At 41.3% G+C, this 68957-nt stretch overlaps 7 protein-coding genes across 17 annotated transcripts; 5 read left to right on the top strand and 2 right to left on the bottom strand.

The window, feature by feature from the left end:
• Positions 1 to 5631: 5631 nt before the first annotated feature.
• Positions 5632 to 9696, top strand: smtnl1 (smoothelin-like 1). The gene is made up of 5 exons (XM_079352880.1): positions 5632 to 5926; positions 7475 to 8073; positions 8154 to 8268; positions 8380 to 8531; positions 8970 to 9696. The coding sequence occupies exons 1-5, from the start codon at positions 5846 to 5848 to the stop codon at positions 9307 to 9309; spliced, it is 1287 nt and encodes a 428-aa protein (XP_079209006.1). The 5' UTR covers positions 5632 to 5845; the 3' UTR covers positions 9310 to 9696.
• Positions 9697 to 14759: 5063 nt separating this feature from the next.
• Positions 14760 to 18466, top strand: LOC306829480 (uncharacterized protein). The gene is made up of 4 exons (XM_079352529.1): positions 14760 to 15209; positions 15748 to 15836; positions 15924 to 15999; positions 16592 to 18466. Exons 1-4 carry the CDS (start codon positions 14918 to 14920, stop codon positions 17398 to 17400), a joined length of 1266 nt encoding a protein of 421 aa, XP_079208655.1. The 5' UTR covers positions 14760 to 14917; the 3' UTR covers positions 17401 to 18466.
• Positions 18467 to 19106: 640 nt separating this feature from the next.
• LOC306829758 (catenin delta-1-like) lies at positions 19107 to 37264 on the top strand. Of its 7 annotated transcripts, none has more exons than XM_079352906.1 (22): positions 19107 to 19464; positions 24382 to 24499; positions 25469 to 25632; positions 27738 to 27806; positions 27902 to 28021; positions 28130 to 28392; positions 28492 to 28773; positions 28916 to 29156; positions 29274 to 29496; positions 29704 to 29899; positions 30007 to 30124; positions 30440 to 30593; positions 30822 to 30839; positions 31218 to 31286; positions 31745 to 31872; positions 32012 to 32162; positions 32301 to 32493; positions 33275 to 33477; positions 33604 to 33645; positions 33750 to 33817; positions 34007 to 34105; positions 35586 to 37264. In XM_079352906.1, the coding sequence occupies exons 3-21, from the start codon at positions 25474 to 25476 to the stop codon at positions 34064 to 34066; spliced, it is 2757 nt and encodes a 918-aa protein (XP_079209032.1). In that variant the 5' UTR covers positions 19107 to 19464; positions 24382 to 24499; positions 25469 to 25473; the 3' UTR covers positions 34067 to 34105; positions 35586 to 37264. The 7 variants fall into 7 exon arrangements, with proteins under 7 accessions (XP_079209032.1, XP_079209031.1, XP_079209033.1 ...); XM_079352905.1 differs by having other exon boundaries at positions 24382 to 24505; XM_079352907.1 differs by lacking the exon at positions 30822 to 30839 and having other exon boundaries at positions 19108 to 19464; positions 24382 to 24505.
• Positions 37265 to 40806: 3542 nt separating this feature from the next.
• Positions 40807 to 47664, top strand: LOC306829757 (uncharacterized protein). Its single transcript, XM_079352904.1, has 6 exons — positions 40807 to 41046; positions 42138 to 42319; positions 42564 to 43678; positions 44398 to 45351; positions 45525 to 45632; positions 46212 to 47664. The coding sequence occupies exons 2-6, from the start codon at positions 42217 to 42219 to the stop codon at positions 46899 to 46901; spliced, it is 2970 nt and encodes a 989-aa protein (XP_079209030.1). The 5' UTR covers positions 40807 to 41046; positions 42138 to 42216; the 3' UTR covers positions 46902 to 47664.
• Positions 47665 to 48480: 816 nt separating this feature from the next.
• On the bottom strand, positions 48481 to 50740 carry cryba1l1 (crystallin, beta A1, like 1). 2 transcript variants are annotated; one of them, XM_079353105.1, is made up of 6 exons: positions 50671 to 50740; positions 50227 to 50309; positions 49988 to 50106; positions 49662 to 49803; positions 49422 to 49564; positions 48481 to 49137 (listed from the first exon to the last, which is right to left on the bottom strand). In XM_079353105.1, the coding sequence occupies exons 2-6, from the start codon at positions 50299 to 50301 to the stop codon at positions 48990 to 48992; spliced, it is 627 nt and encodes a 208-aa protein (XP_079209231.1). In that variant the 5' UTR covers positions 50302 to 50309; positions 50671 to 50740; the 3' UTR covers positions 48481 to 48989. The 2 variants fall into 2 exon arrangements, with proteins under 2 accessions (XP_079209231.1, XP_079209232.1); XM_079353106.1 differs by having other exon boundaries at positions 50667 to 50729.
• A 1117-nt stretch (positions 50741 to 51857) lies between these two features.
• On the top strand, positions 51858 to 53672 carry crybb1l1 (crystallin, beta B1, like 1). Its single transcript, XM_079353104.1, has 6 exons — positions 51858 to 51914; positions 52127 to 52224; positions 52338 to 52456; positions 52543 to 52675; positions 52764 to 52906; positions 52998 to 53672. Exons 2-6 carry the CDS (start codon positions 52132 to 52134, stop codon positions 53167 to 53169), a joined length of 660 nt encoding a protein of 219 aa, XP_079209230.1. The 5' UTR covers positions 51858 to 51914; positions 52127 to 52131; the 3' UTR covers positions 53170 to 53672.
• A 2718-nt stretch (positions 53673 to 56390) lies between these two features.
• cabp2b (calcium binding protein 2b) lies at positions 56391 to 67212 on the bottom strand (the record flags this gene model as incomplete). 4 transcript variants are annotated; one of them, XM_079352940.1, is made up of 7 exons in its annotated part: positions 56391 to 56848; positions 56928 to 57075; positions 58194 to 58303; positions 58961 to 59095; positions 59188 to 59218; positions 65821 to 66087; positions 67129 to 67212. In XM_079352940.1, 7 exons carry the CDS (start codon positions 67210 to 67212, stop codon positions 56823 to 56825), a joined length of 801 nt encoding a protein of 266 aa, XP_079209066.1. In that variant the 3' UTR covers positions 56391 to 56822. The 4 variants fall into 4 exon arrangements, with proteins under 4 accessions (XP_079209066.1, XP_079209067.1, XP_079209068.1 ...); XM_079352941.1 differs by lacking the exons at positions 65821 to 66087; positions 67129 to 67212 and adding exons at positions 61018 to 61221; positions 61564 to 61937; XM_079352942.1 differs by lacking the exons at positions 65821 to 66087; positions 67129 to 67212 and adding an exon at positions 61018 to 61286 and having other exon boundaries at positions 56392 to 56848.
• Between the last annotated feature and the right edge of the window lie 1745 nt (positions 67213 to 68957).

The raw sequence follows: 68957 nt of genomic DNA, 5'->3' as shown, positions 1-68957 counted from the left end.
TTAAATCAGTCAAAAAGAAACCAATCCAAATCAAACTGTACAACATGCATCCAAAGGATCGATATTGTGTGTATGATTGGATACTTCTTTCGCACATTTCAGACCTTGTGGCGCAACGGTAGCGCGTCTGACTCCAGATCAGAAGGTTGCGTGTTCAAATCACGTCAGGGTCATCCCTTTGATAGTTAAGCAAAAGCCAACACTAATCAATTAAACATGTACATACTTACAAGCAGAGGAGGTTTATGGATCACTTCTTCTGCCGTCTTTGTTCCTTGTAGTGCAAAACACTCAGGATCGGAAGGTTGTGTCGTCATCTTGTATCAGGGTCAATCATTCAGTTAAGTCAGCCAAAAAGAAACTCATAGACTTCAAACTGTACATGCGTCCAAACGGTCGATATTGTGTGTATGATTGGATACTTCTTTTGCACATTTCAGACCTTGTGGCGCAACGGTAGCGCGTCTGACTCCAGATCAGAAGGTTGCGTGTTCAAATCACGTCAGGGTCATCCCTTTGCTTTCCCCGAGTTAAGCAAAAGCCAACACAAATCAATTAAACATGTACATAGTTAGAAGCAGAGAAAGTTTATGGATCACTTCTTCGGCAGTCTTTGGTCCTTGTGGTGCAACACACTCAGGATCAGGTTGGATCATAATCTTGTATCAGGGTCAATCATTCAGTTAAATCAGTCAAAAAGAAACCAATCCACATCAAACTGTACAACATGCATCCAAAGGATCGATATTGTGTGTATGATTGGATACTTCTTTTGCACATTTCAGACCTTGTGGCGCAACGGTAGCACGTCTGACTCCAGATCAGAAGGTTGCGTGTTCAAATCACGTCAGGGTCATCCCTTTGATAGTTAAGCAAAAGCCAACACTAACTAATTAAACATGTACATACTTACAAGCAGAGGGGTTTTATGGATCACTTCTTCTGCCGTCTTTGGTCCTTGTAGTGCAAAACACTCAGGATCAGAAGGTTGTGTCGTCATCTTGTATCAGGGTCAATCATTCAGTTAAATCAGCCAAAAAGAAACCAATCCAAATCAGACTGTACATGCATCCAAAGGATCTATATTGTGTGTATGATTGAATACTTCTTTTATATATTACAGACCTTGTGGCACAACGGTAGCGCGTCTGACTCCAGATCAGAAGGTTGCGTGTTCAAATCACGTCAGGGTCATCACTTTGCTCTCCCCTAGTTAAGCAAAAGCCAACACTAATCAATTAAACATGTACAAACTTAGAAGCAGAGAAAGTTTATGGATCACTTCTTTGGCAGTCTTTGGTCCTTGTGGTGCAAAACACTCAGGATCATGTTGGATCATAATCTTGTATCAGGGTCAATCATTCAGTTAAATTAGCCAAAAAGTAACCAATCCAAATCAAACTGTACAACATGCGTCCAAAGGATCGATATTGTGTGTATGATTGGATACTTCACTCACACATTTCAGACCTTGTGGCGCAATGGTAGCGCGTCTGGCTCCAGATCAGAAGGTTGTGTGTTTGAATCACGTCAAGGTCATCCCTTTGATAGTTAAGCAAAAGCCAACACTAACCAATTAAACATGTACATACTTGCAAGCAGAGGAGTTTTATGGATCACTTCTTCTGCCATCTTTGGTCCTTGTAGTGCAACACACTCAGGATCAGGTTGGATCATAATCTTGTATCAGGGTCAATCATTCAGTTAAATCAGTCAAAAAGAAACCAATCCAAATCAAACTGTACATCATGCATCCAAAGGATCGATATTGTGTGTATGATTGGATACTTCGTTCACACATTTCAGACCTTGTGGCGCAATGGTAGCGCGTCTGGCTCCAGATCATAAGGTTGCGTGTTCGAATCACGTTAAGGCCGTCCCTTTGATAGTTAAGCAAAAGCCAACACTAATCAATTAAACATGTACATACTTACAAGCAGAGGAGTTTTATGGATCACTCCTTCTGCCGTCTTTGGTCCTTGTAGTGCAAAACACTCAGGATCAGAAGGTTGTGTCGTCATCTTGTATCAGGGTCAATCATTCAGTTAAATCAGCCAAAAAGAAACTCATAGACATCAAACTGTACATGCATCCAAAGGATCGATATTGTTTGTATGATTGGATACTTCTTTTATATATTTCAGACCTTGTGGCGCAACGGTAGCGCATCTGACTCCAGATCAGAAGGTTGCCTGTTCAAATCACGTCAGGGTCATCCCTTTGCTTTCCCCGAGTTTAGCAAAAGCCAACACTAATCAATTAAACATGTACATAGTTAGAAGCAGAGAAAGTTTATGGATCACTTCTTCGGCAGTCTGTGGTCCTTGTGGTGCAAAACACTCAGGATCAGGTTGGATCATAATCTTGTATCAGGGTCAATCATTCAGTTAAATCAGTCAAAAAGAAACCAATCCAAATCAAACTGTACAACATGCATCCAAAGGATCGATATTGTGTGTATGATTGGAATCTTCGTATACACATTTCAGACCTTGTGGCACAATGGTAGCGCGTCTGACTCCAGATCAGAAGGTTGCGTCTTCAAATCACGTCAGGGTCATCCCTTTGATAGTTAAGCAAAAGCCAACACTAACCAATTAAACATGTACATACTTACAAGCAGAGGAGTTTAATGGATCACTTCTTCTGCCGTCTTTGGTCCTTGTAGTGCAAAACACTCAGGATCAGAAGGTTGTGTCGTCATCTTGTATCAGGGTCAATCATTCAGTTTAGTCAGCCAAAAACAAACTCATAGACATCAAACTGTACATGCATCCAAAGGATCGATATTGTGTGTATGATTGGATACTTCTTTTGCACATTTCAGACCTTGTGGCGCAACGGTAGCGCGTCTGACTCCAGATCAGAAGGTTGCGTGTTCAAATCACGTCAGGGTCATCCCTTTGATAGTTAAGCAAAAGCCAACACTAATCAATTAAACATGTACATACTTACAAGCAGAGGAACTTTATGGCTCACTTCTTCTACAATCTTTGGTCCTTGTGGTGCAACACACTCAGGATCAGGTTGCGTCATCATCTTGTATCAGGGTCAATCATTCAGTTAAATCAGCCAAAAAGAAACTCGTAAACATCAAACTATACATGCATCCAAAGGATCGATATTGTGTGTATGATTGGATACTTCTTTTGCACATTTCAGACCTTGTGGTGCAACGGTAGCGCGTCTGACTCCAGATCAGAAGGTTGCTTGTTCAAATCACGTCAGGGTCATCCCTTTGCTTTCCCTTAGTTAAACATAAGCTTTTGTTCTCTTTTCCTTGTGGTTTAACACAAGGGAAAAAAGTGGGCCAACGGACAGAAAAGTAGTCCGCTGTACCTGTCCTTCTTGGAGTTTCTGGTAGGGGTGCTGGATAGTACTCCAATTGGGGACTTCATTTTTCCATTGGGGGACTTCAACTCATTGGGGGACTGAGCTGTCAACTGATCACCACCTGGTGGTTAGTTAGATGTGCAAACGTGTTGTGAGGGTCTTTTACTGAACCCTTTGTTAGTGAGGTCTTCAACTCCCACTTCTTGGAGAGCTTCTCACAGATGCCACACTCCTCACCCTACCTCTATTCCAGGGTACTGGAGAGGATCTGTTAGTCAAATCTCAGATCCAACAGGAACAATGCCATTTCCGTCCCGGCCGCATAACACTGGACCAGCTGTACACTCTCCATTTGGTGCTTGAGGGTTCATGGGAGTTCACCCAACCAGTCCACATGTGCTGTGGATCCGGAGAAGGTGTTTGACCGTGTCCCCTATGGTGTACTGTGGGGGGTGCTCCAAGAGTATGGGGTGAGGGGCCCTTTGCTAAGGGTGGTCCGTTCCCTGTATGACCGAGCAGGAGCCTGGTTAGCATTGCCAGCAGTATGTCGGACCTGACTCTGGACCTGGTCCGGTTCTGTGTTGGACTCCGGCAGGGCTGCCCTTTGTCACCATTTCTGTTCATAACTTTTATGGACAGAATTTCCAGGTGTCTGGTTTGGGGACTACAGGATCTCGTCTTTTTGCGGATGATGTGGTCCTGTTGGCTTCATCAAACCTGGGCCTCCAACGCACACTGGGTCATTTTGCTGCTGAGTGTGAGACAGCTGGGATGAGGATCAGCACCTCCAAATCTGAAGTCATGGTTCTCGACCGGAAAAAGGTGGCCTGCCTTCTTTGGGATGGTGGGGAGTCCTTGCCCCAGGTGGAGGAGTTTAATTATTTTGGGGTCTTGTTCACGAGTTGGGGGAGGATGAAAGGTGAGATCAATGGATGGATTGACATCTATTAGCATCCACAGTCATGCGATCAGGTCCGTCGTAAGTCAGCTCAATCCTATGCAATTTAGTATTCGTAATTAGTATTCATTTCTTTTAGACACAGAGAGCTTTGAATGCTTGACCTTGGCATGATGACACAACCTTCTGATCTTGAGCCTGTTGCACTACTTCTTCAGTAGTTTTGTTGGACTCCAGATCTGGATGTTTTTTGTTCTAATCATGTCAGGATCAAGCTCTCCAACCTGGTTCAAGTAATATTAAAATAAACTTTGATACAAAAGTCATATATTCTATCAGAAAGTACCACCTCATTGATCCTTTACACCACAAACAGTTTTTTTTTCATCAATTCTTTGTTTTTATTGCAGCTCAATCTTTTCCAATCAGGTATTTTTGTCATCAAGCACAATTGTTTTACAAGATTTCTGACATTGTTGCAAGATGTAGGGCATCTGACTCAGATTAGAAGGGTAAAGCACTCTAAACTCCATGCAGAAACCAGAATCTTATGCTTAATAATCCAATGCTTTTCATTTAGGTCAATAGGGAGGTCGGTAGATAGGTGGGTTGGTAGGTAGGTGTGGATCATTGAGTAAGAAAGCTATGTGTCTTTTTGATTGGTTAATTGGCTGATTGATTGATTTTGATTATGATCAGCACTTCTAAATACTGTATCATACCACTTGATCATGATAAACTCAATCTTGTTATTGCATCATGATTTTATATTTACGTACAAACACAGACATACACACCTACACACATTCACACAGTGACACAAAATGCATGGTTGGCTAATAATCCAGTTTAATTTTCAGAGGTTGGTTGTTATGAATCTCCAAACCTTTAAAAAAGAAATGGAAGAACAGTTGTTTGGTAACCAGGCATGCGCAGGAGGGAAAGGGACGGATACGGAACAAGGTATTGACATATTTATAGCTCCCAAAAGGAGAAGTTGAGAGGTGTTGGAAGAGATAATGCTCGACAGATTGTGAATAAAGATAGATATTTATTTTTACAACCATCTGTTGAATAAGCATATACATATGCTATATTTTCTCACCCAGCTCTTGCCTATAAGATTAAAAGGTTTCGATTTGATTGATTGTGTGCTAAAGTACGAGCATATTTAATTGACTGCAAACATAATGTGTGTGTTTGTGTATCCACGGTTTCCACAGCAGATGCAGCTGTCTAACTTGTTGGACTGTGCCTATGTCACTGTGAGTCTATTTCAAGAGCATGTGTTGTTAGAAAGGTCAGATAAAGAAGCATAGGAATCCTCACAAAGCAGAGGGTGGGGGTGTTGGGTGAACAGGGGTGAAGGCAGATATCCACAAACTAACACACATCTCAGACAGGCAGACAGGAAGACACGGACAAGAGACAACATAGTGTTAAAAGCAAGACGAAAGTAAGACAACAGGCAGGACTCGTGAAGATAGTTTCCTTTTTGACTGAGGAAACTATAGAGGGAAGGTACAGTGATACGTTTAAAGGATCCTGGATTATTATCTACTCTAAAAGACTGATTTTCCTATTGATCCAGAGGATTAACAAAGATTTCAGAACATGGATGGAGAATTGTCAAGCCAGGAGCCATCTGAGTCCACAGAGATAAACAGTCAGACTGACACCAATAACAACAATCAGGTTTGTGTTATAACCTTTATATTTTAAAACAGAAAATAAATTTCATTACATAATCCTAACTGGTTCTACAATCTTTACAAGGTGGCATTGAGTGTATTTGCAAACCATGGCAGGTGTTGTATTTGGGTGGCATGGAAGGAGAGGCTGTGCTACACCTGTTTTGCTGTTGGCTGAAGAACGTAACATACAGAGACAGACAAAAGCTGTGCTCATGCACGCATACAAACGCACACAGTCAGTGAGTTTCCTATTCCCCCTGATGAGTCACAGCTGTCCTGACCTGATCTGACACGGACAATTTACAAGAAATATAAAGTATTTTTTTATTATGGATAGATTATTCTTTAAAATAAAGGACACTGTGTTAAATGTGTCTACATGAGATCTGAAATATTTGATTTAAGGACAAATATGAGGTTTGAGTAGAACAAATTTCCCCCCGGGTATCAATAAAATATTATCTCATCTTCTCTAATCTTATGATAACAATTTTTCTCTCCGAAAAATAAAAAAAATGTAAAATTATATTTCAATGCAGAGACTTCTTTTTTACACAAATTATTAAAGAGCATTTGTTAGGAATGAAATTGGCTATTATTTAGATTAGGATATAATGCTATATTAAAAAATTAAAAAATAAATGAGGCAAATCTTCCATCTGAAGCTCGACCTCTTCACAACACTCAAATGATTGACATACTTCACAAATCCCAGAGAGCTAGAGTTATCACATTACACTCCCCTCATTACTTCCAGGGACCATGTCATCTTCAGAGTGGGTGCTAATTTTAGAACATCTTACATAATGTTGTTTTACAAAAAGAAATTATCTCTAAATGAATCACAGAAGACTGCTGACAAATGTTAGATACATCATTCAATGCTTCTTATGCCAAAATACATACATATTAAGTGCAAAACTCTGATCACGTCTGGTGGAGATGTGATCTCTCCCTATGTTTTTCACAAAATTAAATAAAGTCATTGAAAATATACTGTATATAAATTACGTAACCTCAGATTGGGCATTGAAAACTGAAAAAATGTATGTTACGCTCCCATAAGCCAAGAACTTCAACCAAGAAGAAAAACGTAAACATGGAAGAACCATCATTTGACAAATATAAATAACGGCACATTCCTGTATAAATATTGGCCCAACACAATAAAAACATTGGTTTATAAGATACATTTAGTCACATGGAGAAAAAAGGTGGAAAAAGGTAAAAACTCTGAACACATTTTGTACTTGAACACTTGTACATGAAGTGGCTCAGCTGCCATTGTTGGACTGGTTAAGCAGTTATCATGTTACCTAATGGTAGAATTTCCATTTCATAATGAAAAGGTAATATGGTTAAAATTGTTAATAGAAGTGCAGTTTGAAATGAAGAAAAAGGCAAAGATGCATATGGACATATTGGTCAGTAGATGTAAAAGTGTAAGAAATTGTTCTCTAATTGTGTAAAAATAAAAATGTAGAAGCAGACAAACTGTACTTTGTGACATGTTTGCATAAATAAACAAATGTATATGCTTGTCCTCTAGACAGATGATTCAGAGCTGGAGATTGGCAAAGACCCAGGGAGAGAGCTTGCAGCAGAAGAGAAAGAGGAAAGTCAGGGGGGAATGGTTGATAAGGACTTAGAAACAGATAAAAAAGAAGAGGAGGCTGGTGATACAGACAAGCCCCAGATAATTGTGTCACAGCAGGTTGAAGGTGACAATGAAGAGGCTGGACAAGATACAGACATAAAGGCTCTTGAAGCAACTAGTACAGACAAAGACAGAGGGGGGGAGAATAAAGAAGACAATGAAGATAAACAGGTGGAAGAGATGACAGGTTCTAAGACTGGGAGAGATGGAGAGGCGATGAAGGACAAAAACAAAGAAGAAAAGAAGAGTCAAACAGAGGAAAAGGCAGAAAAAGATGTGGATGAAAAAGCTGCAAAAGAAGAAGAGAAGAAAAAACAAATCAAGGATGTGGAAACAAAAGACAAAGGACATATTGAGATCGAAAAACAAGGAAAGCCAAAAAGAAAAAGTTGTCCTCCCTCTTCTCTCTCAAGACCAAGACAATCTGCACGCTCTATAAGAGCAGCCGCTAAAAACGACCTTATTGCCAAGTTCCAACAGGGTGCTCCAGAGTAAGTGTGTGTTACCCAGCAGGATAAATAAGGTCTGATAAAGGTTCTGCTTAAAAAACTGTAATGTTGTGACATTTTAGGACACCAATACCCCGCAACTTTAAAATCCAGAGGTCATCAACAGCTGGCGCTACAGGAGCTTCAATCAAACAGAAAATGCTTCAGTGGTGTCGTAACAAGACTCGCAATTATGAGGTGATTACACAATCAACAAAGAGAACTTGCATTAAAATAATGCCCTTTATTTGTCTGCGCTTTACTTGGTAATTTCTTTCCCTTAACATCTCCTGTCCTTTGGCCTTTCAGGGTGTCAACATAGAAAACTTCTCGTCATCCTGGTGTGATGGACTTGCATTCTGTGCTCTGATCCATCGTTTCTTTCCTGATACTTTTGACTTCAGCTCCCTGAACCCGAAAGAGAGGAAGAAAAACTTCACCTTGGCTTTCCAAACTGCTGAGTATGAAGGATTCAAATATTTCTCTTTCATATTTTTCCTTAACCAAGTTAAGATCTTTATTATCCCAATGGGGGGAAACGCAATTAAGAAGGACACTGTAAAACTAAATTACTTGTATCATACACATATACCAATGCAATTCATGGTTTTTGTCATAGCAGCAAAGAAAAACCATGACAAATAAAAGTGATTGTATGCTGTGCTAAGGACACTCTGGAGTTTTTAGTATATTAGAATAAATGTAGTTATACTAAAAAAAGGCTGCTGCATGGATTTGACTAAGCATTTGCTTGATGATTCTTGCTTTGCACGTTAAGTGAACATAAAAACAGACCAGTAAGAAGGTCAGGGCTTCCTCTCACTCAGACTTTTATAGGTAGTATAACTGCATAGTCTCACGATGGATCTTTTCCCTGTCCCCCATTACCTCTGTGGCAGGTCCCTGGCTGACTGCTGCCCTCTGTTGGAAGTGGAAGACATGATTATGATGGGAAACAACCCAGACCCCATGTGTGTGTTCACATATGTCCAGTCTCTCTGTCACAGCCTCTCCAAAATAGAGAAAGAGAGGAAGGACAAAGAAAAGGAAAGCAAAGATGGGGTTGAAGATGAGAAAGAAGAAGATGCAGCTGGAGCCGAGTCACCAGAGAAGGAAGAGGGAGAGTCTGCTGAGAATGGGATAACGGAGAGCCAGGAGGAGACACAAAGGGAGGTTACTGAGGTAGAGGGGACTGTAGAGGAGGATATTAAGACGGAGAGTGAAGCTGTAGAAATGTAAGCAGAGTCCTACTGCAAATAAAACACTGAAAGAACAAATGACGACTGAAAAAACCAATGCTGATCGTTAAAATTAGAAAGTCTTAGTATGGTGTTGGACTGACTTCAGTCCAAATAAAGAAGGGCATTAGATTGAATCAGAAGTTGACAACATATTGTTTAAGTGATAGGTTTGAAAGTTTACTGCGTTTTTCATATACTGTTAAATTGTGAAACATATGAAGCATAATTGTGCTGTTCTCATTTATTTGCGTTATTTAAAGGAAAAGGTCATTAAATGATCTATTCGTAACGGAACGTTTTTTGTGCAAGAACACCTTTTTGTTTATGATTAGCAAAGATGAATAATAAGAATAAGATGAATTTTATTTTCAAAAGTAGAATTGTATTTTGTAGCCCCCTAAATAAATAAAATGATTTTTTGGGGCAAAAAACAGGCATCTATTTTTTTGTTGAGTCCTTCAGAACAAAAAAAACATTTGTTTTGTGGTTTACAAGACGATCTAAGGCCTAAAAGAAAGGGGTTGCACTGAAAAGATAGATAATTAAAAAGGCTGATCCAACGTGTGTGCCTACATGCACCCCAAACAGTATCTGGGCATGTTCCTGATGAGTTGGTGAATGAATCAGAGCATCAGTACTTGTCATCGTCAGATGCACAGATTCATATTGTCCCATTGGATTGAGTTTAGTTAGGGTATATTGGCTATGACATGGAGGCCTGTGCGACCCTCCAATGATATGCCTCCCCAAACCATCACTGACTGGAGGACATGAGGTCCTCATGTCACCCTCATGCATGGGGTCTGTTTCTGACAGCATGGACAGAAACATACGCAAGAGACAGTACAGCAGAGGAGAGTCACGTTTGTACAGATGTGACTTCAGTCCAATCAAAACAAGTATGAAGTATACTCTTTCTGATTTGTGAAAGACATTTTCACAGCAGGTAAAATATTAAGACAGTTGACCCTCAGGGCACACCTGTCGCTATCGGCGGGCTATAGGGGGCCGGGCCCGCCCGCATAAACGCTTGTGCCCCCCCACTTGAGACACAGATCTTTTCTTTTTTTAAAAAAAACATAATATATGATCATAGATGCAAATTATGTTGCATTTTTGTTGCATTCTTTATCAGTAAACCATCAAAAATATAAAGAAACAATGGTGTGATTGTGTGTGATGGGAATTTACACTGCAACAGCCTATCACGGACTGACTAAAAAAAGTTGAACTATGTACGTGATGTAGCCTATATCACTATAGCCACTCGAAGTTACCGCAGATTTTTGAAAGCTGGATGAGTTTTCGCCAGCTTACTCACTTAATTTCGCCAGGGATAGCCATATAAATCCAGGCTATGCCGACTCACAGCACACACCTTTGCCTGGAAACTTTAGGAGTTTCTACAGTCACGTGTGAAAACTCTTTTTCCATGCTCTTAAGTGTCTTCTCAGAGCATCGGCGCAGTCAGTATGCTGCTGGGAAGCAAGGCCCAGCTTGCTTTTAAAAAGAACCTTAAACAAGTTTAAGTCCGGATGGAAGGATGAGAAGGTTCTCCAACGCTGCATCCAGCAGTACTGACAGCAGGACTGGCAAGAGGACAGCGCTGCACTGCTGCCACTCAAAGTACCGATAGTTTCAAAGTCTGTGTGTATGTGTGTGTCACATGTCAATGTATATTTCTCGTTAGCCTATCTGTTTAAGGATGATCTGGTGCGATCCTGAGTCCCCTGATACCAAGTAACTGGTACGCCTGTTTCAGCAGAGTAGACATAACGTTAGTTCCCTAATTAGTTAATATTTCACAATGGAAGCACATATTTGAAAAGACTTGTACAAAATGAAGCAACTGATTTTGCCTTTATGGATTTTAGTGGAAAGACTTCTGGATACTTGGTAGAACAGTCTGTTATAACTAGCATATAATGGGTTCCTGTTTTGCATCTCTCTACAGGACCAACTATGCCCATCCCAAGGCGCTAAAATGGGGTGACAATAATGGGTAGTGGTTAAAATGGAGCTCTTGGGTCGTTTTTTTTAATCGTCGTTTGCCCAGATGACCCAAAGGCAGACATGGTGTTTCCAGCTGCTTGGGCAACCACTAGCTGCAACACTGACTCTTGTTGACCATAGATGATACAATTTGTAAGATACACTTGTCATATATGATTTCCAACATGGCTTCCTGCTCCTTTGCTTCCTGGAAAAGAGACACAAACTTCCTGTATACCAGCTTTTAAACACTCCCAGGGTCCAACAAGGCCCTAAGCGTGGTTCCATTAACTTCAATGCATTTCATTTTAATAGAGCAGTCGTTTTTAATGTGAGGACAAGTTAAAAAGCACATTACTGCAAGGCTAGTTTTTTGTAAAGCACATTTCAACAACAAGGAAATTCAAAGTGCTTTACACAACACCAAAAGCAGCATCACGAAACAATTCACAATCACAGAGAAGAACCACTTGGACATGTGGTCACATGTATTTAGTATGGCCTTAAAGTTCATACAGATAAGTTAACTTCTTGTTTGAGGGTTTTGTGGGTCTGCTAGCTGATGGGCCCTCCCACATGATAGATTTACAAGCACTGGTTGCTGCCCTTGTTGGCACTGTTGGGCTGGTTTGTGGCCGTCCTTTGTTGTCCTCCCTGCATTGTAGCTCCATGGTTGACCCCTTTTCGTGCCGCCACAAAGACATCAGAAGCTTCAGCGTAAAAGCCCAGTGTTGAATTAACTCCCACAGAGTTGATTTCAACACTTTTTCAGGGTTAATATAGTCAAATTATATAGTTAGAGTCAAATTAACACAAGGTTAAATTAGGGTTTCAAATAATTAGTAAATAGCAGGCAACCACTATTTACTTATAAGCAAACAATACACTTGAAAAGCTGATGTTTAGCACTTTAAATTCCTCTTTAAGGTCTGAAAATGATGCACTTGGCTTGGACCACTGTCAGGTTGAAATTGAAGCTCCCATGGTCTCACCCTCCATGTGTTGATAAACGTTAAACTGTATTTCATTGGCTTCATGAAGGATCTCAGACAGGTTTATCGAATTGGCCTTTCGTTCACATGGCGTCGGTGTTTCACGGGGGTGAAAACGCAAGCTTTTGAGTTGGACCTACAGGGTGGAGCGAAACTGATACGGAGGGCGTATCGCAGCCATGTGAACGAAACGGAGCGGACTCTCTGGCTGCGGTGACAGCATCGTGTCCACACATTCATTTAACATATAACGTGACTACCCATACAACATGTAGCATGTTTCCTATGCTTCTATCTATTTGTATATGCACTTATCCATGTGCTTTAATATTACTAACCAATATAAACAGAAGAAAAGAAGGAGACATGACAAGGTGCCTCTTTTCTTTTCAGCCTGAATGAGGAAGAGAGAGAGACGACAAACCAACAAAGACAGTCCGTGTATGGGAGAAGCCCAGCGCCACACTGCCTCCTGCTGGCGACATGTTGTGTTGTCTGACTATTCTAACAAATTGTAGAGATGAAACGTTGTGGTAGGATTAATTCCAAAATAAAAACATAGACACACTAAATAAAATGTGACCACACATTTTGAGGGCGTCACATGTGCATGTTAAGAGGTGAACCCACCGTTCCCTCTTAAAACATCTCCTACAAACTAAAACATGCTCATTTTACAAACAATAAAGGGATTATATTTCATCTCAGGTTGAGTTGCAGCTTCATCAGCCCCTGAGACTAAGCAGCATCAGAATAATAAAATACTCTTTACATTGTTATGTTTAGATAAATAACCTGCAAGTATTTTCTTAAATAGTTTAACTGTTTCTGTCACACAAAAAAGCTCATAATTTTTTAACATTATACAGTAAGCCTTGATTATTAAATTATCCATCATTAAAACATACTGCTGCTTAAACAAGGGGGTAAATCCCTTTAAAGCCTATTTTTAAATTCGAGCTACTTTTTATATTTTTACATGAATACATTTTTAAACTGGTACTTTTACTTGTGTTTAAGTACATGGTTAATACTATGTTAATCAAAGGTTAGCCTACTCTTACACCTCTGCTGACTTACCTTTCCTGGGTATTCACCAGGCCTGTAGGCCCTCCTTTGTTCCTTGAAAATGAAAACAATACTTGCAAGAAAAAATACATTAAGCAAAAAGTGCCAAACAAACAAAGAGACTGAGCTCTAAACAATACCAGACTGAGCTGTAAACAATACCAGTCCAGGCCCTTCAACTCTGTGATAAACTGTTGAAACAGCTCTGATCCACTCCGTCTACCTCAGAGGCTCCCCAGCCTCCTCTTATGTAGGAGCTGGAACCAACCATAAGGGTGTGGAAATCAGTTCACTCTCAGGTGAGTATTATCAGTTCTAATTGGCCGTAGATTAACAGCGATTGCTTTCAATGCAACTTTCAAACAAAGCTTTTTGTTTTCTTAGTGCAAATAGGCTACTCGTGATATCTTTCTGATATCGTGGTGCAGTGCAATACCATCACACTATAGCCCACATTAACATAACGTGAATAATTTACCTCGACAGTGTCTCTGTCTCTCTGGATTACTTTGCTTGCTAATTTTGTTTTGTAATGTAGCATCACCCACAAGTTGTCATTAACATTACAGTATAAAAAAACTCTCCTTTCTCAACCAAATGAAATTGCTGAGTTATTTTATTAGCACTTTCTTTATGTCTTGTGACCAGACAATAGCTGCTGAATTCAAAAGCAGAAAAAAGGAACCAAAATAACGTTAAATGCTCGTCAACTAAAAACTGGCTAATTATATTTAATTGGATTCATTACAAATTCTATTAATTTATTTAAATTTAGAATTGCATAAAGATTATATTTAATGCAACCAAAAAATAAAAATAATCAGATACTATCTTAAACATTTTTGTTTGAAAGTTACTTAAATAATTGCCACAAAATCAAGGACGCATTTATATTGAATACATTTGATCAGATTAAGTTAAATGTACATGAATACAGAATAATTTATTAGTGGACCAGGTCATATTGCTGTTGGTTATGTTTAACGTGATGTTTGCGCGCTGCGCGAATACAGTGGATTATTAAAATGTGCGTACAGGCTGATAATAATTGTGCACCCCCCATGCATTTCATATGCCCCCCTAAGACTAAGGTCTGGCGACGGGTTTGCCTCTTAGCCTCAGGGCCACCAGGAGCCACAAGTCTGCGTCCCCTTCCTGTTTATTTCCTTTATTTTCTCCTACTTTTGTATATTGTAATAAAACCTGCCTTAACTTTTACTTGTTCCACGTTTATTTATTTGTTTGTTATGCTTTTGACTTTATTTTTCTATGACTTACTGTCATTCTTAATTTTAATTTCCGTGTTGCTTCCTTTAAAAAATGTTTCAGCTAAGGACTCATTCTGATCCCAAAAAAACCTTATTCGAAATTAGTTTGAACCATTGAACTGAGAAGAAAGAAGGAAACCAGGTAACCAACCTGCGCCCGCTTTCTATGACTTACGGTAACAAGCGCCATGCTACCGGAAACGCCTTTGTGTTGTCATTTTTATTAGCTAGCCCACCAGATTAGTCTTTTTTTCTCACACAATTCACGACAGCAGCTGAGTAAAACATGTCCGCAGACATGCCCTCGGGCAGCCTGCACCTCGAGTCCCAGCTCCTGTCCATAATGGACGTGCTGGTAAAGGCTGCAGTGATGGAAATCAGTCAGCTGTTCTCGGAGAACTCTGCGCCCCTCCGGCTTCATCTGAGCCAGAGCCTGAAGGAAAACGAAGCCCTGAGGACGAGGATGAAGGTCATGAGGAGTGAACTTTTCTCCCTAAAGCTGCAGACCAGGACGCAACGACCGGCCAGCCGCTTTTCTTTGAGAGGAAATATCCCCAAACCACGAGCTAAACCACAAGGTACCAATAACTATCATAACTTTATGAGAGTCCTTCTCACTCAAACAGCGGTGCAGATTTCTGGACAATTAAGGACTTTTCGAAATATGTCATAATTATAAACAATCTAATGTTTAGTAGTTGAAAGAAGCTGCCTCAATACAATATACAATATAATCACAATAAACCCCAGCTCCTTACCACGTGACTCTTACGTTATGGTTGGGTTAGACCCTCGTGTCATAAAGGTATGAGCATCTGTCATAAACAGGTTTATTGCCATTTCAGCTCAGAAGTGAAGAAGCTGCACTGATTAACTTTTCTAGATATGATTTTTGCATTTGCATTTGCTCTCCACACGTTCAGTATATTTAGGAGTCCGTACCTGAATTTCCCTCGGGATCAATAAAGTATCTCTCTCTCTCTCTCTCTCTCTCTCTCTCTCTCTCTCTCTCTCTCCCTCTCTCTCTCTCCCTCTCTCTCTCTCCCTCTCCCTCTCCCTCCCATCCATACCTCCTTCTGCCTCAAATGTTTTCCTTTCCTCTCGTTTTCACCAAAGCACCAGTGGCTCAAAAAACTGTTGGGGAAGTCGTTTCAATTTCTCTATCAGCAACGGATAAGACTTCCTCTGCTAACTCTCAATTCAAGGTAACAGCATGCCTGTTCATATCTTTACTCACCCTTTAATTTACTCAGAAACTGTGTTTATTCATTTGTGTGTTCATACTTTGTCAGAGTGCAGATGTGGAGAGCCCAGATGTCATCCTGATCAAAGATGAGGACGACTTTGGAGAATGTGAGCAGGTTCAAGGTGAGAAGGCAATCGTTCATAATTGTCAACTTTGTTAATATAGTTAACAGGACACTTTATGTATGAAAAACCCATACAAACCTTTCAACACACAAAAACATGGATAAGGAAACTATAAGGCTTTCAAATGATTACATTTTTAAATCCAGATTAATTGCAAAATGTGTAGTTGGCATTAATCACTTTTTTAATTACATGTTTGAAATTCCATTATTTCATTTTAAATTTTTATAAAGTTAGGCTTTTATTTTGAATTCGGATACTGTGTAATTGGGCTTTTAGACAGGATGCAGTAGGTGCTGCTTCTTAATAGTGGACAGATACATTGTGCTGACTATCGTTTTGGTAACCTGGAAACTTGCCCCGTTGATTTGCCTATGTGCTGCGACTGAAACAATAGTCCTGAAAGGAGCCTTTACTACAGCACAATGTATCGGTCTTCTATTCAGAAGAAAGGCCCGTCCCCTGGCACCTTTACTACTTTATTTTTACTGTTGTCAGAACTTACTGTCATAAAGATACTAGATCTCCTTAATTAATTAAAGCCTATTTTATTCCTGGTTAATGATGTCTTTGTATTTTGTCTTTTTAGGTCAGGACCACTTTGGAAACCAAAGTAAGCAGAGCGGTATTGCCACTGTTAATGCACTGCCTGCGGGTTCTTCCTGCTTAACAGAAAATAATGTGGAGCTGAGAATCGTAAGTGTTCATGGACGAGGGGAAGGGCCTCTGCAAGAAGAGAACAACCTCTTTAACATCACTCAACTCCAGGCTTTCAGTTCTCTGTCTCCAGACCACAACATCCCTCATGACAGTATTGTGGATTTCACCTTGGGATCCAATGAGGCTGTCTCAATCAGAGGGGCGCAGGATAACAGTGATGTATCGGCAAGAAACAGCCAGCTGGGCGAGGACATTTCCACCCAGATGACTTCAACAGCATTAAATCCTGCAATCAAAACACTATTTTTAGAACCTGATAGTCATGCAGGGCCACCCAGTCATAGCAGCCAGTTCTCCCAGCAGCAGAATATCTTCCCTCAAACTGTTAACAAATCCATGGACTGTAGCTTCTGTGGTGAGCGTTTCCTCAGCCGCGAAGACCTAATTGTACACCGGGCAAGTCACACAGGGGAGTCGCCCGTTTTATGTTCATTCTGTGGCAAGTCCTTTGTCAACAAGACTACATTGGGCATCCACATGCGAATTCATACCGGGGAGAAGCCATATGCGTGCACACAGTGTGGGAAACGCTTCACACAAAACGGCAGCCTCAAGATCCACCTGAGAACTCACTCTGGAGAGAAACCATACACCTGCAATCATTGCACTGCAAGCTTCAACAACCCCAGCAACCTGCGCAGGCACATGATCCTACACATCCCAAATGGCACACTCTAATGATGAGAGAACAGTGTTTTAGCATGTTGTATTACTGACACCTGTACCACAGAGTTTTTTTTATTGAAAATGTGTTTCATGTGGCAATGTGTTTTAATTTCATTTTCCAAAGGTAAAATATTAAGATATGTTATATAATCACTATGACATACTAAAAACAAAAACATTGACATCAAGTAAAAAAACAATGTTGTGGTTCAAACTAAGAAAACAGCCAACAAATAACTGTTCAAAGTGATGAGACTTGAATATATTTTAACAAGAGGAGACCCAACAAAAACTGAAATCCCCTTTTAATCTTTTTCTGTGCCTGTTTGATTTTATTTTTTAAAGGAGACATAGTTGCAAAAATGTATATTGTTATTGTCCATTAATCAAGGAAAATACAAAGGAAATGTATTTGAATTTTATGTTATAAGAACTTTATTTTTCTTCTGCCTAAATCACATCTGGATATCATGCTCCACTCAATGCCAGGCTGACAAAAAAGACAGACGCAGACTGGTTTCTACCACTAAAGGTCTTCTTAAGAGCATAGAAGTGTCAAGACGCAGTGAAAGGTTAGGTCAACTTGTATCTTCAACTTTCCAGGTCTTTCTCATGCTCTATTGGATTTTCATTGATATATGACCTATTTTATTCAAGGCTTTCCTCTCTGAATTTTAATTATCTTCAAGAGCACCTGGCTATCACCTGGAGTCTACCTCAATGCCACTGTGAGCACCTCATATCCTCCTTTTCCTGTATAAGGTGTTTTTTTGTTGTTGTTTTTTTAAATTGATTTAAAAGTACATTCAGTATCTGATCAATAATGGCTGTCTCATTTCAAGATTACTGACCTAACATCTTAATACAATTCATCAATCTGAACCATTTTTGAGGGTTTTTTTAAATGTCAGCTTACACGATTAAAAAGCTGTTTACTTATTCTTTATGTGCTTTTTTCATTTTGAAGCAAACTACCTCTACTCTGCCTCTTTTGCAGCTTTCTCCTTTTTGTACTTCCATATGTATAAATCCTGTTCGTTTTTTTAGATATGAAATTATAAATAAATATTGATTCATATTTTGTTTTTCTTTACAATGTCCTTGTCTGAATAGTCTCATTTTGCTCCTCTAGAGTGCACTGTTGATTTAGTGCAATGATTGATTTAGGGGGGGGATTACGGAAACGGGAATTCCTTACATTGTTCCTCTTTCCACCTTGCTTGCAGTCTCAGTTTTACTCGAGGCTCTTGATTTTAGACAAAGTTGGTAAAGTCAGAAACATATCAAATACTAATTGACAGGATTTAAAGCAGGCTACAGTAGTGATAAACTCTGGTAGAAGAAAATATTAGGTCTTAAGTAAGTTACAGCCATGCAGTTATGACCTTTTAATAGTTTCAAATCAAGCATGATTCATAAATCAAGTGTTTTTGTTTTACCACCATCTTCATATTGAGGCAACAGCTCGGCACGTGTAAAATCTAAGTGGGTCAGTGGTTGTGGTTTTTATGTGCCAATGGTTTTGTCGTGTTGGCGAGGAATGTTGTTTTACTTCCCCAAGAAACGCTGCTTCCTCTCAGTCTATTGTTCTTGGGCAATCAATGAAATGACATCAATGTGTGTGTGTGTGTGTGTGTGTGATTGTGTGTGTGTGTACATTGTGAGGGAGCGGACATACAAGGGAGGAGAGGGGCGGTGGGCGGTATCATGTATTTACTCTAGCCTACTGTAACATAATTAAAATCCCCCATAAGAGCCTTCTGATAAAGTCTTAGGTTTGATCAGTTTGATCGCGTGTTTTATATCGGCAGAAATATAACAGTCTAATAACTTGGCAACAAGTGCAGAAACACACCTGTAAGAGAAAGAGGAATTCACGGTGCGCCGTCTTTACGGTAAAGCCGCTGCTTGATCCCGCCCTCACTCTGATAGAAATCTCGGTGATGTCGCTTCGTCTTTAACGAGCTTGACCCAGAAGCCTAGACCCGAGGAAGGAAGGTGGGAGAAAAGAGGGGAGAAAACACACTAATAGCGGACTACTCTGAACGGGGACAGGGGCAGCCTTTGAACCAGCAGGTAAGTGAACTCATAGACGGTCTGATAGTGGAGATAAAGACTGATAGATATGAAACACTCTGCAGCGTTGGCAAAGGAGTGGTCACACCAGAAACACCACTGTTTGAGGCTAATGCTACCGAGCAATGCTAGCGAGGACGATTTATATAGTCAACCCTAAGTTTGTTGTCCTATCACGCACACGTGTATAATTAACACAGTTCAACACATTTGATTGGTATCTAAAACTAAAACATCCGCCTAAAAATGTCACGTTAATGCAGCCTTAGCTTTAGTGGCTAATCTCTTTCAGCTATGCTAACGTTAGCTCTGATTCTTGGCACGGCTCGCAGTCTGGCTATATGTGGGTTATTATTGTGATGCTAACTTAGCAAGACAGCCAAACCAGGTCACACGGGTGCTGAGGGAGCAGGCAAGCCAAGCCGAGCTGGGTTTGATTTGATCTCCAGCATTGTGATCTGTGTGGGCAGCAGCGTTAGCTACAAACACCGTGCAACTCGATGCTGAAAATAGTCTTTGTTCGTGAGTCTTTTTTTTTTTTTTGATTCTGCCAGCTCTGCTTGCTCCTGTCCTACTTTGTGATGTCACGTTAGCAGATCAATTCATGTTAAAACTGATGTTTTTTACGACAGCAGCTGGTCGTCAGAGAGGTTTTGCCAGGCTGATTAAACAATCCTGAAGGAAAAACCCTGGTTTGGATCTCCAGACCTTCACAGTAAACATGGTCACAACATGTGGTGCAGTTTGACTTTAGAGTCTTTCTGTTCTATAAGTAGATTTCATCACTTTGAGTCTAGTGAATAGTTAAAAGGTGATAGTCCAGACTGTAATGGGTCTTGTTTTTAAAGGGTGGTGGTCTTCCACTTGACTTGGGTAATAGCTTTACCAGCTCATGAACCTGTTGGATGGGTCCTGTGTGGACTTGTTTTTGGTAGGTGAAGGCCTGGGTGGGGATAACTGTCAGCTTGAATGTTGAACAAGTAAACCAGCTCTTCCCTTGTAAACATTAGTTCACTGCAGATGCACGTCGCAGTGTTGGTAAGCATCTCGCCTGTGGGCCTGTGTGAACATCCTGCTTTGTGTTTACAGTAAGTGTCTCGGTCAGCGCTGCAGGTGCTACCACTAATAACCTTGTACGTGGTCGTGATGAACACCTGTGTATCAACCTTTTCTTCCTCCAGGTGATTGTTTGATTGTTGATCCTTGCCACCCAGCACCAGCTGCAACTGGGTCTGCTCTCTTGAAGTGTCTAGGTTAATCCTCAATGCGCCTAGCCATGTGTTTGTGTGTGTCTGTCTGTGCGTGTCATGTGTGTATGTGTTAGGAGGTAAGTGGATTAGTTAGCTTGAAGCTTCAATCCCATTACACACCACGTTCAGCTTAAACAAGCACTCGTGGAATCACACCGGCAAACTTATTAGGAAACTAGAAGTGCAGGTTGATGCGAGACGTGCAGACAGACGTGCGTCTTCACAGAGAAGGGGTTGTTTCAGTGGGAGTGCGGAGCGGTCCACGGCAGGTGTAGGGGCTCATTGAATTAGCCAGAACTTCATGAAGTGGACAACGGTTGTTCTGTTGTTTACGTGCGCGTTAACAGATGTCCTCTGACATGGTTGGGTTACTCATGCTGACTGATGGCTGCAGGATCAGATAAAGAGATGTGACTCGTGGTGAGTCGGGGTTTAATCAGATGTTTAAGGAGTGACTGTGTACGATGTTGACCTCAGGACACTGCTTCACATGTTGACCTCAGTCATCTACGCTCGGCATTTTGACTATTTGTTTAGACAGCGTTCTGGACTATTCTCTTTGTTCATTGTTCCCTCTCTCTAGAGTTTGAAACATTTTGATGTGCTGCTAATTGAGAATCATAAAACACGGAGCATGATGGAAAAGCGTCCATTGTGCCAATGGGTTTTATACAGTGTTGTTGTTTCACGTTCAGAGAACATCAAGTTGATCCCTTAAAAGGGATTAAAAAAACAGGTGCATTTTATTATTGATAAATGTGTATAAAGTGTAGTCCAGTATAAATTCCACAGATGTCTGTTATTTTGTAAAAATCAAAAACCCAAAAGATTATAATCACAAAAGTCGTAAACCAAGGGAACAAAGATATTGATTCTCACAATGAAAACAGAAGCGTATGTTGATTCACATTAGGAGCTTTTTAAAAGTCATAAAAGCAGAACAGATAACGGGAGGTGAAACAATGTGAGCGAAATGGGAAGCTGTATGTGGCCGTGTGATCAGCATATTAGCTGGGGGATTTTCACCACAAGAAGGAGGAACCAACCATTATCAGCTGGGTGTTGTCTAAATTACACATCGTAAAGGCTTTAATGTTTCTGTGTGCAGGAAAATGTTTTTTTTGGTGAGCTTAAGTAGCCGCAGCGTCCCTTTAACTCCTCCGATGTCAAATCCATAACATCCTGTTTCTCCGGATGTGGTTACAGGGGAAAGGGGAGGGGGAGCAGCAGCAGACCTGCACAGATTGTTTTCATTGTTCGACGAAACTCACTACAGAATACAACACAAGGCCAAAACTCACAGCTGTGAGAGACGGGTGGAGGACAGAGGTCAAGAGTGGCCTTTCCACGACTGACACATCAGCAGCACAGATGACACACAGGTTTTGTCCTGTAATGAGCTCGCTCTCCTACGGGGTTTTTCACACTTGCGTTCCTGGTACTGGTTACACAAACTTCTTTTTGTTCCTCCAACCTCCCGGACTGACAGCTGCAAATGTCCTCCACTGGCTGGCTGTGGTTTACGCACACGCACACGCACACACACGCACGCACACACACACACACACACACACACACACACACACACACACACACACACACACACACACACACACACACACACACACACACACACACACACACACACACTCACACACACACACACGTCTTAGAATAACATTCTAACATTTCATAACATTCATCTCAAGTACATTTGCCAAGAAATATCAATCACAGTTTATCATTCTTCTCATATGAGTGACAGTTGCGCTCATTAGTGAAATAAGCTGACATGTTAAACCGAGATAAGAAGACGACGGATGCAGTGTTTACGTGTGGTTAATTAAAGTGGAAATATGCCAGAAGGATAGTTTAGTTTTATCCCCACTTTGTTTGGGTATATTACTCCACTTATCTGGCCGTATACCGCTGTGACAGTACAGTAAACACAGATCTCAATAGTGTCATGTTAAGGTCATAAACGGAGGATGAGTGGGTGGGCTGCTGGGCTGAATTGACATGAGACAATGCTAGGAATGCAAGATTAGCTGGTTTTTTTTATCTTGCTTTATATTGCACATCCCTCCGTCCCACGACCCCGCTGTTGTTGCTCCGGTTTCCCCTCACACTCCCCTGAAAGCCAGTTTTATTTGTTTGCAGCTCCCGCTCTGCCGTCTCCCTCTGTCTGTCTGTGGTGGATAATATCAGTCCTGTCCTGGCTATGACCATATATGGGCATGTGTGGAACAGGACAGCAGTGTGCTTTGCTCAGGTGGGAGACAATGGCTGTGGGGCGGCACAGTCACTAAGCAGAAGATCCTGTGTGTGTGTGTGTGTGTGTGTGAGCGTGTGACATCATGTCTTCCTGTCAGTCATCGGTAACCTCCATGCAAATCCTGGTTTTGGTTCCTCCAAATACCTTTGTCTTGTGAAATGTGTGTGAGCCGCTCCTTATTTTCTCATCAGGCCGTCCCACTTTCCTGCTTTTTTCCCACACTGTCTATCACACCTCAAGCAGGGACTTTTTTTTTTTTTTTTTTTTACTATTTCAGTAAGCACACTCACATACTCGGTGTGTGTTAGTCATTCGTCTGACAGACGTACAGAAACAGCCTCCGCCTCTGCTGGCCTCCGTTTACCAGCTGAAGTGTGTAGTAATGTCCAAAGGTGATATCATCGTCTATAGCCTTTTTTATGCGTTCTCTCTTTGCACGATCTCACACAGGTGAAACTGTGAGTCATTCACCATCGTCGCTTCACTTCTCCTATGCTGCCTCGTTGCATGCCCCTAAAACACCTGCTGCACGTCTCCGTTTGAGCCACAAGTCGCTGCAAACGAACCATCACAGGAGTGTGTCTGTGCTTGTTTGGCAGGACAGAGAGAGACATTCAGTAACTAAACTTCGGTCGCCCCTCCTACATCTTGTCCAACCGGTCGTGCCGGTGTGTGGGTGGCTGCCTTTGCCTGAGTGTGCTCAGCTTTTGTCAGAGCTGATGGGGAGTCGGGCTCCTGCAACATAAGTTGTATCAACAGATAAGAGGATCTAACTCTCCACCTGTTTGGCTCCGATGTAACAATGTCCTCTCTCGGAGCACAATCGAGTTGACAACGTAGGAGGAGGTGAAAGGAAATTAAATGGAGAGAACAAGAGTGGCAGATTGACAGTCAGACCTGAGCTAGCTGATAAGATACAAACACCAAAAAAAAAAGGCTTGGAGAAAAGAGATGGAGCTCATTTTGTGGAGGAAAGATAAGAGAATATATCGCTCTCCGTGGATGTTACAATCTTCAAAACCTGCTTTCTCTTTCTGCTGACAGTCCCTGTCCTCTGTCCCACATAAAGCTGAGTGTTGGTCCACTTCCCCACAGATAACTTCTGCACACAAACGTAAACTCTCGAGTTAGCACAGGGTGTGTCTAAAGGCCGGGGCTACTGTCAGTCCCTGTCTCTCGCTGTTTTTCTGCACACAGAGCAAACACAACCCTGTTCACACACACACACACACACACACACACACACACACACGGTATTCACACTGTGTTGTTGTTTTTCAAATAGAGGTGCCTTCTTTCTTTCTAAAACTCCTCTATTTCTCTCTTTATTTTCCTCCTCTCTCTCTCTCTCTCTCTCTCTCTCTCTCTCTCTCTCTCTCTCTCTCTCTGCAGTTCAGTCCTTCCTCCTTCTGGGCTCGGTGGTTCTGTGACTTTTTACCCATGAGCAACTAGAGCTCAACCTCTGACCTTGGCGCGATCTCTCACTTCTACTACCAAAGCACGCTCACAGGTGAAGGTGTGTATGATTTTATTTTTTTCTCTGACTCGGCGGCTTTCTGTCATGCGGTGTTCAGCTTTTTGCTCAAAGTGTGAAAATAAATGAGCAGTCTCAGGCCTTGTCCTTTTTTATCAGCAATCATTTTGTGCATATTTGGAAAAACTGTATCACAAAGGATATGCTGCGGGTGCACATACCAGCAGTTTGGTATTTAAGTAACGGAGGATAAGTCTGTCATTTGAACTACCTACTACGAGGTAGTGGAGCTTCTTCCCACCAAATAATCCTGGACTGGTTCTTTTATTTCACTTGCTCTTTTCAGAAATTGAAATGGCATACTTGTAATTTTCTTCTTCTTTTTTTTTTTTTTTTTTAACAAGCGCTTACTATGTCGTGCTCAAGGCGGGAAGAAATGTGAGCGTGTTGGTCTCCTTTTTTTTTTTTTTTCAAAGTCTTTGTGTGAAGGAAAACTTCAAAGGAGAGGCTTATTCCACCGTCACATGTTCGCACAGAAACCCGGTGTCATGATTTGGCGAGAGGTTTTGTTTCAACCACAGACGTGTCTTTACAGCGGGGACTGCTGCATTCTCATTACTCTGTCGTACAAAGCCAACAACTGCCAACTCTTTCCAGAAAGCTCCAAACATGACTGCACAAAATGCATAAATATAATAATAATAATTAATAAATCATTCATGGGGAATCTTCCTTTTTTTTCTCCTGATTAAATAAAAGAAAATCTAAATAGTGATTTGTTACATTTTCCAAATCATGTTATTGCTATTTATTATTGCATAACAATATTTTTGATTAATTTTGACCCTAGGTGAAACAAACCTAAATCCTATTGCCCCAACAATCTTGCATCCACCAGATCATGGTGTTCTTTGAATGCACGCTCTCCCTGTGTTGTAGTCTATGTGAGGCTGTATGGATGTGTGTAACACCGCCCTCCCCTCTCCCCCCCTCGGGGCTGTGTAGTGTGTATGGAGCAGTGTGAGAGCGCAGCGGCTCTGCTGGAGTCGGTCAGGGAGCAGGAGGTGCAGTTTGAACAGCTGACCAGGGCGTTGGAGGAGGAGAGGAGGAGGGTGGGCCTCCCTGCCACCAGCCCCTCGACCCTGGGTCGCCCCCTCCCTCATACACAGGTAACACCCTCCAATGAACCCGATCATCCCCGATCACGCTCGACCTGCCCTCATCTCTCATTCACATCCAATCCATGGGTCATTATCGTCTATCCATTTTAAAGAAAAGAAAAAAAGGTCTCCGTGTGACACCATCCAACCGTCATTTATAAAACCCAACTTGTCTCCGCCAGCGCTTGGCCAGTTTACATCAAAATCTGTCATATCAGTTGCTACCTGCACATACTTGCACGACTTCAAACATATCTGAGATGGTCATCATTTCTGCATGTCTTCGCTGTCACTCACCGGATACATTCGCCACACAAACACCTCAGTCATGGCCCCTTCTGTGGAATCTCAGTTATTTGTCTTTCTTGTTGCAGCATGTTGTGTTTAAGAATGAGGCGATGTGCATGTGTCGCATGCTCCTGCATCCTGTTTGCTTTTTTTTTTCTGCTTTTTGACATTTTTATGTTCCATTTTACTTTATTTACAAATATTAACTTTGCTTTCTTTTGTAAGTCTTCATCCTAATAAGTCATTTGCATGCAGTGATCTTTTAAATGGATCATTCATGATATCTGCTGTTGTATTTAGTCATGTGTTACATTTATCTGTCATAATGATGTGTACATTAAGGGTTTGGCGATCGCAGGCTGTACATCTCTGATATTTTCACATCCCCCTCACTGCGACAACTACTTTTGTTTTAGTTCTCAATAACATTATTATTTTCAATGTGTGTGTACTGCAAATGTAGAAAGAAAGAAAATCCCTATCACAGTTTACAAAGCCTGTGTAGCTTTCATTTTGTCCAATGAGCAGTCCAGAAGCCTTGATGCTACATTTACTACCATAGAGGTTCAACACATTTTTACATTTGAGTAAATAATACCTCAGTCATTTTTAGTGCTTTTGCTTTGAGAGTTGAGTCCAATCACAGCAGTTAATATTAGTATTAGCTGTTAAATAGCTGCTGATTCATTGACTATAACACTCAATACCAGAGTAAGCAGTTAAAACACATCTTTTTTTAACCATCGGTGTAACGTTGCAGGTAGCAGCAGGACTGCTGTGTAGACGGTATCACAGCACGTCCTCCATTTATCTCCTTCAGTGTTTTCAAAAACATTGTGAGCCGACGATCAGGTTTCCTGTTTAAATTCTAAACACTTAATCTTTTGAGTTATTGTTTTGAGAAGGCCTCGGTCCTATATTGTTGTCTCTATCAAAAGACTCCATTTATCAGAGGCACAACAAGGTCCCCTGTGTCTCGGCCTCGAAGAGAAATTAAAGTAGAGCCATTATCATTTTGCCCTCAGCAAACACTAAATGTCAGGACATGACATTTTCAGGTTCAGAGTTTAATTTACAATCTAACGTTGTTCCCAAATATTTTTCTTTCCTGGAGAGCGTGCTGACACGGATTAGATCAGATGCCGTCTCTTTAAAAACCTTGGCAGTGACATGAAGATTTTCATGTGACAGTTGGTCAAGTAAGACCGAGAAATGCAGGAAATCCTAATCTACCCTTCCCCTCGCTCTCAAACACAACACAGCTGCCTCCCTGTGGACGTATCGATAAAGTGCAGTGGTTTTGGGCTCACGTCATTGTTTTCACTCTGTGTCAGTCAGTGACATCAGACAAATACTGTCAAACAGTTAGAGAGAAATATCCGCCCAATTACACAGCGAGGACGCGTCAGCTCGAGGCTATTTCTGATATCTTAGGCAGTTACATTGCATAAAAGTGAGTGCTGCTTGTTGGGGGGTGGAGGGGGGAGGGTATAAAGTGTCCAAGTCATGCAGTCAGTGTGACAGTCATTGGTTATGTAACGGAAGAAAGCAGGACGAAGTAAGGAGTGAGGATGAGGATGAGTGGCTGCACTCCAAAATGTCCTCCCTCATGTCTGGCAGTGATTCGCAGACCATAAACATGCAGAGACGGTTTCGGTCAGCACTTAAATGTGCTTCAGCAGCAGAAACATCATCTGAGCGCTTGTGAGAAACTAGACAGCACTGGTACGCCTCAACACCGAATGTATGTGCTGCGTTAGGAAAGGGTTTAGTTTGGGATTTTTGCAGGCCGTGTCTCATGTTTGTCTCTTTATGTTTCGTCTCAGAACGGGCGTTTGGGGGATGCAGATATAGAACGACTGAAACTAACTGACGCATACATAAACGGCACACAGGTATGTGTTTGTGCGTTAAGTTAAATCACGGTCGAGGTTTTAAGTGCCAGTGGTTTGACGAATGACATATTACATGTTGTGCGTGTCTGCTACAGTACAGAATGGTGGACCCTGCACACGGCGCTCTCGATGAGAGCTACACACCGGAGGACGACTCCCAGGAAGTGCACTCAGTCTTCTCTGAAGAGGGAACCGCACGGCGCCAAGACAATGGTGTAAGTAATATGTGATCATCATCATCAGTGCTCTCCAAGCTTCTTCTGTTTCCTTTCTTTATGGTCACATTCTTGAGAATAAGCCCCATCTGTCACTTTGTCATCCAGATGAAGAAACCAATCACACGCACAGTCCTGCCCTCTGACTCCATGTCCATCGATGGGGGGTTGTCGGTGTCCGGTATGGGTCCCTACAGCGCTACGCTAGACCGTTCTTACCGGCAGCCAGGCGCAGGTGACTACCCAACTGCCACGGTGCCCAGAAACTACCACTATGGCCCCGTACCAGGTTATGACGATTACCGCGGAGGCCCTCCATCAGAGGCATACACCAGCTTGAGCAGAGGCTCGCACATGGACGACCGCTACAGGTGCAACACCTCTCCTATAAAGTACACTTTATTTGAATTTGAAACCCTTTTTTTTTTTTTTTTTTACAAACTCACTTCGAACATCCCTTCTTTCCTCAGGCCAGTCGATGGCTACAGGACCCTTGACTCTGGCTACAGGGCCCCAAGCCGCCAGCAGCTGGACCCGTACGCAGCCCAGCCCCAGGTGAGCCGAGGAATGAGAGCCCTGGGCTCCGCCATGGAAATGCGTTATGGCCACGGTCAATACGGACTGGAGGATGACCAGCGCAGTGTGGGATACGATGAATACGGCATGGGGCCTCCACCCATGCACCCTGGTGGCTACGGCACCATGCCCCGCTTAGGGCCCGGCCCTGGGGGTATGGACAGACGAAGACTCAGGTAAAACAGCATATCTGTACTGTCATATCCTTCTATATTTTGGACATGAATTGGGCCAAAGTGATTTTCTCCATTGAACAAATAAATTATTTGAAGACAAATCTTGAGAAAGTCCCTCTGTATTTCTCCCTCCCACATGAAGGAGCTGTGAGGATACTTTGGATGGGGACATGGGAGGAGTTGACCCTTATGCCTGGGCCGTTCCCATGACGATGGAGAGGGGGAGCATGGCGTCACTGGACAGCACACTGAGGAAGGCTCCTCCTGGTTCGTGGAGACAGCCGGAGCTGCCGGAGGTCATAGCCATGTTGAACTACCGGCTGGACCCCGTCAAGACAAACGCTGCTGCATTCCTGCAGCACCTCACATTCAAAAATGACAAGGTGAAAAAAGGAGCACATCCAAATGCAGAAGAGCGGGGCGTCACAAATCTTCATCTTGACATGTCGTGAACGTTCATCATTTCCTGTAGAAGAGTCTAATCATTTTCGTGTGTCTAGGTTAAGTCGGAGGTGCGTCGCTTGAAGGGAATTCCATCCCTTGTGTCACTGCTGGATCATCCCAGCAAGGACGTGCACCACTCAGCCTGTGGAGCACTCAAGAATATCTCATATGGGCGAGACCAGGACAACAAGATCGCCATCAAGAACTGCGATGGAGTCCCCGCTCTGGTCAGATTACTGAGGAAAACCCACGACCAGGACCTGACTGACACCATAACGGGTATCTACATCCCCAAATGGCTCTTGTTGATATGTTCAGGATTTAAACACACCATTGGTTTTGTTAAGCCATACTAATCCTTGGTAAAATTTGTGAACTGAAAACAAAACTAGTTGAGAGCTGTAGCAATAATCCCTCCGTTTTTTTAAGACTAAGCCTGTCTCTTTTATTACAGTGATAGAAATAGTACTTTTTATGTCCTTCCAGGCACCTTGTGGAATCTTTCATCCCATGACTCGGTGAAGATGGAAATTGTGGACCACGCCATGCACGCCCTGGCTGACGAGGTGGTTGTCCCTCACTCCGGCTGGGAGCGAGGGAGCAACGGAGCAGGAGAGGAGAGCTGCAAACCACGCCATCTGGAGTGGGAGACCGCCTTGACCAACACTGCTGGCTGCCTTAGGTATGCAAGGGATCAATGGACGAAACGTTGGAAAGGGTCAGAAAAGAGGAGTTATTTTGAGAAGAAACACATGCAATTATGTGCTTAACTTGTCCCTACTCCAACAGGAATGTGAGCTCCGAACGCAGCGAGGCCAGGCGAAAGCTGAGAGAATGCACAGGACTTGTGGATTCGCTCATGTATATTGTCCAATCCCAGATCAACCGCAAAGATGTGGATAACAAGGTATCAGAACGATTTTATACATACATTTTTTAGCATTCTACAGGCTTTGGTGGTCGGGGCCAGAACAGACCATGCAGTAAGGTATAATATCAGGCTAGCTCGCATAAACAGAGCCTGGGTCTATTGAAGATAGCAACCAGAGGCCATAAGGTTATGTGACTGATCAGTATGGGCATTATTTGGAGGAGGGGTTTGTTCACTGAGCGATTCTCTTTTCATCAGGGGACAAGTATCTTGTGTTTTTATTTTAAATTTCATCAGTGCATCTTTCTCTCTGTTCCCATCTTTGATCATGTTGTCTGCCCCCCCTTGCAGCTGGTGGAGAACTGCGTCTGTCTCCTGAGGAATCTCTCTTATCATGTTCACCGTGAAGTCCCCGGCTGTGAGCGTTACGTAGAGGCCATGCCCCTCAACCAGGGACCGGTCCCTGCGAACAAGGGTGGCTGTTTTGGTTCTCGGAAGGGCAAAGGTCAGTGTTGATAACTAATACAGCTCCGAAGTACACAAGATTTGGTGTTGAAATTTGGGCAGCTGCTTGTGTGTTTAAGCTTCTTGGTGGCAGATGCACCTGTAGCTATTTTTCACACTATACCACCGTTTCCCTTCTTCTTGTCTTATCCCTCCTCCATCCTTCTCTCCCCCCCCCCTTCTTCCTCCTACTCGTCCTTTCTTCCCCTTTTTTCTCTGCTGTGTTTAGATGAGTGGTTTTCCAAAGGTAAGATTCCTCTCTCTCTCTCTCTCTCTCTCTCTCTCCCTCTCTCTCTCTCTGTGTGCTTGTGAGCCTTTTGAAACCATTGACCACTCTCATCATCACTCATCATTACTAATGCAGAAAGAAAACCTTGTATGTTGTAAAAGAGGAATGTCAGATAAGGTGGAATACACATCCAGCTCATAAGCATGATCCCCTGACATCACGCAGACAGCAGTGCATGTTCACAGTGCTTGTTCATCTCACTCCGTGGTGCGTGCCAGTTTAGAGAACTGAAGATAACCGACTGCTCCATCTCATCCAACGTCACATAATCAGTGTTATTTCCTCAGCCCAAACATGCATGTTTTTCTGTTTAAAAAAAAAATACATTTCTTGCAGGAAAAAGGGATGGAGATGATGGAAGCGGAGATCAGGTGGACATTCCAAAGAGAACAACACCCGCCAAAGGTATGCACGTCCCTTTAACGCTTCATGTTGCAGTATAATTTCCCCCTTTCCCGTTTGGTTTTCTCTGTCGTGTTTTCCTGTAATGCATCTAAAAGTCAACAGTTATTTTTCCTGGAAAAAATGTGTATTTCACTTGGGATTATTTTAACCACATGTATCAATATGGGACATGTCTTTACTACCAATACTTTAATTGAAAATCTGTCCCCGCATCTCAGTTAAATAAAGTAAAAAATAAGCTAAGTATTTATTTAATGTTTGTTTCTAAATGAGGCGCACAATATGTTTGAAAGGATTAGTGCTTCTCTATAGTCAAACAAATAAAATAGTTCAGGCATAGTTTGATATTTTTAAGACACCAGCTAGAAAAAGCAGGACTGTTTTCTAGCTTATATCTTTCTAATGAAGAATAAGAACTGTGTTAAACAGACTCTCTCTCCCTCTCCTCTCTGTTTTAGGTTACGAGCTGTTGTTCCAGCCAGAGGTGGTTCGTGTTTACACTTCGCTGCTCAGAGAGAGTAAAAACCCCTCCGTTCTGGAGGCTGCCGCTGGTGCCATCCAGAACCTGTGTGCAGGCCGATGGACTGTGAGAACGATTTCTTGACCAATTCAAGAGCTGTTAGTTAAGAGAAAGTAAACGATGTCTGTTAGGGAGTTCTTAGACTAAATCTGCTCTCAGTTTGAAATGATTTTCAGCGCCCCCTCTCTGTCTGCTTGGTCCCCAGTTTGGTCGGTATATTCGGGCCACTGTGCGTCTGGAAAAAGGTCTTCCTATGATGGCAGAGCTGCTGGCTCATGGCAATGACCGCGTGGTTCGTGCTATGTCTGGAGCCCTGAGGAACCTTGCCATTGACAACCGTAACTGTGAACTGCTTGGTAAGCACATCAACATAGGCTTTAAAACATTAAATGTTTCTTTTTTGGATTATACTTTTTGTTTTGTAAATGAAAGATGACAGGACTCCTAGATTTGCATCACTCCTGATATATTATCTCCCTGTATGTCTGCTGCAGGTTTGCATGCAGTACCTCACCTTGTAGCTAACCTACCTGGAGGTCAGAGTCAAACTGGGCGCGCCCTGTCAGAGGAGACAGTCGTGTCTGTACTGAGCACGCTCGCTGAGGTCTTGGGCAACAGTGTGGAGGCAGCAAAGACCCTTCGAGCATCGCAGGGCATCGAAAGGCTGGTGCTCATCAACAAAGACGGGTATGTTTGTTCTGTGGAGTGAGCTTAAACCATAAAAATTAAAGTAATGTTTAAATGTGTTTTGGGGTTGCATGAACAACAGTTTTCATTGTATAATCATAAGGTGAATGAAGTGATACTTTGGGCATTTCAAATTAAAATCAAGGTCATCTTTATTGTCAATTTTTCAACATGTGCTGGACCTACAGAAAAATCAAAACAACATTTCTTTCTGAGCCACGTTGTAAACTAACAGTAGAAAGACTTCAAAAAATATGTACAAAAATATTAAGGTAAAAAATAATAATACAGATTTACATAACTTTCAAGATACTGTGCAAAGATGTGCATTACAAAAAGCAGCAGCAACAAATGTGCATGGACTTGTATTAACTGCAAGTAAATCAATATAAGGCACAAACTTAGCAAATGAAAATAATACACATCTTGTTTTTGTATTTTTGTAAAGAGTCCTTTTTGTTTTTAAAGTGACTGGTGCTTCTGTGTTGCTGAAGTGGCATTCATGGAAAAGTGTCTGGTGCTTCTACATGAATGCCACTTAATAAAGACCGTTCCTCTTCACCATAATCCAAAACTTAAAAAGCATCAAATACCCTGACTTTAATCATTGAAATACTGAAGTTGAGTAACTTTTAGATTATGTGGAGTAAAGCTTATTTTTTTCCATCTATCCTGAGCTAAAGATGACTGCTCCTAATAAGTGAACAAAAAGAGACTTGTCATAAACTGTGAAAGTGTGTGTGTGTGTGTGTGTGTGTGTGTGTGTGTGTGTGTGTTATAGCAAGCGCTCAGAGCGTGAGGTGCGGGGGGCCGGCCAGGTGCTGCAGCTCGTCTGGGCTCACAAGGAGCTGCGTCGACCTCTTGAGAAGGACGGCTGGAAGAAGACTGACTTCATGGTCAACCTTAACGCCGGCACAACCAACGGCCCAAACACCCGGGTTAACGGCACCTATGAAGACAGCACCACGCCATTGTTAGACAGAGGTTGGTTTGCAGAAAAGAGCTTTTGAGAGCATTTCAACTTAGAGAATGGTTCATAATACGTGTTAGATGTGCACTTCAGTGTATATGAAGCTAAAGCCTGGATGGTTTTGTTCTGTGTTACCAAAGGGGAAAAGAGGGACATGATTCCACTAAACGACCTTGGCCCTGGTTAGTACATTTATCACAGTAGTTTTCTTTCTTTTTATTTTATTTCAAACCTGTTTAGATTGAATGCTGTACTTTATCTGATTCTTCATATCTTTGTTTCTCAGAGGCCTACTCTACACTGGATCAGAGGGAGAGGAGACACACTCTGGATGAAACCACAGACACTTTACAGGTACTTTACATAAGCGTCAGGCACTTTCACTTGCTGGATTGCTCACTTAACGACACTAACCCTCCTGCACTGCTTTCACTATTTCCTGACTTACACCGTTTCTTTCTTTAAAACTTCACTTTTACTGACATTTTTTACTTTTTTCCCCCACTCACTCCTTCTCTCTTTCTCTCTCTGGTTGTCTCTCAGCGAGGGGTGTATGGGGGCAGAAAAGGCTCCTTGCCCCTCTTGGACTCCTACGATGGTTAGCCCTCCCCCCCTCTACCCCCCTCTGCATGTAACAGCATGGTATGTTCAACTGACCTCTCGTCCTGCATGGACTCAGTCAGCTCTTTTCCTTTGTCTCTAACAACTTCAAACCCTCAACTTACTAAAACACTGGTGTAGATCTCTGTACTGTTATTTAACCCTATGATGCCCTGATGTCATGTGTACATGCTGGTATAGTATGCTGTAAGGTACGCAGTGTGTCAGTGTAGAGTTTAACCCTTAGTTGCTCAACAACTAAATCCTCAGAGTAATAAAAGATTGTCTAAGCAGCAGATTTGTCACAACAACAGAACTAAAGTTTGAACATTTTCATAAATACTGCAACACCGCACCATCAAGGAAAGAAGGGTTTTGATGTTGCATCGACTGATGTTTGTCATCTCAAGACAGTTATAAAGTGAAGCGTTTTCTACATGTACCAAGCTTTCAAACGTGCATCTGCATTTTATCAGAGGTCAAAAATCTGTGTTTCAGCGCCCTCCTATGGCTGTGCAGGGCAGTGCAACAACAATTTGCTAAAATGATAGACAAAGTTAAGGCAGTCTGGTGGATTTCATTGTTTGTGAACCAGAATCTTATCATTTACTTTTATCAGTAGGAAAACGTATTAATAACGTAATAATGAATGAATGTAAAAAAACAAAAACAAAAATATACAAAATCACCTGCATTTTAATTATTTTAATTGTGATGTTATTTGATAACACATTTGGGAAATACAACTTTAAAAAGCAGCTATCTTAATCCACACACAAGTGGGAAAAAAGTCTAATGTGCAGCTTGGTCACTGCTGTACTATCCAAGGCTACAGTCGCTGTTTAAATGAATATATTTACTTTGACCATGTCATGAAATCAGGATTCTGTCAAACTGACACATTTAGTTTTAATTAACAAGAATTGTAAATGTCATAAGGTTGTCTCCGTTTGTTGTCCGTGCATTCTTTAGAAGAGGTTATTTGCTATTTTGTTCTTCTCTTACATTTTCTCTCCCAAATATAATTAGTGAAGCTGAAAGACAATTCTTTTTGTTTGTTTTAATATATTGACTCACATTTCAATTCATGGAGTGTAAACATGATTCATTGTGCATTTAATTTGTATAATCTAGGGCTGTATATACAATCTCTAGTGCTTTACTTTTGAGCCATTATGTAGCATAAGGTGATGCCCTTACATACTGTATATAATGTCTAAATATTGCCTTTCATTTGATAAACAGTCAACTGTTCCAGAGGTTGTAAACAAAGTGAAAAGGATGCAATGCTATGACAAACTATTCTGTAATACTTTTTACAAAATGAAATCATTTGACTTTTGTTTTAGTACTGACAAAGTCTTGACCGTCTGGTTATTGTGACAGCCCCGCTGCGCAGTGTGCCATACTTATACCACATATACCTCGTATAGCCTCCATGTTCAGTTAAAAAAAAAAATCCTACTTTATTTGTCACTGTCATACTCTGACTTTAATAAACTAATTTTGCTCTTTTCTCTAGAAAAACTGATAGTGTGCATCACCCAGACGGGGCCGTCCCTGCCCTACCACTGCTACTGAGGAGAGAAGAACCAGATGCACAGACTCTCTCCCCCTTGTCCCCTCTCCTCTTTTTCTCTACCAACACACAGATGGGATTGGAAGATGAGGGTTGGCATCCAAAGAAAATGGCTGTCTTGCAGGCTTGCCATGCAACAGACACACACACACACACACACACCTATTTTACAAATACAATTGTAGCAACAGAAATATATTCAGTTTTTTAAATTATACTTCTTCTGTAAAGGCTATTATCTTTGTTGACAATCATTTTATTCTGGTGTTGTGATCCTGCTTGATTCTATTTTTTTCTGGCTAAATCCTTTTGGTCAAAAAAAAGTTTTGCCAACACCCACATCCTAACGACGAATTTGTATGTAGACTTCTAAGTAGGGTATATACTGTATATAAAAAGAAAATGGGATGACTGCATTAGTTTTGGCTCATTAATTTAAATCGTCCCGTTGCTGGGATCATTGGGAGGTTGGGACGAAGCTGTGGATCGCCCTGTAGAGCAAGAATGTTGTTTATAGAGGAGTTATTTTCCTGTCTAGAGTTATTTTCTCTTGGTTGGGACCAGCACAGGTGTAGACAAGAAAGATCAGGTGTGTGTATATTTGTCATACAGGACCTGTGGCCGACTGTGTGTGTGTGTGTGTGTGTGATAAATGGATATGGACCTTGGAGTGAGTGTGTTTTTTGAGTGAGTGACGGACCAGACCTATAAGACCACATGTTGATAATTTCATTCATTCATGTTTTGTTTTTTAAACTTGTGCTCCTGTGACAAAGCATTGTCATTGGGGTTTTTTGTTGTTGTTGTTGTTGTTTTTTTTAGTTATTATGTAATGACTGCCTCTGTTTAGTGTTTGATACTTTAATTTCCAACGTTGTGTCCACTTCCCCGAAACTAAACTCTTGACAGCCTCAGCATCTTTAATCCATTAGATCACACATGTGGTCCTGACTTGTGAAGCAGGGAACCAGACCTTTACTAAACCACAAAACTATTTTACCTTCCGCTTAAGTTTCTATTCCTCGTTCTACTCTGTCAGACTTTAAAACAACTTTATGCTTTTTATTTAGACAAAGTAAAAAACACTTTAGGATTATTTCTTTGAAATGATTATCTCCGGTTTAACTCTAAAGTTGAAAAAAAAAAAACACTACTTGTAGTTTTTATTGGCCTTGGTGGTGTGCTGTTTTATAAATACACATTTTACCAAATGGGAGGCTTTTACCCTCAGAGCAGACTCGAGTTTTAACAGATACTGATTTAATTTGGGAGACGACAAAAACACAAAATTGTGTTCTATCTTCCGTTCTTTATTTTCCCTTTGTGACTGGATTGTTTTTTTATTATTATTTCAGGATTTAAGGAGTGGGGGTTGAGAGCATTATGCAATTTTAGTCCCTGTTTTACTGTTACAGTCATTTTTAAGGCATAAGACACCAATAACCTTTTTTTTTTTTTTTCTTTCTTTTTTACTCTCCGCACAGTATATTTGTATTGTTGCCTATCCATGTAATTATGATGTACCATTCATACCTGCCTTGGCTCTGAGAAATTGCTTTTTTCAGTAAAGTATGTATCTGGTAATACTGTTTTTATAAATAAAGATCTTTTCTTAGACCAGATTTTGGTGACGTGATTGATGTGGCTGTGTGGTGAAGTACCGAAGGACTGCTGTATCATGTAGATAAACAGGTCTAATTAAAGAGAGGCACTCTGAACGTCTGGGTAATTTTATACCCTCACTCTTGTTAAGGGAAATGGCAAATGCACGCACCATTACTATGTCAGATATCATACTCTTTAAGATACATTTTCTTTATTTTAATTTACATGCCCCTTTATTTATATATATATATATATATATATATATATATATATATATATATAACCTTTATTTAACCAGGAAGAGAAACTCATTTAGATTAAAAGTCTCTTTTTCAAGAGTGTCCTGGACATAACAAGCAACACAAAAACAGAGTTTCAGACAGACAATTAGCAGCCAAACTTAGAAATACAAAACTACATTAAATACATCACAACAAAATCCTTGGGCAGCAACTTTTACAGGCTTGTTATCTACAATGTCATATTAATGAGCTTTTTTTAGTTTGAAATTGTCAGCTTGGGTTTCTGGTTACATATTCTAACAGGAAATATCTGCCATCTCTGTGTCTGTGCTTCATTCTCGAGACATGTTGAAGAAATACACGGGTTCTTCGAGGACGTGAAGGGGTCTTGGTATTTCCAGAATGCAGCCCATCAAAAAATGTCTCCCGCACAGATTGAGGAGCAGCTGCTTGAGAACGAGGTGAATGTTTGATAAGTCGTGTGTGTTTTACAGGGTTTGACAACATAGAATAGTTAAAATTCAGCAAATGGAAACCTAGTTTTATCCAAAAAAAGTGTAATAAAATCAAGGTATTTTAGTCGTAGCTAAACCAGCTGATTCAAAACTCTTCAGCTTACAACCCTTAAAACAAGAGCGCCACAGACTGCCCTCCCCCCTTCACTTTACCTGAAGTTGGTCTAGGCATATAACATAGCACACTCAAATAGGCACTGGCAACACTAGAGATCTACACAAATCCTGAAAACCATAAACATTTGATATTGTAATTAACAGAATACAAGATGTTCATGTGTACACTAGCAGTGCATGGAAATGCAAAGCTGCAGAACACCGACATTGTTTCTGTAGCGCAAACTTACAGGTCAGCCTTTTTTACAGCTCAGTTTCATTTCATTGATATTTTTAATTTGAAATTGAAGCACTTTTTGTATATATCAGTGCAATAATGGGACAAATAAACAATTTTAACCCGATTTTTTTTTGTTGACCACTATTTTTATTCTTTTTTAAATTAAAAAGAATCGGCAGCTATCCTGCTGGTTACAAGCCTGACTTGAACATGAAATTCTATGAAATGTGAAAATCTTGACAGATAAAAAACAAAAACACAAAAGCTTTTGGCTTCAGAGAAGATGAAAGGGTTTCACATCTCAACACATTTCTTCTCTGTATATTTCTGTCACCTTGCCTAATTTCTATTTTTCTACAAAATGCAAGTTACACTTTGTTTTCAAGAATGTCGAAAGAGGCCACAGAGACCTCAGTGTACCTACAAATCTTTGCTACGGCCCTGCTAGGGTGTGATGTGTGAGGTTTGTCTAAATTAATTTAAACCCTACAGCTGCACCTGTCATAATTCAAGAACACTGTACCACAGGTGAAGATTTATTAGTACTGCATAGGAACATAAATGGTTGTGATGGTTTTGTCCTCTAGCTGCTATGAGTGCATATCTTGAGTGACATGTGTGTGTGCATATCTGTGATGTTTGTAACCTGTGCAGCTGGTACAAACACCCACTCACACACAGCATTAAACTTGAGACCACCGAGCGCAGCAGATTCTCCCTCCCTCCCTGTGCACCGTCATAAGGTGTCATATCTATTTAGAGCTCCCTCTGTTTTTCATTTCCTCTCAATCGCTCTCTCAAGCTCAAAGACAAGCAGCAACGTTTTACTCCGGCACGTTTGATTTACAGGAAAACGAGGAATAAAGCAAAGGAATAAAGCGCATGGTCAGTGCTGACGAGGATTAATTTGTGAATACATCTCATCAATTCGACATTAAGAACTTCACACAAGATAAGGTAGGGGAACGACACAACTGGGAGATAAAGTGTGGCCTTGTTCTTCCCTCCTTGCGATTCCCTGGAGCTGATCTCTAGAGGAAAGAAAGTAAGAATTCTGCTTCAGACCAAAGAAACTACTCAGTTTTCAATTATAACTCATGGGTGTCTCTGGACGTGGCCCCCCCTCTTTGAACTCAGATGACGAGTCCCATGATCATACTCCAGCTCCGGACTCCTTTCGCAACACGTCCCATACCAGGAAGCAGAGCAGCCTTGGCGGACTAGGCTATGGGCTGGGGGTGGCATGGCACCACCTGAGGCCCTTTGTCCCCTTCTTCCTCATCAGCTTCATGGTCGTGGCCCTTGTCTACCTTATGCAGGCCATTATCTTTGGGGGGCCCTTTAAGGACCCATTCTTCTTTGTCAAGTTTAATGAGCGTTGGCCCCGGCCTGCCCCAGGCCAACATGACTCTCCAGTACCCACCAAGGGTTTCAGTCCGGTCCCCTCTGTGTCCTTTGAGCAAGTTGTCTTTGGATTGCACACGGACAACAAGACTAATTGAAATATGTGTTTAGAAAGCTCAAGGAACTTTATTTCTTTGGGGATATTAAAGACAAAGACTCCCAATGGATTACATGAGGTGTCAGCGCTATCAAAGGGGCACAGATGTATTATTTGGCTAACTTTATGACTCATTTCATTTGGGTTGTTGTTGAAAGTCCCCTGTCTGTCCTTTTTACGTGAGCTTATGACTAAAATGTTATGGAATTAAAATAAAAAGTGTTTTTTGCTCTGATCATTTAAAAAAGTGCAACTGAATTTGTTGATTCTCACATCAAGATAAAAAAACAAAAACTGACAGTAACCTTATTTCAGTCTGTCAGATTTGGGATACATGACAATAGGCCATGGTGTGTTTACAAATAAACTTTTAGACATTTATTTTTGTAGTATTGACTTTATGGACTGGACTTTTGAAATATTTTACATCGAAGGCACTTAAACTCTGTGGCCCCCTGATTTTTACAGAAAAGATCAGGCGATTGTTTGGACGTATTATGTTTGGGCGTATAAAGCAGATTATTCTATCCTGAAGCGAAATGGAAATTTCAGTAAAGAGTTTTTATCATGTAGACAAATCTTTCAAAGAAAACATACTTTAGTTTCACATGTCCACTTTGTTACTTTCCCCTCACTAAAGCTCAGCAAGCAAAAACTGCCCATTGGAGCACAATGAGGAATGACAAAATTAAACCGTTTGAGCTTAATCTCAACTTCATACAGAATAAGATCTCGAACAATTGTTCCCCTTCACTTCTACTGAAATGTGGAATAACTTTTGGAACAACTAAAGCCAAACTCTTACTTCAGTAAACTATTTAACACGGACTGCTGCAACAAGTCACAGCCTGAAACTTATCCAGGTAAAGCGAAAGGAGAAGTATAAGACGTGAATCATCTCGTACTTATAGTTTTGCCTACTCTTTGACTTTCCTTCGGTCCCGGTACTGTATTAGTGGACCCGCGGTGACTCTCTTGCCCCCCGGTGGCGAAGCGACGAACTGCAGCGTGTTGACCCCCTGTACCATCGATCACCACGCTGACCCGTTGATGACCTCCCAAAAACGGCCGGGGGAAAAATAAAAAATAAAAATACGACTGTCTTTTATCTCACCTTATTTTGAAACATATGCAGAATGAAGAAAGAAGAACATTTTATTTTCATTGACGTGGGGAAGGATTTAGAGAGCGAGGATTGAAACCGGTGAGTGAAGATGTCTGTCACCTGCCCGCCTTTCTGTTCAATAACCTAACATTCATCCTCCACAAAGTAGCTAATCTATCGAACACAATGTAGAGACACTGAATTGATGTTAATGACATGATAACCTGCAGGTTGTCTGTTATGACCACATCAGTTCTGATATTGACCTGGACTTGTTAGATTAGCTGTGTGCTAGCTGTCTGTGATCTTTACAGCAGCTGCTTCACTTTGACCCCCAATTTAAAGTTCATGTTGAGACAGTTTTACCTGCTGTCTCATCAAGTTAAAATACATGCATTGTTATTTAAGAGAGGGGGAAAACCAAACCAGGACAGGAAGTTTAACAAGCAACATTCAAAAAGCAGGATTATTTTTTTATTTTTTTAAATGGATTTAGTAATTTGCTTTGGCTGTGCAAATAAATTGGTTTTCTGTGAAAAAAGATATTCAAGCCATACATCAGTATAAATTATTTTTAGCTGTTGATTGATATGACATGAAGTGTGCAATAAATAGGGTTTAAGGTTTAGTTTCACTGTTATACCAAATTGGGGACTAAAGCATTTGTAAAACCACATACACAGATAATATATCGACATTTATTTAAATAATATGATGAGAATAACTTGACATATTTAAAAATATGACATTATTATAAGGAGATTTTAAATAAAAAAGACATACAGTATTAACAAGGAATATAGATGAATATAAATGTGTATATGAATGTTTAATGAATGTTTATGTTCCTATATTAAGTATATTCGATGACAAGAGTTTATAATGGGGCTTCTGTTAATATACAATACTCCAACACCCATCATCAGTCAAATACAAAACACAGACAACAGACTGATCCTTCGTGTGTTACTCTATTCATCGAGTCATAATGGATATCTCCATCTGTTCAACACAGTGTACAGACTCACCAGGTCAGAGCAGCTTACATGGATTAGTTTAATTATCCTGATGAAAGGTTTTCCTTCTTAAATAAATGTGTTAACACTGTGTTCCGGCTGCATTGTTGAAATATCCCGTTTCTTTAATGTTTACATTTCAAATAAAAGTTTTTCTTCTCTGAGTGAATTCAGCATATAGCAACCAAGTGGAAAGGTATCCATCTGTTCCCCTCCACCTCCTCTCTGGACCTCCTCTGAAGTGTATGGAGAGATGTGGTGCTACCAAAAGCCGGGGTTTGAAGCCCTCCTGCTCGCCGAGCTGCAGAGGCAGCAGCAGTGCAACCAGTTCTGTGACACTCTGCTCAAGACAGAAGGTATAAATGCACTCGCAAATACACGACATAGAGGGACTGATGGCATAGCAGTTAGGTCATGCCTCATGTACAGAGCCTGTAGCCTTCCTAGTGGGTGGCCTCTCTCTTGTTCTTTTACTATGTTTTCTGTGAAGGAGGTATGCACAAAGACAATATTAAAATCCCACCCAATTTAAAGTCTGGATGTGTCAATGAAACAGTTTGACTTTATTACCACCACTGACACCCTAATTCTCTCTTCCAGGTATTTCTGTGCCAGCACACAGTTGTATTCTCTCAGCTATCAGCCCCCAATTCTCCTCCTCCCTGTCTGCCTTGCCAGCGCCTCCTGCAGGACAGAGCCGTCTCTTTGAGTTTCGCGCTCTCGGCACCTGCACCCTGCTCCACCTGGTCAGACTGCTGTACTCTGGACAGATGGCTGGCGAGGGGGAGGAGGAGAGGCAAGAAGCTGTTTCGGCTGCAGCCAAGCTGGGAATCCATGGGCTGGTGGAGGTCACAAGAGGGAGAAGTAAGGAGGGAGAAGGCCGGCACAGGGAGGAAGGAGTGCAGACGGAGCCACTGATTCCTGGTGAAAATGAGGAGGGGAGGGGAAGGTGGAGGAGAGACGAGGGGAACGAAGGCACCTTTTTGCGGAGAGAGACGGAGTCCGATGGTAAAAAAGACACGTGGACTCAGACGGAGGAGCTACAGGTTACCACAGCGCCGCCCTCTCATCCAGCAGCCTCCTTCGAGACAATCGATGTGGGTGCTCTCCAAACGTTGCGACAGACAGAACCCCATCTTCTCCCCCCTCAAGTTCCCTACCTCCCAGTTTCTCTCGTCTATCAACCAGAAGAAAACCAAAGCAGAGATACCCCGTCTGCAGACCGCGGTTGGACTGGAGCAGCAGCTGGAGATCTGCAGGACGAGCAGTTGGAGCAGTTTCACGATAACATCCCAGGATACATCAACTACTTCCTGAACCCACATCTAGAGGGGCGCCCCCGCAGAGGGCGACCACGTGGGAGGCGGGCAGCAGGAGGTAGGAGGAGAGCGGCAACAGGTGAGAGAGGAACCAGGAGACCACGAGCAAAAACCGGAGGGAGGGGGCCTGCTAGGGGAGCGTTAATGCAGACGGTGGAGGTGCAGAGTGTTGGGGTGAGCAAGCTTCAGAAGATGTTCCTACAGAGGTGGGGTCGGAGGACTCCCAGAACAGGGCAGGGTGGAGGAGCTGTAGGCAAGAGCTTACACCTGAAGACCAGGGAGCAACTGAAGCCGGCCAAGAGCTGTCAGAGGAGGAGGCGTGGCAAAGTGTGGGAGCTCGGCCAGAGTGGCGAAGTGAGAGAGGGAGGAGAAAGTATCGTTCAGCTGTACAACCAGGTGAGAGATGAACTACTGCGACCCTGTTTGTGACATCATCGAAAGATGACAGGGAGACACATTGATGTTGTGTTCAAATAAGACTAATTTAACGTTCAATAGATGCACTTAGCTTCTGTATTTAAAAGAATTTGAGCGTCTTGTGATATAGCATTTTATTTTTAAGCATCATGAAGGGCAAATGAAACTTTCACAATCTGTAATTACTTTAACTATTCCAATATGTTGAGTTTTCCCAGTAGATGACAAAAAAAGTGGATTTTTTTTAACGGTACTTTGATTAAAAAAAAACAAAGAAAACATGTTATGCTTTGTACAACTGGTTTTTGCTTCTTTTCGTGACCTCTCCTGTGTAATAAAAAAAAGAAATCCCAGCTACACAATCCTTTGTTACAGATAGTTGATATATGACTCCATTCACAAATGGTCTTATCTTGAACTCTTCTTCTATTGCAGACACAATCTGCTGCTGCAGAATGAAAGCTGGTCTTAATCAGTCGTTGGAGTTATTCATCAGTTTTTTAAACGTGTGTAAAACTCATGCCGTCAAAGCCGGTGTTAGGATAGAGTTTGAAAGATTAAAACAAACTAGTAGTTGTGTATTTGTGATCCGGTTATGTGATTAGTTGATGACAATGTTTTGACCAATAAGTAACTCACCACGTTCGTTATTCCCAGACTGAATTTGATATAACTCTTAACACCTTTTCTGCTTCCAGGATGCTCTCCCTGTAGTCCGGGCGAAGAGGGCAAGGGCCAAACAAACAACATCAGCCTCTGTTTCTTCCCCTCCGTTGAGATTTTGCAATGTTTATCATGCATTATCCGACTCCAGCCCTGCCCTCCATCCCTCTCAATCAGCTGTCCTAATGTCACCTGCAGCTTCCTACGTGCCTCCAGCGGCATCTCTCTTCCACACCACTTCCCTCCCTCCTGCAGCCCCTCCACCCACTGAGCCTGAACATATTGATCGTCTCCTGGAGGAAGTGATGATGGGCCTCCACATTTTACCAAACAACAGCGAAGGCCCAAATTCTCAACGTCTTCTCCCAGCCAGTAGCACTTATGCCTCCTCTGGCAATGCTTTGACTGAAAGCAAAAGCGTCGGCTGTAGCCCTGTACTCCTGGAGGCCGAGTCTTCACCGGTTGTTGGTGGAGGCGGAGGCAGAGGAGGAGTTGTTTCCAGCTCTGCATTGGCAGTTCTGCAGCAGCAAGGAGAGGGAGAACTGAATGACATGCTTGAGAACTTTCTGCAGTCCTTCGAGCGGCACGTCGACAGCTGTTCCACCAGGGAAGAGGTGGAGAGGGGGAGTCAGAGCGGCACCGTGGCTGTTCTGAGCAAACGCAGAAAAACCAAGACCCAGACCGAAGGCCCTCGACGAAAGAATACTCCACGTCCACTCGGATGTTCGCAAATAAGTAAACTGCAACAGAGTGATGAAACAGTGACGCGGGTCAGACGGCCGAGGACGAAGAAAGAAAATCAACATCTGTTCACGGGGATGAAGAAAAGGGGGAGGAAGCCCGTATCATCGAGTGAAGCAAGGGAGAAAACAGTTCATAACAGAGACAAGCAGCTACAGCAGAAGCCTGTCGTGAAACTGGAGAGGAGTGGCCCGCTGCCAGTCAGAGTAACGCTGCCGGGACGCAGCTGTCAGAGTCTGGAAGCTGAGGTGACAAACTTTTTAAACAACTCTGCTTTAATGCCTCTGATTGAACTTTATCCGCTGTCACCATCGGACAAGTTAGATTAAGACTGAAAAGGTGCAAAAAACTGAAAGAAACGTGTGTTGTTGTTTGTTTGTGTCTGTGTGTGTGTGTGTGTGTGTGTGTGCGCCTATTTTAGAGTCCCGATCAGACAAAGAGCACTCCATCATCAGGGAACTACCCACATGGTAGTTGGAGCATGAAGTCGTACCCAATCAGGAGCAGGTTCAGGAACGCCCAAATCGAGGTTGGCATTGATCTTTGACTAAATGTTTTGATTCTGTGATTCATGGTGTGACTGATCCTAAGCGTCTGGTCATACCTCACTTTTCTTCAAGCAGAAATAACTCGCCTTCTTTACTGATGACAGCATTTTGTCCAGACTCTTATGGTGCAGAGAGGATGAATCCTGATCGCTTCTGTTGAACTCAAACTTTTCATGGAGCACCCTCAAGAGCTGAAAACTTTACAAAATAAGTCGGCTCACTTAAAATCCTATCAGCCTCAGTTTGCTTCTTTAGCATTGTCTAGCGAATGTTAGCGTGCTAAACCACCTTCAAATATCAACTCCACAACATTTACATTGCTATCGTTTCTACATGTATTTTGGTTTATCTTCATTAAAATAAAAACGTACGGACATCTTTATACAGGCAAACAGAAACCTACAAACCAGTCACATGCTGTACAGAGTCATCATGGTCATGAATGTCTGTAAATGTGTACATTTGTATTTTTCTTGAAAATCACCTTCATGTAGTAGCTCTTAGCCTGTCATAGCTTTAGGGTTGTCTGTATAATCTCGTGAGGTTCATTTGTCTTGCAGGACAGCATGCCCTTTCTACATGAGCCCCTTTCAAACAAGCAACAACCATCAGATAAACAGCCACCATGTCGCAGGAGAGGAAGGCCCAAGATGAATGGACTGAGCAGTCTATCTAAATCAGTGAACGAGAAACTAAATGAAAATCAAATAAGGCAGAAAGAATTAGATATCCAGCGACAAGACAAGTCAGGAGGAGCCAAGGAGACAGGTAAGAGGAGTTTAGAGTCAGATGAGGAGCCGGATGATAAAGCTCCTGTGGCCAAGAGAGTTTGTTTTAAACCAATGGCACATCCAACATTAAACATGAGCTCTGAATCTGAGAGAATTGAATCAGCATCAGCAGAGATAGAAAACTTGAGCGATGTGGACGCCAGCGTGAGAGATCGTTTACAAAATGGACAAGAAGAAAAAACGGCGAGGAGAGATGAGAGCTTAGAGGATGAAGAGATCGATGTTGATGTTGAAGACGATTACCACCACCGAGAATCTGCCCCTGTGGGTTTTCTCTCTTCACACTCAGCAGAGGAGATCCATCTGGGATCAACAGGAAACTGCGAAGATGGCAAAGACGAGGATATTGATGTGATTGGCGGCTCCGGTCCCGTCCCTTCACCGGTGATCATCAGCTGGTCGGATTCTTCAGAAGCTGTGGAAGAGGAGGCAGACGAGGTTATTGACATCGTTGGATAAAAAAAACGCTCCATAAGGACTCTTCACTGCTATGAGTCTTCGTGTTTAGCTATTTGTTTTTATTCCCAGAAAAATATTCTTGAATTTGTTTTATCAAGCTTTGGTAGACGGATGTTGTTTTTATAGGAGCAGGCCCACTGACGATCACATGAGGGAACGCTGGGAAAAAAGAGCTGTAACTGACATGTTGTTTTGGAGTAAAGATAAAGACCTGCATAATAAAGCAGAAACATAATAAGTTGAGTAAAAAACTAAAAAGAACTAAAACTAAAATAAACAGCTCCGTGCAGTTGGAACGCATATATTCAGTTTTAGCTCTTGAGTTGACTTTTATTCATTTTCAGACTGCCAAAGTTGACTGGGATTGTTCATTTTTGTGTTTTTAGATGTTTAAACTTTGCGTAGGCCTCTAAATGTGTTTGTGTTCATGTTCGGTATAGTTTGTGATTCTTATTCTAATATTCAGCAAAGTTTGTTTTAACTTCAAGTGTTGAAGACATCACTAATGGAACAGTTAGAAAGACATTCTCTGCAAAACACAATCAGGTGTCTGTACTGTGAAAATCAGGAGTTTTTTTATTTGTTGTAAATATGACTATGACTGTTTTAGTTGTATGATTAATAATGTCCACCTACGTTCCAATGTTTGTAAATGTTCCAGGGAAACTCTTGTCTTCATTGTTTTACCGTCAAGTTTGTGTTTGATAATGTTCCTAGTGGCATTTTGGACCCTGTGATTTCTACAGTAAAGCAATCTTCTCTACTCCTGGTGTCGCAGCAGCTTTATTCTGTGTCCACCACCTGACATAACTGAATAACTGAACTTTACCTATCCATCTATTTACCCATCTCTACAATCAAGACAAAAAGCCCCCCGAAAAAAATCTGAAGAATTTTTTTTTTTTTAATTAAAGATCAAAAGAGAAAACTTAAATGTCAAGTTAATTAAAAAATGTGACAGAGAAGTTAATAAAAACCTTTTTTTAAAATTAATATTTTAAACATACCTTTATAGATTATAATTCTCAGTATTTGGTTTGCCAATTGTAAGGTGACTTAATTTTTTAGTTTTGTTTTCTTTTTTTGCCTGACAACTTTGAACAATTACTAAGCACGTTAAGTTGATCTAATTGGTCATTGACGGCTTTATTTAAAACAGGACAGCTTGTATACTGGAGTAGTGGTAAAACAGGAATATGTACATGTTTTATTATCACTGGTTTGGTGTCTGTTTTTCTTTGTGTTGCATTTTTTTTCCAAGATTGCAATCGTGTTATATATGATGTTTATGTGCAACATTATTGGTATTAAGTTGCAAACCATTTGTTTAACTTTTTCCAGTTTTTGTTTTTTGCAACTCCATTTATCTGCAAACCCATTTGCACATTGTAATAGCTATTTCTTTAACTTATAGTTTGTAAACTGTTTATATTAATTATGTAATGTATATGATGAGGTGTGCTGCTGTCCTCTTGCCCAGGTCATCCTTGTGAAAGAGATTTTAAACTCAATGGGTTAAATAACCTGGTGAAATAAAGAAATATAGTCACACACTGTTCTGTAAGGAAAGACGAAAACATGAATTGAAAAGTAGTTTATTAGTTTTCAACCTGTGGATCAATGTCCTACACAACAACAAAACACATCTGAGCTGCACTGCAGCACAGTCTGCTGCAATGTGGGGAGGGGGGGGTCCTGGTCACGGTGTGATGTTGGAGCTTCATCTCCCCTCTGTTTGGCTCCAGCTTGTTGAAAAACGTCTCCACTCATCATTGCCCAGCTCAGGTGAGAGTACAGCGCAGGTGTGTGTCTGCATGTAAGTGTAGGGAGCTCTAAACCAAATAAAAAGACACTATATGAGTGTCAGCATGTGTGTGTATATGGAGCATATGTTTCCCTGTGCTTTAACAGTGCGATATTGTCTCTTATCACACTCTGGCAGCTTCTGTAAATCATCAGTGGTGGTTTTGGGGGCGGCTCAAGTCAAGAGAAAGGAAAGGTTTGAGGAGAGAGAGAAAGACAGAGTGGGGGTTTGTGGGTAAAGGGGGGGTGGGGGGATCGCTGTCTCAGTCTCAGCCTGTCCTCCTCTCAGTGCTGGATGCGCCTGATGGACTGGATCTGGGGGGTCTGACAATGGGAGCCCCAGTTCCTCCAGTGCTGGTAGTCTCCACTATGTCTCTCACACTCCATGATGTATTGCTGACCCCTGTAGCCGGGGTGCTGGTAGCACACAAAGCTGCAGGAGGGGGAGAGAAGTCAGAGAGTATTAGAAGGACCATTTTAGCAGCTGCTAAACCGAGAGCTCTCAGCTGGTATGTCTGTTACAAATACCACATGCAAATAAAGGCTTAGAGTGACACAGCAAACTCTGCCAGACAGAAATCCCTGATCTTTATAACACTGCTCTTGGTTAAAGGCTTATAAAACAGATTAAGAGGTATGAGACAGACTTCCCTAATTGAGGTGTAAAATTGAGGGGCATTTTTACAGGTTGTTTGTTTACACTTCTCAGGTACTTACGCGCCACACTGCACGTGCATGGAGCCAACCTCTGGCATCATCCATCCCATGGCCTGCAGAGAGGGATAGTCATCGCAGATCTCCACACTGCGACCCATGAAGTTCTCCTTCTCGAAGATGATCATGCGACTGCTCTGGTGAGACTGCAGGAGGCGCACAAAGTAAGAGAATCACATGTTTGTTTCCTGGCCTAGTTTGTTTGTTGTCCTGAGGGTCACTGAAAAGGAAGCTGTAACTCACAGCGCAGTAGATGGGGCGCAGAGACATGAGGCGCTCAACGTGGTAGGAGAGGGATCCACTGTAAGCATCCCAGTGGGGGTACTCTCCTCTCTCCAGGATGAACTGCTGGCCCTGGAAGTCATGGTGCTCGAAACCCACCCAGCTGTTCAGAAAGAGAGAGAGAGAGAGAGATGTCAACACAAGTCTCCTCTTTTTCTTTTCTTGATGTTTTGATGGATAAAGAGACGTCAAGAAGAGTAACATAACTTTTCTTGTTTCACGCCATCAGTGTGCTTTATTTTTGTTATTGTCTTTTTGTCGCCAGAGAAAGAGTTAGCGAAACTTACGCTCCACTCTCCACCCTGATGGAACGGATGTTGTCCAGTCCACACTCCTGAATGTTGCAGCACTCGGAGGTGAACTCCAGGCACTTGCCCTGGAAATGCTCCTGCTCGAAAACAGTCACCTGGTGGGGATCGATCGGAGAGGAAGCATAAAAGGAGGAAGGTAACACGTTGACAGTTATATTGCATATGCAGAGATCTTAAATCACATACTTTGATCACAAATGTGAGCGGGTGTTTACCTTAAAGAAAGGAGCCATGCCCATCCCTGAGTTGACCAGGGGCTGCATCATGGGATACCTTGTAGTTCTGTACATCTTTACTCCTGTGGTTGCAAATGAAAACAGAGAAGCAGGTAAGTGAAAAGAAGGTGGTTTAGGTAGAAACTGTATGAGGAAATTAAATCCTTTAAAATATCAAAGGTTTGACTGTTTGTTTTTTTTTTCAGTTTTAACAGTAAGGTATTCCGTTTAAACAAAAAACTTCAAGTTAGAAATTTAACTAAAACCTTAAGTAGGTTTGGCTAAACAACATTGCATTTACTTTAGAAATGAAACACAACTCATACAATAATTAAAGTTGTTCAGGTGTTTCAGAGCGTGCTTAAGTTTTGCCTATCTGTCTGTTTGCCTGCTTGTCTGTCTGACTCTGTGTGCTAGTGAAATCAGAAATGTAGCCTTACCTACTTTTTGTACTTTAATAGAAGAGCTCTGGAGAAACACGCCTACCGCCTGCCTCGCGTAGAGCTTTGACAGAACCTGGCGCTTCAGTTTTATATGGACGGTCGGGGAGCGCGCCGGTTTGTGTGTGTGCACGTTTTCTAGTTCTGGCCATTCGCACAGTTGGCGAAGCGCGCTCCCGGTTTAGCTCTGCGACCGCTGGACGCTGTTGAAGTGCTGCGGCCAGCTCAGCAGATCCCATAGAGCGGCTGCTGCTCTGAAACAAAGGCGCTCCGGTATGTTCGGACCCTGGTCAGCAGTACGGCGCGTGCCCCGGCACAAAGGGCCGGGATCGGTGTGATGAATGTAGGGATTAAAGGCGGGGCAGAGAGGCCCTGCTTAGTTACATGGAGTAGCTAACTAGATGAGTCTGAAAACCAACGTTAAAAACTACAAGTTTTCATCTCAGTTTTGTTCACACAATGGTAACTTGGTCTTGCGCGCGCAGCTTCCAGGGTGAAAGTAGAGTTTGATAAATGTGGAGTTCTGGGACCTTCAGGAATCAGGACCTATAGGCTAGGACTACGCTGAAAGTGTGATCCAACAGTGAATTACTTATAATAAACATACGTTAGACATTCAAATCATGCCCTGATATCAAATGGGGGTCGGCAGCTTTGTGTCTGGAAGTCTGCAGAGAAAAAGTTTGGTTGGGCTCATCGCTGAAGTATTTGATTCATATGTACTATATCGCACATGAATGTTGGCAATACCTGGACACAAGGCCTGCAACATAGCATTTATTAGTTCCACCTTTCTGGAAACATGCAGTATGAAGCCACATAGCTTATCCCAATGTCCACAAATAACAGCCTACCTTCAACAAAGAAAACACCTGCAGGTGTAAACTGCTTTTTTATTTTGGAAAATGTGTGGCAAGGTGAAAGTAAAATATACATTCTGTGAGACATAACTGTGATTCAGGTTACTGAATTTAAATTTGAAATGTGACACTTAGTTGATGTTAACATTAGTTTGTATTATTTCTGTCCCCCAGCTTCTGTCAGTCCTCTCTGCCCCCGCCCATCAACTCGGTCTGTCCCTCTGTGATGATGAGGGAGTTCTTTTGTCTTTTGTCTCTGACCTCAGCAGGTTTGTTTCTCCACCCATAATCCCTCTCCTATGAGCGCCAGCGTATAAAAGGAGGAGGCGCACTCTGAGCCGCACACACTCTGAGTAAGGCTCGGCGCAGGCATCACACACACAGACAGGTAAGACACATGCACACATACTGTACATAGAGGGTGAGGTATAGGTTACATGAACAGGTTATTCTAGATCTGTTTTCAAATTCATGCAATAAGAGTGTTTTCTCCATCTCTTGTGCATCCTTTATTACCTCCACAAATTAGAGGTAACATTTGTCATATGAGCATTATACTCCCTCTCACTAAGTGTTTTCCTCTTTTCTTTTCCACCATAGTAATCATGTCCAGTGGAGATAAGTCCAAGGCTTCTTCCCAGACTGATGGGAAAGCTGCTCAGGGCAAGAAGTCTGAGATGGGAATGATGTCCTATAAGGTGGGCGTCTTTTGCATGGGCTCCTGTTTTTTGCAGACAGCATACAAAAATTCATTAATTTATGTTGTGTTTATCATATCAGAAACTTTATGCCTGAGCCTTTGTGCCTACAGATGTACGTGTTCGACCAGGAGAACTTCCAGGGCCGCATGATTGAGATCAGCAACGAGTGCATGAATGTGTGTGAGCTTGGCATGGACCGTGTGCGCTCCCTGCGCGTTGAGTGTGGACCGTAAGTTTAAAAAGATTTTTTGTTTGTGCATTTCCCCATCACGGCTTGTCTTTGCAAACATTTTCATCACACCATCTCCTCTGCAGCTTCGTGGGTTTCGAGCAGATGAACTTCTGTGGTGAGATGTACATCCTGGAGAAAGGAGAGTATCCTCGTTGGGACTCCTGGAGCAACTGCCAGAAGAACGACTACCTGCTGTCCTTCAGGCCCGTCAGAATGGTATAAGGAAACATGTTTGGTTATATACTCTCAAGGTTTCCTTTTTTTTAAAAAGCATTTCCTTGACTAGGTTTTTTTTCTTTCCCAGGACCCTGAGAAGCACAAGATCTGCCTGTACGAGGTTGGAGAGTTTAAGGGTCGCAAGATGGAGATCATGGACGATGACGTCCCCAGCCTGTTCTCCTACGGCTTCACCGACAGAGTGGGCAGCATTATCGTGAGCTGTGGAACGTAAGTGCCACGTTCAGCTCAAACACCACGGATATGGAATCAAATCACATTAATGAATCCTACACCAACATGTTTCCTCTTCTCTCTCCAGCTTTGTGGGATACCAGTTCCCTGGTTATCGTGGCAGCCAGTACCTGCTGGAGAAGGGTGACTACAGGCACTTCAACGAGTATGGTGCTCGTCATCCTCAGTTCCAGTCCGTGAGGCGTATCCGTGACATGCAGTGGCACCAACAGGGCTGCTACACCATGGCCAGCAAGTGAGGCTCAGGGAAGGAGAGAAAGAGAAAGAGCGGAAGTGAGGGAGAGGGGCGGAGGAAGAGGAAAAGGGGGAGAGACGTCTGAGGCTTTACCTCAGTACTTTTAATGCTCTATGATCTAAGGCAGTGAAGGGAAGGGTGAGGATCTAGACCGGCCCCTGATTAAAGAAACACCTCAGTGGAAGGACCTGCAGACCACCCTCCATTTCTCTCTGTCTCTATTTTTCTCTTTCTCCCCTATGGGCTGAGTTTTGCTTCCCCTCCTTTCTCATTTTTGTTAGTCCTCACTCAATTCCCTTCATAGTGCTCTGACACTCCAGAGAGGGAACATAATACCTGTGGCTGTTTTACATACTCGATTCTCGGCTCAGGGTTTGATGCACCACAAGAAACTGAGTCCCTAGAGCCCCCTGTCTCCCGACTTCTTGCCCCTGTGCTCAGCACATCCTCTCTGCTGTACAGAATCCTGGCCAAGTTTTCAATAAAAAGGAAAATCTTGATTTCAAAGATGTTTTGTTTGTTATTTATTACTTATTATCACCTTGATGGAATTATCAATGAACAACTCAGACAATAAAATAATATTTAATAGAACTCAAATTTTGCACCAGATAAATGAATTCATTAATTTTGTGCTCTCAGAAAATCTTTTTAACAGATGTTTGTTTGAGTGATGTGTATTAGTCTTATCTGTGAAGATTTGAAAATTAGTCAACTACAACAAAAATTCTTGTAATAGTTTTAGAGTACTTATCTTGAGAGCATAAGCTATTTGTTTAGGCTATAGGATAACAGTGCTTATTGTGCCTTATGATAGGGAAATTTAAAAATATAGGCTATCTCTTCAGAAAATAAAAGGGCATGTGTGAACAAATCTCCAAAAAAGACTGCATTGCTTGTGTTTTGTGCCCATTATCAGAAAGACAACGATACAGTCTAATACATTGCTTAAAATCAGTCATAGGTCAAGTTTATGCACTTTCGGCATAAATATACTGTTTTCAAAATATCTCTGCTCACTTACGTGGTATTGAGGGGTTCATGAATAAAATAAAGTTACCTTACAATTGCTGTTAATTTACGGCCAATTTTCAACACTAAAATACTATTTTGATCTAAAACAGCTATGAGCTGTAGCTAGCAATGCACTGTGATGCTTACTTTAAACGTAACAATAATGAATCAATGTAACGTTCACATAGAATGTTTGACTCATAGCACAAGTTTTTTAAGCCCACTCAAGCCCTCTTTTTTAAACTGTAGGTGCTAGGGTGTTTTTATTGTGCACAAAACTATATGAGCAAAGGGGGCCGGTTTTGCAAAGATCTTTGAGGTTTTGTAAATTGGAGCGAAATGGGTCGGTTTTGCGAAAGTCTTTGTGGTCATATTTGTTTGGGACTCAATTACACTTAATAACGATGTGTATAAAACCTTTGAGAGAAAAGTTGGCATAAATGAAACATTTAACTCACTGTTATATTCATTTGGTTAAATAGCCCACATATAGCCTATAGCAACAACTAGCTTGTTGTGCGAGTCAGTTTAAGCTAGTTCACATACACAGCAAATTAAACTAACACATGCACTGTATTTATAGTACCTATGTAGTAAGGTCTGTTTGTGTATTCTCTGCCAAGATATGCACTGTTAATGAAAAGAGTCACTAGTGTCCCAGCACAACAAATAGCCCGCAGGTATAACTACAATTCAACTACAGTCTGTGGCCTAGTGAACAACAATAGGCCACAGACTGTGGTTGAAATGGAGCTCAGCGTAAGTTCAGACAGGAAGACTGGTGTTATTCTTTCATTCATTCACCTCTTCATTAATTCTTAAACCACACCCCCTACTACCACCTGTATCTCTCTCCGGCAAGCAGGTGATCATGGGCGTGTATCATCCTGGAATTAACCAACCAGACTCTGCCACGAACTTTCTCTACCAATCAATGGCTTGCTGTCAATAGTTTAAAAACTCTCTCTCTTCCAGTCATCCTGTAGCTGCAGGCATACGCCGCAACCCTCCTCCACCCCAGTCACCTCCTTCCAGCTCAGCAGAGTCCAGGCCCCGGCTGAAACCCACTCCTCTTCTCAGCCTCCATCCTTTTCACCACCACCAGTGTCTAGACTCCACAGGGGGGCATCCTATCCCGCGTCGGCCTCACTACCCCTCGGAGCTCATGAAGTCGTCATGACGGAGTCTAGCCCCCAAAAGACTTTGCACATTTCATTCTACAATTGTTGCACATTTCATTGTAATAAATAATTGTTCATTCTTAATTAAGTCTCTCCTGATTGAACTGTAGTTGTACCAGATAATCCATTAAGATTTTATATATTTTTCGCTGGTCTTATGTGCATAATGACATCTGTAGGTGCTTTCTCAGAAGTTGTATTAAAGATGTAAAAATAATATTATAATACTATTATAGGACAGGAGATCATGCTGTTCCATGTGATGAGAATCGGATGAAGGTATACACTTTATTGTGTCATTATAGTGATGAATCTGTGCGACAGGAGATTCACTTGGACTGTCCATTATGAGTTATCAATGTCACAATCACTACACACTGACAAGATCAACAAATTACACATGCCATGGATTATTTACTAGTTTATTTGTCAGTAGTAAAACTTTCCCTTTAAATGCTTAAGGCCCTCCTGATGAAAAGTCTCCTTGTGACACACTTGTCAATAATGACCTAGAATTGGAAGAATTGCATGTTTTCAGGAAATATTGTTAATGATTGTGAGCATCAAGAGGCTGGGATTAATGGCAGTAAATTAATGAGAAGATCATCATCACTGTGTAAAATACCCCCTTTATATTTATTGTCGCTTATCCGTACAAACTACAGGGATCAAAACATCTTTCAGTTTTTGACTTATCTGCTGTCTCTGCATGATGGTTTATTCATGAAATCTTTCCCCAAGCACTTCAGCACATTGTCTCTAGGTGGCTGCATGCTGCTGTATATTTCTGTTTTATTATTAAGGATATGTCAGCTGCCTTGATTTTGAATTTTGTGTCTTACAAAATGCCAGCCTACCATTCCTTGAAATTATTTTACATCCTTTATTTTCAGATTTTGAATTGAGACAATTGGCATTGTACAGTATAATAGGGCAATCATACAATATGTTTTATTAAGATAGTTCCAGAAGATGCAGCCTTATGTCAAAGGATAAGGCCTTTTCAGTCTTACAAAAACATATCCCCATTTTTAACTCTCCAACAGAAGAGAAATTTGCCCAAACATCAAATTGTGTTCATTTCTTTAATTAGAAAAAGAATATAACAGTTTAGAAACAAGATTTAACACTCAAAGGGAAACTATCGATACATAAAAATACATCTAAAACAGAGTCATACATTTTTTCTATGAAGCTTCTGATATGTTTTACTGTAGTTTAAATGATACATATTAATGCAGCACCCCAAGTTCACATGTGAATCTTTGTGTTAGTCATAGGTTAGGTGCTATAGTCAAATAAAATATATTTATTTGTTTTTCTTTATAAAATATAAAAAATAGAATTTTCAGATACATGCTCTAAAGAGCAGACATATAATGTTCACTACAATGTAGTGTGGTCACATATCCAGTCGCTGCACTATTTCTTTGTTCATCTGTAACATGATCAGGTGAACTTGTCAGCGAGACATCATCCGCACAAACTCTGAAAAGACAAAAGGAAAGTGTAAGAAGGAGAGGACTCATTTAGTCTCTGCAGAGATCCAATGTGGGCATACTCTCACCCTCGAAGTCCACCAGACCATCTCCGTTGAGGTCAACGTCTCGAAGAATCTCGTTGATCTCTCTGTTGGTCACCTGTTCTCCCATGAGCTTCTTCATTGCTTCACGCAGCTCAGTTAAACTGATCTGACCATCCCCATTAGAGTCAAACTGGACACAGAGAGGACAGATGTTAAGACTTACACATAAATGTAAGTATTCCTTGTACTTCACATCATCAGGAAACATACACAAGTTTGTTTGAAAGACAACCACAGTGTCATAATTTGTATTGCCAATAGAGGGTTTTAAAAGATTACATTTTCAAATTCTTCATTTTTTACTTTAGTACCATCGTTACTTCTGTCGATTGAATTGAATCATCTTGAATTGAATCATCTTATTAACATCTGGCCGCTCATTCTGTCTGATAATATCTGCAATTTAAGATATTTTTCGGGTTTCAGTTCAGCACCCCTGAAATAATATTGTACTGTATTTGACCTTCTTAACTGCTACAGACAGTTGTAGAAACACTACAAGCTTAACTAGAAAAGATTGTGTATCAAAAGTTTTTTTTTACCACTTCAATGACTGCCAACTAATTGGAACTTTAAATCGCCTCAAGTAAATCATTTGTATCGGGCTGACCTTTGGTCTAAATGGAAACCTTTGTGAGCATAATTCCTGTCCCATTTAGCTTTTTCCACAGCAGGCGTTCTGACTTGTCACAGCAAGACAAATGCAGCTCTAATTAAATCAATTATGACTCATTTTCTGTTCCTGCATGATTAATATGCAGACCATAGAGCTGGCTCCCCTGAGTGGAAAAGTAGCCTTAAACGTTCTCTACCACGCTGGGGATTTTCTTGCTGTGGCATGTCAAAATTGTCTGTTATAAAAAGTGTTAAGTAGGAAAAACTCCAGGTATTGTCTTTATTTAAATCTTCATGAAACCGTGTTTTAAGGTGGCTATTTTACAACATGCCAAAAGATGCAATATTTGAGTGCCTGAAATGTTGCATGTTAAGATGTTTAATATCTTTACAGAAAAAGTTTTTTAAATATCTTTCAAAACTCTTGTTTCTCAATGAGTCACATTGATTGATCCTTTTAGAAGTACTTATTTTTCCTTTAACAGCATGTAAGACAATAATTACGCTATTGAGCACATCATCCAAGCAAATTTTGCAATGCAGCTATTAATAGTGGTTAAATGTTGTGATCAGTTGTGTGCTGAATTATAGCTGCTCGCATTCAGCCTCCAGTATCAGTCTGCGTATCCTGACCTCTTTGAATGCGTCTCGTAGCTCCTTGACTCCGATCATGTCGGCTGTCTCGGCCAACATTTTGGGTCCCATCAGCTCCACAAAATCCTCAAAGTCCACTTTCCCTCCACCTGCAAACACAGAAGTGATGGGTCACGTCCGTCCCTCTCTAATCTCATCACTCACTCTCATAATCCTTTCCAAGAACTCTATGTAACAGTTACTACTTGCTTTTTTATCTTGTTTGAATCATTTTCACAAAATTATATCGTAAGAGCACAAATCCATTCAACAAACTAGTCTGCCTATTTTAATGTTATGTTCCGACTGTGCTTGCATTCATGATGTTCTATTCTGTTCTGTTCTATGTGGTATGTTCCTGACTGAGGGTCCTGGCATGTTCTATTCTGTTCTGTTTCTTTCCATTGATTTTGTTACTCTTTCTCTTTTCCATGCTTTTGCAATTTATCTTATTCAGCTCTCTGTTTATCTTTCTGGCCCTTACTTGTTCTGTTATATTTTATGTCAGCCTGTCGTTCAGTTTATTCTTTATCCTTATTCAATTTGGTTTTCCATTTGATTCTTTTTGGTATTTGTACCTGCTCCTGTTCTTATCCTGTTCTATTATAGTTTGCCCTATTGAACACTGTTCTCTCTGTAACATCAGATATTCCAGTGTGTTGTTCTTTTCAAAGATCAGATTGGATCTTATCTTGTTTTTCCTTTTGTCTTTTTCTATTGCCTTTTGGTTCTGTTTCTATTCTATCAGATGTTGTTGTTCCACTCACAGATCTGCTGACTTAGTTCGATGAGCTCCATCTCTGTCGGCATGTACCCCATGGTCCTCATGCATTCCCCGAGATCTTTATGACTGATGTAGCCTTTTTTGTTCCTGTCGAACTCCACAAACGCCTCGCGGAGTTCTGACAGAAAGACGATAAAAGACACATCAGTGTTTGTCAGTCAGCTGATGTGTTTTACATGCTGGAGGTTTGCTGAAGACAAAACACCTCACCGTCAATCTCCTCTGGTCTCAGCTCTCTGTCCTGTCAGAGGACGCAGAGACACATTTTAGCTTCACATTTCTTACATTGCGAAACCTTTAACACAGACAGACACACACACACACACACACACACACACACACACACACACACACACACACAAAACCAGCTTGTGTTCAAACAACCACTGAATCGGGAAACCCATTGTAAATACAAACAGCAAGTCACCAGAGGAAAATTAGAGAAATGATGAATGGACGATGGTCTGATGGGGTTCAACAGTATGGATTGATTGTATGAGATGTACACAGTTTAAATGATCCTCTTTCATTTCCTTAAAATTGAGCAGCTCATACATTGTTAGAGCTATCTATATAGTAACATAACTAACAAATGTGGTGCAGCTCTTCAGTAAGCTGTATTTAAAGCTCAGTGCATCTAGAAATGAGAACTGTTTTTTATATGGATTAAACTGTATTGCATTATCATATAGCCATAAATGACAACTCATTCAACATTAAACCACCAGGAATCACCAGATTATTTGTGGGAAGTAACCAGGCAACAAACATCTGGAGATTATGAGTTTTTTTCTTTTTTTTTGTTGGGGGGGGGGGGGGGGGGGGGGGGGGGTGGGGGGGTGGGGTTAGTTAGTAAGTAGACCCTTGTATACATTGTTCAGACACACATACAATATGGACATACTGTAGATACTTAATATCTATGTACAAGGCACTCTAGCTCTCACGCAAGTCCGCACAAACACAACACAGTGGAGGGTTCAGTGTTGACGATGTTTCACTAAGAGCTTTACACTGAGAAAAACATGGGACTAATCCTCTCAGATCCTTGGTTCATTTACTTTTGTGTTCCTTTTCCTTCCTCATTTCATTTCACTCAACAAATGAAATGCATAAGTTTGAACCAAACTGAACAGACTTCCCCCAAGTTCAAAACAATTGATTTAACAACACTAATGAGTAAAAAAAAGAGAGGCCTGGTACTGCTGCATAGTTGCATGCTTGGTATTTTATTGATACTGCTAAACTTATGACGGGAGGTTAATGGGAGTCACTTAGAGACAGACACAGATCATAAAAAAATGAAAGCAAAAATGTAAGAAAATTTGGAAGGCTACAAAGTCAATGGCACTGTCTTTTTTTAAGGACAGTTACTGCATGAAAGTAAAAAACTAAGTTGTAGAGCAGGTTGACATGCTTCTCTTACCCCGCGGGACACAAGTTGTTGGTAGAGCACATTTCTATGTGTATAAGAAATCATTTGTGTATAACAGCCTGCGTAATGATGGCACTACTCTGCCTACATGTTCTCTAAATTACTTTTTTTGTACTACTTTGAATTAAAATGAATTAATTAGGGAAATAGCACTGTGTTATATTTACAGAAAAAGTAAAGCAGAGGACCGACCATAAATCGTTTCCATTTCATCTTATTGTGCTCGAAAGAATGGGATGACACATATTGGATTTAACTGAATTGCTTTTGAGAGAACCTGGAGCTTTCAGGGGCCTCCTCTGGGGGCCAAGGTCAGTTCGTTACTCTTTCTTTTAAGCTCTTTACCTCACATCACTCTGTGTGATGCACAATTGAGTGTCAGCTCCCCAAAAGCCAGTCAATAAATTCCATGGATTTGAAAGATTGATTCCTCAGAGCATGTGTTGCCAGCAGTTTTGATGGTAACGGATGGTGATGGGATTACATAGCTGGCTGGGTGGTGAGCAGGAGGGTCAGCCATGGTGAGGATGAGAGTGAATCAGCGCAAATGGAAGTTGTTTGAGGGCACAGGATTCACATTTCTGATGTGATGTTACTGTACATACGAGTGTTAGAGAAAAGCCCTCTTTAAGGAAGACGCAAGCCGGCCCCGCAATGTTGTGCAGCATGTTGCAGTTTTTCACCAGCGCACCAAAAGTGTCCCTGTACGGCTTTTCCTCCATGTCCTGATCCTCTTCTTCTCCCTCTGGCTGCAGACTCTGCTGGCCCTCTGCCCTCATCGCGCCCCTGAGGGGCCCATCAATGACCCCCTTCGGAGGCAGACCAGACTGTTATTCAACCACAGCCATACAGTGTATGTCTGACCGACTTCTCCACTCTTGAACACATTTCTTTCAAGGAACATCATAAAGCCATTATTTTCACACAAACATGATTTAGAATGCGGATGAAAAACTTCAAATAGTCCAAAAGCTGCAAAAGCTAAATGATTTCTTTTACTGTTATTTTCTGACAAATATGTAAAATATGTCAGTTTACTCAAAGCAGATTAAGTGTTCTGTAATAAAATGACAGTACTTATGTTTTCACATTAATGTTAGACAGTAACACGTTAGCTCCAGTCTAACCACGAAGAGAGACAGCACGCTTACCTTCTTCATTTTGTTTTTCATTGATGGTTTGGTGCAGTTGCCCATTACCCGCAGACTGCCCTGGTCAACAAACAATCTCCCCTTGTCTGTGTCCTCCAGCTTTCCAAATATAGTCCTTCACTTTTATCTCTGTATTTAAGATCTTATTTTGTAGTTGTTATCTCTTTGTCCACTTCTTCTGCTGCTCTCTTCACTGTGGATGTCTCAGGAGTCGGGCTCAGACTCGAGCTCTGACTTCGCTCTGTGTCCCATGCTTGCAATCAGTCATCACGTTTGATGCTGCTCAGATGGAAAAAAAAAAAAAAAAAAGCTCTAATCCATGCATGAGCAACCTCTAATGACTCCGCCCATCTCTATATCAACCAAAGTCTACAAAGCAGCAAACCCAGTAAACCCAAACGAACTCTCAAATGCAGCTCACTTGTTTGTTTCTTCAAAGCAGCAGCTGCACTATTTGCTCCTCTTCACACTCAAAATGTTTTTATCCCTCCCCCCCACCCACCCTTTTGGATTTGCTTGCTCTCTCCTCCCTCTCTCGGTTGTCCATATGTTGCATGAGCACTTAAACGACTTCCTCTATACAGTGTGAAGAGTTGTAGAGTGAGAATAAAGGAGATATAAACAGATAGGGATTAATCTCTACAAGATTGAAGGGGAAGATGGGTTGATGGAAGGATCGATCTTAAGAAAGGAGGAAGTGATACAGTGATGAAAGCATACATTAAAAAACTAATAAACTTTTATCTTCAATGAACATTTTGTCAGAGATAATCAAATCAAATCAAATCAAATCAATCTTTATTTATAAAGCGCTTTTCATACTTTAAAAGTAGCACAAAGTGCTTTACAATAATAAGATAAGACTCTATAATGTTCTTTTAATCCAAGTTTTAACCGTTTTTAGCAAAGCATGAGAAAATAATTCTTATAGAAAAGATGGAAGGAAAACAGTTCAATCAAAACATCTTCAGAGCAAAAATATTGCAGATTAAGCTGTGTTCTGTATGCATTGATTGAAGTGTTTTATTATTATGTCACCAACCATAACAGCAGCAGGTAAAATAAAGTTTAAAAAAGATTTTTCTGACACAGTTTATTTATTAATGGCGATTATTTCAGAGTTCTTGTGGTGCGCAGAGTGAAAAGCTTTTTCAAAAATTAACCAGTTAACTAAACGTGATTATCAAATCCTCCCTTTTTCCTGTAAAATGTGAGAGTTGATCTCTGAGCTCTGAGTTTGAACTGTTTTCAGAGAAAGACTTAGATATCCTACCAAGTTCAAAACGTACTAAACTTCTAAACTGAAGAGCTTAGATACCAGAGCCAATGACATCTTATGAAACAGACTCTGATCAGGTCTCCGGATGGACTTATCGTGAAGTAAAAGCACAAAGTCAGATATTTATTATAACTCCCTGGAGCTAGTTTGGACAAACGTACTAAAATGATGATGATACATCAAAATACATTAAAATGAGTTGAGTGCAATATAAGTGGTCTGGTGAGCATCTGTTACAAGTCTTATCACAGTGCAACCAAATGTAGCACAGTCTGTGTGTGTGTGTGTGTGTGTGTGTGTGTGTGTGTGTGTGTGTGTGTGTGTGTGTGTGTGTGTGTGTGTGTGTGCGTGTAAGCTCTTATATTTTTGGTAAGATAATCTAAAGTACATTTTCCTATATTTAATACCCATAATATCGTAGTTTTCCGTGTTCAACATAGAAACTGATGTCAGAGTATGTATACTAACAGTGCAATGCAGACTTGTCAAAGAAACATAATTTTGTCAAGAAGTGCAAAGTGCTTTGTAGTTTAGAATTACTTAACTGGAACACTAGAAAAACGTGAAAAAGGCCGAACTCACAATTTTTATAGAATTGCAGCAAAAGTTACAAATAATTAACTTAAGCTTGAAACAGATAAGAGAAAACGTCCAATAAGAAAAAATATATAAATAAAACACTTGTGCCTTACATGTAAAAAAAAACATGTTTTTTATCCAGTTTTATGAGACTTGTATTATGGCCCTTAAAACGTAAATCATGTGACATCCTTAGTTGTTAACCTATGTCACCACTAGAGGCCGCTTTAGGATAGATCTAATAAATCTGACAGCTGCTGCAGTGAAGACTTACAGTAATTATACAACTTGTGTTCTATTTTAGGGAGCGCTCAGAGGACGGTCTAGAGGAGTGATGTGCAGCTTAAGAGCGAACACTGTAAATTAAATCTAGTCAGAAAAAGAAGACTGACAAACAGACTGTTTGGGCTGAAACACTCTAAGAGGGATGGATCCAGAGGGCATGAAGACCGATGTGAGGGCTGTTGATTGGATAAAATATGACTAAAGTATTTTAACGAACCATTCATTTGTTACAGACATCTTCTGCTAATAAAGCAGAGCGACAAAGCCTGTCAAAGAAGTGTTTGTAACAGAACTGCAGTCTTATGTAATAGAAGTGTAAAGTAACACATGGTGTCAGAACAAAACAAAAAAAAAAAAAACCTAAACATGAGGGGTGACAATTTGTGGTGGTAAAAAAAGCTTCAGGTGGAAGGTGCATCTATGTACTTAGTATTTCCTCACTGATTATTCTTACACAAAAGTTTCATCAGTTCAGTAGTTTTTTCTTAAACCTGAACCACTTTGAGTCCAACAGAACAAACCAACACATTCCAAACGAATCCAACCAGAAAAGTCATCGTAAATTCAATCTACTCTCATAACTCAATTCAACCTCAACAGAACTGACACCTACAGCCACATTAATAAACCAAGACACATCCAATACCACTGAGCCTGATTAAATAGCAGGCTGATTCTCCACAATTTATCACGCACATGAGACGCTGCTGTATGTTGAGTGTGTTTATATGCTGCTTGTGTCCAGGGTACAGCGTTGGATGTCTGACACTAGGAGGTTTATTTTCACACCAGACACACTATCATGTGGTGTGTGTGTGTGTGTGTGTGTGTGTGTGTGTGTGTGTGTGTGTGTGTGTGTATTTATTGGTAAGTGATTGAGATGGGTAGTGCCTGGGTCAAGTGACTCTGCTCTTTGTTGGGGACTCAGCGTACTCTTGCACTCCTCTGTAACAACCAGACGTATCATGAGCTGATCTGGTGTCAGATGTGCATTAGCCGGTGTTCACTTACGAGAGCTGTCAATCAGTGAAAGGAAAGAAGAGACAGACTAGACAGTGAGGATGGAGGGGATCATGATGTATATAACACTGTCAGCAGTGATGCATGAACATGTAAGAAATATTTGATGTTGTGGTTGGTGAAGGCTGAGATCTGTTTCACATTATTTATCATACAACGTTAGGAGAAGATTTTTGTTAATTATGTTTCATGTTCTAAAGGTTTATCAAAAGATACTATTTTCTTCTCAGCAGGCTCTTATGTCCTCACTCCCACTCACTCGCTCAGTCGTCCTTCTCTTATTTTAAATCACATGCATCATCCCTGACATCACATTTTTGTCTTGATTTAATGACTTCCTGTTTTTAACCTCAGGAACAAAAATGGCCTGTGTGTGCTGGTGGGATCAGGTTATTTTCTTCTGTCATATAAGAAAAAAATCCTTGACTCACAAGCCATGCTGAGGTCAGCGTGGCTTGAGTAATCCTTTTTTGTTTTAAATTTTCATACACACTCTCACACAAAGCCGGCACTTTCTCACACCATGATCCCGCATGTCTGACCTCGGGAGCGACAGATGCTGTTAACGTTCGTAGCCGACTGAGCTGTGTCGTGTGTCACTGCTTACCATGAAAGTGATGGGATGCTGAGATCGAGTCAGATCTGTGGCTGACGACGGCCGTATCCGTTGCGGATTACTCTCATAAAGTCTCCCAAAGTAAAGGAGTTTTAAGCCTCTAAAACACACGCTATCTGCATCCTTAGGTTTAGCCCCTAGTGCTTTTTAGTTGACATTGCCATTTGCAGAAGATTTAAGGCCAAATGGGGAAAAGTGTGTTGACCTGCAGCTTTGTGGTCTTTTGCTCTATGAGACGAGGGAGAGATGGCTACTTAGAAAATCTGGAGAGCAGCCAGGCTTTTAATTTGAATTAGAAGCTTATAGGGTTTCAATAAGGGCATCACCGGGACATTCAATAGGCCGGATAACTTGATGCAGAGGCACATGACACGCTCACAGACAGACACACACCCGAATACACAGACACAACCACAAGGATGAATTCATGGGTCGCACACACACACACACACACACACAGCCTCAGATGTGTTCCTACCTGTCCAAACACAGAGTCCACTATGGGCAGCAGGTCGACAGGCTCAGCCTCCTCTGTCTCGTTCTCTCTCCTCTGTGGTCCCTCCATCATCTCCTCCAGAGTCCGCTCCAGCTCCTCACTCTCCTCAGCCCCCTCAGCTTCTGCTGTCATCATCGCCGGTCTTTGAAGATGAGGAGGAAGAGGTGACGTGATCTGCACGTCCGCAGTTCCTTGGTCGATGGATCGCCTCTTCTGCTTCTCCACCTTCTTCTTGATGGCGGCCTGCACCTGAGGAGGGGAGCCAAGAGGTGGAGACTCAGGAAACCAGTGTTCACTCTCTGATGCAAAAACCCCCCCACTTTGTTTATGTCATTTTGTGTTACGTCTGGAATTTTCGTGAGCAGCACAAGAAAAAAACAGTTTTTCATCAGTAATGACAAATAAAAGCATGCTCAATTAACACAATGTAAAAGACTGCCTTCATAGCAATGAAAAGATGAATTAAATTACTAAATGAATACATGCCATGCTTTATTAAACCCCATCAGATGGAGCCCTGGGTGTACTAGCCGGGCTTTCACACCATCTTGCCAATAAGACTAAGCGTGAATTGTTGGAGAAGAATTGCAAATGTAACTTATTTTATATGAAGTAGGGACATGTTGCTGACACTTAATGTGGACAACATGCGAAAGGGTGGATAGACTCAGAAACAGATACATGATACATGCGGAGAAACCTTATTTGTCATCGCATTATTGAATGATGTAATCGCACACTGCACATTTTTCTCATCGTGTTGAGGCCTATTGAGCTTAGTCTTTTACCATAAAGCTAAGCTGATGGAGAAAGATCCTATATAGACAAACAGATCTTTTGTTCCAGTTACATTACGTCAACTTTTGACTGAAAACTTAAACAGAACAGAACAGAAATACAGAAATACAATGGTTAAGCTTTGTATCCTACAAAGTTAAGATTCCACGTCTAAGACACAGGAGAGTTTCCTCTTACAATAAAGAGCATCTTGTCAGTAAACATAAAGATACACCAAATATGTGAGGATTGTTTCTTTTTAATTAATATCTACAATTTACAGTTTCCAGAAAATCATCATCGTAAAACTACCTCTTTTTTTTAAACTGAGTTTGTTGCAACACAAACATATTCACCCAAATCTGAGTCAGTGCATTACTAAAAGCATGCACATGATCCTAAACACATGAAAGCAATACAAAGTTTGTTTATGAGGAAAGGAAAGAGAAATCATTACACACACGAACACTGTGAACACTCATACTGAACTTACACCGTCATGAAAATAAATACCTGTTTTGCACTCCTCTCCGATGGCACGCTCATCGTTGCAGGAGCGCTTCCTGCGGTGGACGTCTCCCGAATGATGATGAACATCTCGTAGTCACAGGCTCACACACTCTCTCTCTCTTTCTCTCCCTTGTTCTTCCTCCCCCTCCCTCACCTTCTGTGTGCCTTTTCCCTGCTCTCCTTTCTTCTGCTCTAGTACCTAAGTTTCTTGGTTTTCTTCTGTGTTAAAAACCTTAACCAAAGTCTGCTACAGACCATAAGATTTCTTAAATTTCAGTTAAAATGTGCTTTAAAAATTAGGATAAAGATTTCAGTTGTCCCAAGTATAATTTGAAAAAAATTAAGAAGAAAGATATAGCCTATAAGGTTTTCCTTTAAAAAATAATCCAAAACAATATTCTTTGAGTTCCTCCTCTATCTCTATATTTCCTCCGACTGTGTCACTGTGCAGCTGTCCATATGTGTCTCTGTGTGTGCAGGTGAGGAGCTTTTATCATCAGCTGTTGTTTTGACGCTGGGATTGAGTTCCAACGCCTCTCCCCCCACTCTCTATCTCCTGGTCCTTTAGGCGACACTCTATACCTCCTGAACTTCCCCTCTCTCACGTTATCTACCTGTGACACGGCGACCTCTCTCTCTCTCTCTCTCTCTCTCTCTCTCTCTCTCTCTCTCTCTCATCCTCTTCCTCTCTGTTTTTCACCTTTTTTCCAGGTCAACATTGCTCAGTTAAAATGTGTTTTTGACATGTGTTTCTAGACTCTTTCATCATTTCATCATCTTTTCCCCTCTTGTCTTTTTTAATGCTTCTTCAAACCTTGAATCCTTCTTATCGCCATCATTTTCCTCCGGCAGTAATCCATCTTCTCTTCAAACTCAATCTATCCATCCTAAATCCCCCCCCCCCCCCATGTCATATTTGGAGCCTTTTTTGTTACACAAATTGGATTTTATTCTTTTTTCAGAGGTGCACGGGTCAGAGAGGAGTGAGATGGAAAGAGAGGGAGTAAAGTCAGCCGCTGAGTGATGATGAAAGACTTTTTTTATCTACAAAGCATCACATCAATGTTTTTCACTGCATACATAATCTCATCTAGCAAGCATGGCTCGGCACACACAGGTGAACGCTTCACAAGTGATCTCTATTTTTAGACATGAACGTTCACACGCGTCTAAACATGTTGCGTTATACTTTTGAACTCATAACATAGGCAGATAGCTTTGAAGCTTTTAATTAAAAAAATAATTCAACTTAAACTTCACATTTAGCTAAAGAATCTTCAATAAAAAGGCAACTTTCTGCAGTGAAAAAGCCTTTTATTGAAGTGTTTTTCCTCTCAAAATCTCCCTCCATCTCTGCCTCTCCTGCTTCCTCTCTCTCTCTCTCTCTCTCTCTCTGCGTCTCCTGTTAACCTGAATTAAACATATCTCCCCCTATAGTGTGTATTTCTTATAGGGTTTAATGTATAACTTTTCTTCTCTCGAGTTTCTGATAAGGTTTCCATTAAACACTTCTTTCTGCTTTTTTGGCCCATCTCTCTGTCCCCTCTCCTCATCTATAATTGATGGCAGGTGGTAAATCCTGGAGTGGAGACAGAAAAGAGATCCATTACAGAAAAGCTTCGTAACACACGTCAAGGGTTAAAAATAGGGGATGTTATTTTTGGAAAAGATCATTCATGTGAGCGAGGAAAGATGAAGGATGGATGAACAAAATGAAAGATATTGAAACACTGAAGTTTCATAGAGAGGGTGTAAAAAGACTTCTCAGGCGCTGTCGTTTACCTTGAGTCTTTCTAAAGCTGATCAGAGACGTGGATGAAAGACACGGGGAG

Source organism: Symphodus melops, assembly GCF_947650265.1.
Source record: "Symphodus melops genome assembly, chromosome: 9".
In the NCBI taxonomy this organism is placed as follows: Eukaryota; Metazoa; Chordata; class Actinopteri; order Labriformes; family Labridae; genus Symphodus; species Symphodus melops.
This window is presented reverse-complemented; position numbering and strand designations above follow the sequence as displayed.

Excerpts from the sequence above, each read along its gene's own strand:
- smtnl1 (XM_079352880.1), top strand. The coding sequence starts at position 5,846 with ATGGATGGAGAATTGTCAAGCCAGGAGCCATCTGAGTCCACAGAGATA. Across the intron at positions 8,269-8,379 it reads ACAAGACTCGCAATTATGAG|GGTGTCAACATAGAAAACTT; the intron begins GTGATTACACAA and ends TTGGCCTTTCAG. Across the intron at positions 8,532-8,969 it reads TTGGCTTTCCAAACTGCTGA|GTCCCTGGCTGACTGCTGCC; the intron begins GTATGAAGGATT and ends CCTCTGTGGCAG.
- LOC306829480 (XM_079352529.1), top strand. The coding sequence starts at position 14,918 with ATGTCCGCAGACATGCCCTCGGGCAGCCTGCACCTCGAGTCCCAGCTC. Across the intron at positions 15,210-15,747 it reads ACCACGAGCTAAACCACAAG|CACCAGTGGCTCAAAAAACT; the intron begins GTACCAATAACT and ends TTTTCACCAAAG. Across the intron at positions 15,837-15,923 it reads CTGCTAACTCTCAATTCAAG|AGTGCAGATGTGGAGAGCCC; the intron begins GTAACAGCATGC and ends ATACTTTGTCAG.
- LOC306829758 (XM_079352906.1), top strand. The coding sequence starts at position 25,474 with ATGGAGCAGTGTGAGAGCGCAGCGGCTCTGCTGGAGTCGGTCAGGGAG. Across the intron at positions 25,633-27,737 it reads GCCCCCTCCCTCATACACAG|AACGGGCGTTTGGGGGATGC; the intron begins GTAACACCCTCC and ends GTTTCGTCTCAG. Across the intron at positions 31,873-32,011 it reads TGTGTGCAGGCCGATGGACT|TTTGGTCGGTATATTCGGGC; the intron begins GTGAGAACGATT and ends CTTGGTCCCCAG.
- LOC306829757 (XM_079352904.1), top strand. The coding sequence starts at position 42,217 with ATGTGGTGCTACCAAAAGCCGGGGTTTGAAGCCCTCCTGCTCGCCGAG. Across the intron at positions 42,320-42,563 it reads CACTCTGCTCAAGACAGAAG|GTATTTCTGTGCCAGCACAC; the intron begins GTATAAATGCAC and ends TCTCTCTTCCAG. Across the intron at positions 45,352-45,524 it reads GTCAGAGTCTGGAAGCTGAG|AGTCCCGATCAGACAAAGAG; the intron begins GTGACAAACTTT and ends CGCCTATTTTAG.
- cryba1l1 (XM_079353105.1), bottom strand. The coding sequence starts at position 50,301 with ATGTACAGAACTACAAGGTATCCCATGATGCAGCCCCTGGTCAACTCA. Across the intron at positions 49,804-49,987 it reads ATCAGGGTGGAGAGTGGAGC|CTGGGTGGGTTTCGAGCACC; the intron begins GTAAGTTTCGCT and ends CTTTCTGAACAG. Across the intron at positions 49,138-49,421 it reads ATGCACGTGCAGTGTGGCGC|CTTTGTGTGCTACCAGCACC; the intron begins GTAAGTACCTGA and ends CCCCTCCTGCAG.
- crybb1l1 (XM_079353104.1), top strand. The coding sequence starts at position 52,132 with ATGTCCAGTGGAGATAAGTCCAAGGCTTCTTCCCAGACTGATGGGAAA. Across the intron at positions 52,225-52,337 it reads TGGGAATGATGTCCTATAAG|ATGTACGTGTTCGACCAGGA; the intron begins GTGGGCGTCTTT and ends TTGTGCCTACAG. Across the intron at positions 52,457-52,542 it reads CTGCGCGTTGAGTGTGGACC|CTTCGTGGGTTTCGAGCAGA; the intron begins GTAAGTTTAAAA and ends TCTCCTCTGCAG.